Source organism: Phyllobates terribilis, unplaced genomic scaffold, assembly GCF_046119375.1.
Source record: "Phyllobates terribilis strain yellow unplaced genomic scaffold, ASM4611937v1 Scaffold_2__4_contigs__length_985480577, whole genome shotgun sequence".
NCBI lineage: Eukaryota > Metazoa > Chordata > Amphibia > Anura > Dendrobatidae > Phyllobates > Phyllobates terribilis.
The window spans coordinates 725,911,420-725,983,508 of NW_027362762.1; positions in this window are offsets into that span (position 1 = coordinate 725,911,420).

The window sequence follows — 72,089 nt, forward strand, 5'->3', positions numbered from 1 at the left end:
TGGTATACACCAGTAAATTATTCCTGTGGTTTTGATGTTTCACGGTAAAACATCTCTATTATCCTGTTTTTGGCATTTTTTGCTGTATAAAAATAATAATAGAGTCTCCCTGATTTTTCAGACACAAATATATCTGTTGAAAATAGTCTGGTGTAGGCCAGAGAGACAGAAGTGTGCTTTTGCTGTTCCACGGTAAAAAATCTCTATTATCCTGCTTTTTGCATTTTTTGCTGTAAAAAAAAAAAAAATAGTGTATCCCTGATTTTTCAGACACAAATATGTCTGTTGGAAATAGTCTGGTGTAGGCCCGAGAAATACAAGTGTGGATTTGCAGTTCCACGGTACAAACCTCTGTATTATCCACTTTTGGGCCATTTGTATCTAAAAAAAACAGTTTGAGTGTGTCGCTCACTGTTCAGCCGCAAATATATATATATTTTAAAAAGCCTGGTATACACCAGTAAATATTACTGTGGTTTTGATGCTCCACGGTAAAACATCTCTATTATCCTGTTTTTGGCATTTTTTGCTGTATAAAAATAATAATAATGTCTCCCTGATTTTTCAGACACAAATATATCTGTTGAAAATAGTCTGGTGTAGGCCAGAGAGACAGAAGTGTGTTTTTGCTGTTCCACGCTAAAAAATCTCTATTATCCTGCTTTTTGCATTTTTTGCTGTGAAAAAAAAAAATAGTGTCTCCCTGATTTTTCAGACACAAATATATCTGTTGGAAATAGTCTGGTGTAGGCCCGAGAAATACAAGTGTGGATTTGCAGTTCCACGGTACAAACCTCTGTATTATCCACTTTTGGGCCATTTGTATCTAAAAAAAACAGTTTGAGTGTGTCGCTCACTGTTCAGCCTCAAATATATATATATGTTAAAAAGCCTGGTATACACCAGTAAATTATTACTGTGGTTTTGATGTTCCACAGTAAAACATCTCTATTATCCTGTTTTTGGCATTTTATGCTGTATAAAAATAATAATAGTGTCTCCCTGATTTTTCAGACACAAATATATCTGTTGAAAATAGTCTGGTGTAGGCCAGAGAGACAGAAGTGTGCTTTTGCTGTTCCACGATAAAAAATCTCTATTATCCTGCTTTTTGCAATTTTTGCTGTAAAAAAAGAAAAAATAGTGTCTCCCTGATTTTTCAGACACAAATATATCTGTTGAAAATAGTCTGGTGTAGGCCCGAGAAATACAAGTGTGGTTTTGCAGTTCCACGGTACAAACCTCTGTATTATCCACTTTTGGGCCATTTGTATCTAAAAAAAACAGTTTGAGTGTGTCGCTCACTGTTCAGCCGCAAATATATATATATTTTAAAAAGCCTGGTATACACCAGTAAATTATTACTGTGGTTTTGATGTTCCACGGTAAAACATCTCTATTATCCTGTTTTTGGCATTTTTTGCTGTATAAAAATAATAATAGTGTCTCCCTGATTTTTCAGACACAAATATATCTGTTGAAAATAGTCTGGTGTAGGCCAGAGAGACAGAAGTATGCTTTTGCTGTTCCACGGTAAAAAATCTCTATTATCCTGCTTTTTGCATTTTTTGCTGTAAAAAAAAAAAAAAATAGTGTATCCCTGATTTTTCAGACACAAATATATCTGTTGGAAATAGTCTGGTGTAGGCCCGAGAAATACAAGTGTGGATTTGCAGTTCCACGGTACAAACCTCTGTATTATCCACTTTTGGGCCATTTGTATCTAAAAATAAGAGTTTGAGTGTGTCGCTCACTGTTCAGCCGCAAATATATATATATTTTAAAAAGCCTGGTATACACCAGTAAATTATTACTGTGGTTTTGATGTTTCACGGTAAAACATCTCTATTATCCTGTTTTTGGCATTTTTTGCTGTATAAAAATAATAATAGAGTCTCCCTGATTTTTCAGACACAAATATATCTGTTGAAAATAGTCTGGTGTAGGCCAGAGAGACAGAAGTGTGCTTTTGCTGTTCCACGGTAAAAAATCTCTATTATCCTGCTTTTTGCATTTTTTGCTGTAAAAAAAAAAAAAAATAGTGTATCCCTGATTTTTCAGACACAAATATATCTGTTGAAAATAGTCTGGTGTAGGCCCGAGAAATACAAGTGTGGATTTACAGTTCCACGGTACAAACCTCTGTATTATCCACTTTTGGGCCATTTGTATCTAAAAAAAACAGTTTGAGTGTGTCGCTCACTGTTCAGCCGCAAAAATATATATATTTTAAAAAGCCTGGTATACACCAGTAAATTATTACTGTGGTTTTGATGTTCCACGGTAAAACATCTCTATTATCCTGTTTTTGGCATTTTTTGCTGTATAAAAATAATAATAGTGTCTCCCTGATTTTTCAGACACAAATATATCTGTTGAAAATAGTCTGGTGTAGGCCAGAAAGACAGAAGTGTGCTTTTGCTGTTCCACGGTAAAAAATCTCTATTATCCTGCTTTTTGCATTTTTTGCTGTAAAAAAAAAAAAAAATAGTGTATCCCTGATTTTTCAGACACAAATATATCTGTTGAAAATAGTCTGGTGTAGGCCCGAGAAATACAAGTGTGGATTTACAGTTCCACGGTACAAACCTCTGTATTATCCACTTTTGGGCCATTTGTATCTAAAAATAACAGTTTGAGTGTGTCGCTCACTGTTCAGCCGCAAATATATATATATTTTAAAAAGCCTGGTATACACCAGTAAATTATTCCTGTGGTTTTGATGTTTCACGGTAAAACATCTCTATTATCCTGTTTTTGGCATTTTTTGCTGTATAAAAATAATAATAGAGTCTCCCTGATTTTTCAGACACAAATATATCTGTTGAAAATAGTCTGGTGTAGGCCAGAGAGACAGAAGTGTGCTTTTGCTGTTCCACGGTAAAAAATCTCTATTATCCTGCTTTTTGCATTTTTTGCTGTAAAAAAAAAAAAAATAGTGTATCCCTGATTTTTCAGACACAAATATGTCTGTTGGAAATAGTCTGGTGTAGGCCCGAGAAATACAAGTGTGGATTTGCAGTTCCACGGTACAAACCTCTGTATTATCCACTTTTGGGCCATTTGTATCTAAAAAAAACAGTTTGAGTGTGTCGCTCACTGTTCAGCCGCAAATATATATATATGTTAAAAAGACTGGTATACACCAGTAAATTATTACTGTGGTTTTGATGTTCCACAGTAAAACATCTCTATTATCCTGTTTTTGGCATTTTTTGCTGTATAAAAATAATAATAGTGTCTCCCTGATTTTTCAGACACAAATATATCTGTTGAAAATAGTCTGGTGTAGGCCAGAGAGACAGAAGTGTGTTTTTGCTGTTCCACGCTAAAAAATCTCTATTATCCTGCTTTTTGCATTTTTTGCTGTGAAAAAAAAAAAATAGTGTCTCCCTGATTTTTCAGACACAAATATATCTGTTGGAAATAGTCTGGTGTAGGCCCGAGAAATACAAGTGTGGATTTGCAGTTCCACGGTACAAACCTCTGTATTATCCACTTTTGGGCCATTTGTATCTAAAAAAAACAGTTTGAGTGTGTCGCTCACTGTTCAGCCGCAAATATATATATATTTTAAAAAGCCTGATATACACCAGTAAATTATTACTGTGGTTTTGATGTTCCACGGTAAAACATCTCTATTATCCTGTTTTTGGCATTTTTTGCTGTATAAAAATAATAATAGTGTCTCCCTGATTTTTCAGACACAAATATATCTGTTGAAAATAGTCTGGTGTAGGCCAGAAAGACAGAAGTGTGCTTTTGCTGTTCCACGGTAAAAAATCTCTATTATCCTGCTTTTTGCATTTTTTGCTGTAAAAAAAAAAAAAAATAGTGTATCGCTGATTTTACAGACACAAATATATCTGTTGAAAATAGTCTGGTGTAGGCCCGAGAAATACAAGTGTGGATTTACAGTTCCACGGTACAAACCTCTGTATTATCCACTTTTGGGCCATTTGTATCTAAAAATAACAGTTTGAGTGTGTCGCTCACTGTTCAGCCGCAAATATATATATATTTTAAAAAGCCTGGTATACACCAGTAAATTATTACTGTGGTTTTCATGTTTCACGGTAAAACATCTCTATTATCCTGTTTTTGGCATTTTTTGCTGTAGAAAAATAATAATAGAGTCTCCCTGATTTTTCAGACACAAATATATCTGTTGAAAATAGTCTGGTGTAGGCCAGAGAGACAGAAGTGTGCTTTTGCTGTTCCACGGTAAAAAATCTCTATTATCCTGCTTTTTGCATTTTTTGCTGTAAAAAAAAAAAAAAATAGTGTATTGCTGATTTTTCAGACACAAATATATCTGTTGAAAATAGTATAGTGTAGGCCCGAGAAATACAAGTGTGGATTTACAGTTCCACGGTACAAACCTCTGTATTATCCACTTTTGGGCCATTTGTATCTAAAAAAAACAGTTTGAGTGTGTCGCTCACTGTTCAGCCGCAAATATATATATATTTTAAAAAGCCTGGTATACACCAGTAAATTATTACTGTGGTTTTGATGTTCCACGGTAAAACATCTCTATTATCCTGTTTTTGGCATTTTTTGCTGTATAAAAATAATAATAGTGTCTCCCTGATTTTTCAGACACAAATATATCTGTTGAAAATAGTCTGGTGTAGGCCAGAAAGACAGAAGTGTGCTTTTGCTGTTCCACGGTAAAAAATCTCTATTATCCTGCTTTTTGCATTTTTTGCTGTAAAAAAAAAAAAAATAGTGTATCCCTGATTTTAAAGACACAAATATATCTGTTGAAAATAGTCTGGTGTAGGCCCGAGAAATACAAGTGTGGATTTACAGTTCCACGGTACAAACCTCTGTATTATCCACTTTTGGGCCATTTGTATCTAAAAATAACAGTTTGAGTGTGTCGCTCACTGTTCAGCCGCAAATATATATATATTTTAAAAAGCCTGGTATACACCAGTAAATTATTACTGTGGTTTTCATGTTTCACGGTAAAACATCTCTATTATCCTGTTTTTGGCATTTTTTGCTGTATAAAAATAATAATAGAGTCTCCCTGATTTTTCAGACACAAATATATCTGTTGAAAATAGTCTGGAGTAGGCCAGAGAGACAGAAGTGTGCTTTTGCTGTTCCACGGTAAAAAATCTCTACTATCCTGCTTTTTGCATTTTTTGCTGTAAAAAAAAAAAAAAATAGTGTATCCCTGATTTTTCAGACACAAATATATCTGTTGAAAATAGTCTGGTGTAGGCCCGAGAAATACAAGTGTGGATTTACAGTTCCACGGTACAAACCTCTGTATTATCCACTTTTGGGCCATTTGTATCTAAAAAAAACAGTTTGAGTGTGTCGCTCACTGTTCAGCCGCAAATATATATATATTTTAAAAAGCCTGGTATACACCAGTAAATTATTACTGTGGTTTTGATGTTCCACGGTAAAACATCTCTATTATCCTGTTTTTGGCATTTTTTGCTGTATAAAAATAATAATAGTGTCTCCCTGATTTTTCAGACACAAATATATCTGTTGAAAATAGTCTGGTGTAGGCCAGAAAGACAGAAGTGTGCTTTTGCTGTTCCACGGTAAAAAATCTCTATTATCCTGCTTTTTGCATTTTTTGCTGTAAAAAAAAAAAAAAATAGTGTATCCCTGATTTTTCAGACACAAATATATCTGTTGAAAATAGTCTGGTGTAGGCCCGAGAAATACAAGTGTGGATTTACAGTTCCACGGTACAAACCTCTGTATTATCCACTTTTGGGCCATTTGTATCTAAAAATAACAGTTTGAGTGTGTCGCTCACTGTTCAGCCGCAAATATATATATATTTTAAAAAGCCTGGTATACACCAGTAAATTATTACTGTGGTTTTCATGTTTCACGGTACAACATCTCTATTATCCTGTTTTTGGCATTTTTTGCTGTATAAAAATAATAATAGAGTCTCCCTGATTTTTCAGACACAAACATATCTGTTGAAAATAGTCTGGTGTAGGCCAGAGAGACAGAAGTGTGCTTTTGCTTTTCCACGGTAAAAAATCTCTATTATCCTGCTTTTTGCATTTTTTGCTGTAAAAAAAAAAAAAAATAGTGTATCCCTGATTTTTCAGACACAAATATATCTGTTGAAAATAGTCTGGTGTAGGCCCGAGAAATACAAGTGTGGATTTACAGTTCCACGGTACAAACCTCTGAATTATCCACTTTTGGGCCATTTGTATCTAAAAAAAACAGTTTGAGTGTGTCGCTCACTGTTCAGCCGCAAATATATATATATTTTAAAAAGCCTGGTATACACCAGTAAATTATTACTGTGGTTTTGATGTTCCACGGTAAAACATCTCTATTATCCTGTTTTTCGCATTTTTTGCTGTATAAAAATAATAATAGTGTCTCCCTGATTTTTCAGACACAAATATATCTGTTGAAAACAGTCTGGTGTAGGCCAGAAATACAGAAGTGTGCTTTTGCTGTTCCACGGTAAAAAATCTCTATTATTCTGCTTTTTGCATTTTTTGCTGTAAAAAAAAAAAAAATAGTGTATCCCTGATTTTTCAGACACAAATATATCTGTTGAAAATAGTCTGGTGTAGTCCCGAGAAATACAAGTGTGGATTTGCACTTCCACGGTACAAACCTCTGTATTATCCACTTTTGGGCCATTTGTATCTAAAAAAAACAGTTTGAGTGTGTCGCTCACTGTTCAGCCGCAAATATATATATATGTTAAAAAGCCTGGTATACACCAGTAAATTATTACTGTGGTTTTGATGTTCCACAGTAAAACATCTCTATTATCCTGTTATTGGCATTTTTTGCTGTATAAAAATAATAATAGTGTCTCCCTGATTTTTCAGACACAAATATATCTGTTGAAAATAGTCTGTTGTAGGCCAGAGAGACAGAAGTGTGCTTTTGCTGTTCCACGATAAAAAATCTCTATTATCCTGCTTTTTGCAATTTTTGCTGTAAAAAAAGAAAAAATAGTGTCTCCCTGATTTTTCAGACACAAATATATCTGTTGAAAATAGTCTGGTGTAGGCCCGAGAAATACAAGTGTGGTTTTGCAGTTCCACGGTACAAACCTCTGTATTATCCACTTTTGGGCCATTTGTATCTAAAAAAAACAGTTTGAGTGTGTCGCTCACTGTTCAGCCGCAAATATATATATATTTTAAAAAGCCTGGTATACACCAGTAAATTATTACTGTGGTTTTGATGTTCCACGGTAAAACATCTCTATTATCCTGTTTTTGGCATTTTTTGCTGTATAAAAATAATAATAGTGTCTCCCTGATTTTTCAGACACAAATATATCTGTTGAAAATAGTTTGGTGTAGGCCAGAAAGACAGAAGTGTGCTTTTGCTGTTCCACGGTAAAAAATCTCTATTATCCTGCTTTTTGCATTTTTTGCTGTAAAAAAAAAAAAAATAGTGTATCCCTGATTTTTCAGACACAAATATATCTGTTGAAAATAGTCTGGTGTAGGCCCGAGAAATACAAGTGTGGATTTACAGTTCCACGGTACAAACCTCTGTATTATCCACTTTTGGGCCATTTGTATCTAAAAATAACAGTTTGAGTGTGTCGCTCACTGTTCAGCCGCAAATATATATATATTTTAAAAAGCCTGGTATACACCAGTAAATTATTACTGTGGTTTTGATGCTCCACGGTAAAACATCTCTATTATCCTGTTTTTGGCATTTTTTGCTGTATAAAAATAATAATAGTGTCTCCCTGATTTTTCAGACACAAATATATCTGTTGAAAATAGTCTGGTGTAGGCCAGAGAGACAGAAGTGTGTTTTTGCTGTTCCACGATAAAAAATCTCTATTATCCTGCTTTTTGCATTTTTTGCTGTGAAAAAAAAAAATAGTGTCTCCCTGATTTTTCAGACACAAATATATCTGTTGGAAATAGCCTGGTGTAGGCCCGAGAAATACAAGTGTGGATTTGCAGTTACATGGTACAAACCTCTGTATTATCCACTTTTGGGCCATTTGTATCTAAAAAAAACAGTTTGAGTGTGTCGCTCACTGTTCAGCCGCAAATATATATATGTTAAAAAGCCTGGTATACACCAGTAAATTATTACTGTGGTTTTGATGTTCCACAGTAAAACATCTCTATTATCCTGTTTTTGGCATTTTTTGCTGTATAAAAATAATAATAGTGTTTCCCTGATTTTTCAGACACAAATATATCTGTTGAAAATAGTCTGGTGTAGGCCAGAGAGACAGAAGTGTGCTTTTGCTGTTCCACGGTAAAAAATCTCTATTATCCTGCTTTTTGCATTTTTTGCTGTAAAAAAAAAAAAAATAGTGTATCCCTGATTTTTCAGACACAAATATATCTGTTGGAAATAGTCTGGTGTAGGCCCGAGAAATACAAGTGTGGATTTACAGTTCCACGGTACAAACCTCTGTATTATCCACTTTTGGGCCATTTGTATCTAAAAATAACAGTTTGAGTGTGTCGCTCACTGTTCAGCCGCAAATATATATATATTTTAAAAAGCCTGGTATACACCAGTAAATTATTACTGTGGTTTTGATGCTCCACGGTAAAACATCTCTATTATCCTGTTTTTGGCATTTTTTGCTGTATAAAAATAATAATAGTGTCTCCCTGATTTTTCAGACACAAATATATCTGTAGAAAATAGTCTGGTGTAGGCCAGAGAGACAGAAGTGTGTTTTTGCTGTTCCACGCTAAAAAATCTCTATTATCCTGCTTTTTGCATTTTTTGCTGTGAAAAAAAAAAATAGTGTCTCCCTGATTTTTCAGACACAAATATATCTGTTGGAAATAGTCTGGTGTAGGCCGGAGAAATACAAGTGTGGATTTGCAGTTCCACGTTACAAACCTCTGTATTATCCACTTTTGGGCCATTTGTATCTAAAAAAAACAGTTTGAGTGTGTCGCTCACTGTTCAGCCGCAAATATATATATATGTTAAAAAGCCTGGTATACACCAGTAAATTATTACTGTGGTTTTGATGTTCCACAGTAAAACATCTCTATTATCCTGTTTTTGGCATTTTTTGCTGTATAAAAATAATAATAGTGTCTCCCTGATTTTTCAGACACAAATATATCTGTTGAAAATAGTCTGGTGTAGGCCAGAGAGACAGAAGTGTGCTTTTGCTGTTCCACGATAAAAAATCTCTATTATCCTGCTTTTTGCAATTTTTGCTGTAAAAAAAGAAAAAATAGTGTCTCCCTGATTTTTCAGACACAAATATATCTGTTGAAAATAGTCTGGTGTAGGCCCGAGAAATACAAGTGTGGTTTTGCAGTTCCACGGTACAAACCTCTGTATTATCCACTTTTGGGCCATTTGTATCTAAAAAAAACAGTTTGAGTGTGTCGCTCACTGTTCAGCCGCAAATATATATATATTTTAAAAAGCCTGGTATACACCAGTAAATTATTACTGTGGTTTTGATGTTCCACGGTAAAACATCTCTATTATCCTGTTTTTGGCATTTTTTGCTGTATAAAAATAATAATAGTGTCTCCCTGATTTTTCAGACAGAAATATATCTGTTGAAAATAGTCTGGTGTAGGCCAGAAAGACAGAAGTGTGCTTTTGCTGTTCCATGGTAAAAAATCTCTATTATCCTGCTTTTTGCATTTTTTGCTGTAAAAAAAAAAAAAAATAGTGTATCCCTGATTTTTCAGACACAAATATATCTGTTGAAAATAGTCTGGTGTAGGCCCGAGAAATACAAGTGTGGATTTACAGTTCCACGGTACAAACCTCTGTATTATCCACTTTTGGGCCATTTGTATCTAAAAATAACAGTTTGAGTGTGTCGCTCACTGTTCAGCCGCAAATATATATATATTTTAAAAAGCCTGGTATACACCAGTAAATTATTACTGTGGTTTTGATGTTTCACGGTAAAACATCTCTATTATCCTGTTTTTGGCATTTTTTGCTGTATAAAAATAATAATAGTGTCTCCCTGATTTTTCAGACACAAATATATCTGTTGAAAATAGTCTGGTGTAGGCCAGAGAGACAGAAGTGTGCTTTTGCTGTTCCACGGTAAAAAATCTCTATTATCCTGCTTTTTGCATTTTTTGCTGTAAAAAAAAAAAAAAATAGTGTATCCCTGATTTTTCAGACACAAATATATCTGTTGGAAATAGTCTGGTGTAGGCCCGAGAAATACAAGTGTGGATTTGCAGTTCCACGGTACAAACCTCTGTATTATCCACTTTTGGGCCATTTGTATCTAAAAATAACAGTTTGAGTGTGTCGCTCACTGTTCAGCCGCAAATATATATATATTTTAAAAAGCCTGGTATACACCAGTAAATTATTACTGTGGTTTTGATGTTTCACGGTAAAACATCTCTATTATCCTGTTTTTGGCATTTTTTGCTGTATAAAAATAATAATAGAGTCTCCCTGATTTTTCAGACACAAATATATCTGTTGAAAATAGTCTGGTGTAGGCCAGAGAGACAGAAGTGTGCTTTTGCTGTTCCACGGTAAAAAATCTCTATTATCCTGCTTTTTGCATTTTTTGCTGTAAAAAAAAAAAAAAATAGTGTATCCCTGATTTTTCAGACACAAATATATCTGTTGAAAATAGTCTGGTGTAGGCCCGAGAAATACAAGTGTGGATTTACAGTTCCACGGTACAAACCTCTGTATTATCCACTTTTGGGCCATTTGTATCTAAAAAAAACAGTTTGAGTGTGTCGCTCACTGTTCAGCCGCAAAAATATATATATTTTAAAAAGCCTGGTATACACCAGTAAATTATTACTGTGGTTTTGATGTTCCACGGTAAAACATCTCTATTATCCTGTTTTTGGCATTTTTTGCTGTATAAAAATAATAATAGAGTCTCCCTGATTTTTCAGACACAAATATATCTGTTGAAAATAGTCTGGTGTAGGCCAGAGAGACAGAAGTGTGCTTTTGCTGTTCCACGGTAAAAAATCTCTATTATCCTGCTTTTTGCATTTTTTGCTGTAAAAAAAAAAAAAAATAGTGTATCCCTGATTTTTCAGACACAAATATATCTGTTGAAAATAGTCTGGTGTAGGCCCGAGAAATACAAGTGTGGATTTACAGTTCCACGGTACAAACCTCTGTATTATCCACTTTTGGGCCATTTGTATCTAAAAAAAACAGTTTGAGTGTGTCGCTCACTGTTCAGCCGCAAATATATATATATTTTAAAAAGCCTGGTATACACCAGTAAATTATTACTGTGGTTTTGATGTTCCACGGTAAAACATCTCTATTATCCTGTTTTTGGCATTTTTTGCTGTATAAAAATAATTATAGTGTCTCCCTGATTTTTCAGACACAAATATATCTGTTGAAAATAGTCTGGTGTAGGCCAGAAAGACAGAAGTGTGCTTTTGCTGTTCCACGGTAAAAAATCTCTATTATCCTGCTTTTTGCATTTTTTGCTGTAAAAAAAAAAAAAATAGTGTATCCCTGATTTTACAGACACAAATATATCTGTTGAAAATAGTCTGGTGTAGGCCCGAGAAATACAAGTGTGGATTTACAGTTCCACGGTACAAACCTCTGTATTATCCACTTTTGGGCCATTTGTATCTAAAAATAACAGTTTGAGTGTGTCGCTCACTGTTCAGCCGCAAATATATATATATTTTAAAAAGCCTGGTATACACCAGTAAATTATTACTGTGGTTTTCATGTTTCACGGTAAAACATCTCTATTATCCTGTTTTTCTCATTTTTTGCTGTATAAAAATAATAATAGAGTCTCCCTGATTTTTCAGACACAAATATATCTGTTGAAAATAGTCTGGTGTAGGCCAGAGAGACAGAAGTGTGCTTTTGCTGTTCCACGGTAAAAAATCTCTATTATCCTGCTTTTTGCATTTTTTGCTGTAAAAAAAAAAAAAATAGTGTATCCCTGATTTTTCAGACACAAATATATCTGTTGAAAATAGTCTGGTGTAGGCCCGAGAAATACAAGTGTGGATTTACAGTTCCACGGTACAAACCTCTGTATTATCCACTTTTGGGCCATTTGTATCTAAAAAAAACAGTTTGAGTGTGTCGCTCACTGTTCAGCCGCAAATATATATATATTTTAAAAAGCCTGGTATACACCAGTAAATTATTACTGTGGTTTTGATGTTCCACGGTAAAACATCTCTATTATCCTGTTTTTGGCATTTTTTGCTGTATAAAAATAATAATAGTGTCTCCCTGATTTTTCAGACACAAATATATCTGTTGAAAATAGTCTGGTGTAGGCCAGAAAGACAGAAGTGTGCTTTTGCTGTTCCACGGTAAAAAATCTCTATTATCCTGCTTTTTGCATTTTTTGCTGTAAAAAAAAAAAAAAATAGTGTATCCCTGATTTTTCAGACACAAATATATCTGTTGAAAATAGTCTGGTGTAGGCCCGAGAAATACAAGTGTGGATTTACAGTTCCACGGTACAAACCTCTGTATTATCCACTTTTGGGCCATTTGTATCTAAAAATAACAGTTTGAGTGTGTCGCTCACTGTTCAGCCGCAAATATATATATATTTTAAAAAGCCTGGTATACACCAGTAAATTATTACTGTGGTTTTCATGTTTCACGGTAAAACATCTCTATTATCCTGTTTTTGGCATTTTTTGCTGTATAAAAATAATAATAGAGTCTCCCTGATTTTTCAGACACAAACATATCTGTTGAAAATAGTCTGGTGTAGGCCAGAGAGACAGAAGTGTGCTTTTGCTGTTCCACGGTAAAAAATCTCTATTATCCTGCTTTTTGCATTTTTTGCTGTAAAAAAAAAAAAAAATAGTGTATCCCTGATTTTTCAGACACAAATATATCTGTTGAAAATAGTCTGGTGTAGGCCCGAGAAATACAAGTGTGGATTTACAGTTCCACGGTACAAACCTCTGTATTATCCACTTTTGGGCCATTTGTATCTAAAAAAAACAGTTTGAGTGTGTCGCTCACTGTTCAGCCGCAAATATATATATATTTTAAAAAGCCTGGTATACACCAGTAAATTATTACTGTGGTTTTGATGTTCCACGGTAAAACATCTCTATTATCCTGTTTTTGGCATATTTTGCTGTATAAAAATAATAATAGTGTCTCCCTGATTTTTCAGACACAAATATATCTGTTGAAAATAGTCTGGTGTAGGCCAGAAAGACAGAAGTGTGCTTTTGCTGTTCCACGGTAAAAAATCTCTATTATCCTGCTTTTTGCATTTTTTGCTGTAAAAAAAAAAAAAATAGTGTATCCCTGATTTTTCAGACACAAATATATCTGTTGAAAATAGTCTGGTGTAGGCCCGAGAAATACAAGTGTGGAATTACAGTTCCACGGTACAAACCTCTGTATTATCCACTTTTGGGCCATTTGTATCTAAAAATAACAGTTTGAGTGTGTCGCTCACTGTTCAACCGCAAATATATATATATTTTAAAAAGCCTGGTATACACCAGTAAATTATTACTGTGGTTTTGATGTTCCACGGTACAACATCTCTATTATCCTGTTTTTCGCATTTTTTGCTGTATAAAAATAATAATAGTGTCTCCCTGATTTTTCAGACACAAATATATCTGTTGAAAACAGTCTGGTGTAGGCCAGAAAGACAGAAGTGTGCTTTTGCTGTTCCACGGTAAAAAATCTCTATTATCCTGCTTTTTGCATTTTTTGCTGTAAAAAAAAAAAAAAATAGTGTATCCCTGATTTTTCAGACACAAATATATCTGTTGAAAATAGTCTGGTGTAGGCCCGAGAAATACAAGTGTGGATTTGCACTTCCACGGTACAAACCTCTGTATTATCCACTTTTGGGCCATTTGTATCTAAAAAAAACAGTTTGGGTGTGTCGCTCACTGTTCAGCCGCAAATATATATATATTTTAAAAAGCCTGGTATACACCAGTAAATTATTACTGTGGTTTTGATGTTCCATAGTAAAACATCTCTATTATCCTGTTTTTGGCATTTTTTGCTGTATAAAAATAATAATAGTGTCTCCCTGATTTTTCAGACACAAATATATCTGTTGAAAATAGTCTGGTGTAGGCCCGAGAAATACAAGTGTGGTTTTGCAGTTCCACGGTACAAACCTCTGTATTATCCACTTTTGGGCCATTTGTATCTAAAAATAATAGTTTGAGTGTGTCGCTCACTGTTCAGCCGCAAATATATATATATTTTAAAAAGCCTGGTATACACCAGTAAATTATTACTGTGGTTTTGATGTTCCATGGTAAAACATCTCTATTATCCTGTTTTTCGCATTTTTTGCTGTATAAAAATAATAATAGTGTCTCCCTGATTTTTCAGACACAAATATATCTGTTGAAAATAGTCTGGTGTAGGCCAAAAAGACAGAAGTGTGCTTTTGCTGTTCCACGGTAAAAAATCTCTATTATCCTGCTTTTTGCATTTTTTGCTGTAAAAAAAAAAAAAAATAGTGTATCCCTGATTTTTCAGACACAAATATATCTGTTGAAAATAGTCTGGTGTAGGCCCGAGAAATACAAGTGTGGATTTGCACTTCCACGGTACAAACCTCTGTATTATCCACTTTTGGGCCATTTGTATCTAAAAAAAACAGTTTGGGTGTGTCGCTCACTGTTCAGCCGCAAATATATATATATTTTAAAAAGCCTGGTATACACCAGTAAATTATTACTGTGGTTTTGATGTTCCATAGTAAAACATCTCTATTATCCTGTTTTTGGCATTTTTTGCTGTATAAAAATAATAATAGTGTCTCCCTGATTTTTCAGACACAAATATATCTGTCGAAAATAGTCTGGTGTAGGCCAGAGAGACAGAAGTGTGCTTTTGCTGTTCCACGGTAAAAAAATCTCTATTATCCTGCTTTTTGCATTTTTTGCTGTAAAAAAAAAAAAAATAGTGTATCCCTGATTTTTCAGACACAAATATATCTGTTGAAAATAGTCTGGTGTAGGACCGAGAAATACAAGTGTGGATTTACAGTTCCACGGTACAAACCTCTGTATTATCCACTTTTGGGCCATTTGTATCTAAAAATAACAGTTTGAGTGTGTCGCTCACTGTTCAGCAGCAAATATATATATATTTTAAAAAGCCTGGTATACACCAGTAAATTATTACTGTGGTTTTGATGTTCCACGGTAAAACATCTCTATTATCCTGTTTTTGGCATTTTTTGCTGTATAAAAATAATAATAGTGTCTCCCTGATTTTTCAGACACAAATATATCTGTTGAAAATAGTCTGGTGTAGGCCAGAGAGACAGAAGTGTGCTTTTGCTGTTCCACAGTAAAAAATCTTTATTATCCTGCTTTTTGCATTTTTTGCTGTAAAAAAAAAAAAAAATAGTGTCTCCCTGATTTTTCAGACACAAATATATCTGTTGAAAATAGTCTGGTGTAGGCCCGAGAAATACAAGTGTGGTTTTGCAGTTCCACGGTACAAACCTCTGTATTATCCACTTTTGGGCCATTTGTATCTAAAAAAAACAGGTTGAGTGTGTCGCTCACTGTTCAGCCGCAAATATATATATATTTTAAAAAGCCTGGTATACACCAGTAAATTATTACTGTGGTTTTGATGTTCCACGGTAAAACATCTCTATTATCCTGTTTTTGGCATTTTTTGCTGTATAAAAATAATAATAGTGTCTCCCTGATTTTTCAGACACAAATATATCTGTTGAAAATAGTCTGGTGTAGGCCAGAAAGACAGAAGTGTGCTTTTGCTGTTCCACGGTAAAAAATCTCTATTATCCTGCTTTTTGCATTTTTTGCTGTAAAAAAAAAAAAAAATAGTGTATCCCTGATTTTTCAGACACAAATATATCTGTTGAAAATAGTCTGGTGTAGGCCCGAGAAATACAAGTGTGGATTTACAGTTCCACGGTACAAACCTCTGTATTATCCACTTTTGGGCCATTTGTATCTAAAAATAACAGTTTGAGTGTGTCGCTCACTGTTCAGCCGCAAATATATATATATTTTAAAAAGCCTGGTATACACCAGTAAATTATTACTGTGGTTTTGATGTTTCACGGTAAAACATCTCTATTATCCTGTTTTTGGCATTTTTTGCTGTATAAAAATAATAATAGTGTCTCCCTGATTTTTCAGACACAAATATATCTGTTGAAAATAGTCTGGTGTAGGCCAGAGAGACAGAAGTGTGCTTTTGCTGTTCCACGGTAAAAAATCTCTATTATCCTGCTTTTTGCATTTTTTGCTGTAAAAAAAAAAAAAAATAGTGTATCCCTGATTTTTCAGACACAAATATATATGTTGAAAATAGTCTGGTGTAGGCCCGAGAAATACAAGTGTGGATTTACAGTTCCACGGTACAAACCTCTGTATTATCCACTTTTGGGCCATTTGTATCTAAAAATAACAGTTTGAGTGTGTCGCTCACTGTTCAGCCGCAAATATATATATATTTTAAAAAGCCTGGTATACACCAGTAAATTATTCCTGTGGTTTTGATGTTCCACGGTAAAACATCTCTATTATCCTGTTTTTGGCATTTTTTGCTGTATAAAAATAATAATAGTGTCTCCCTGATTTTTCAGACCCAAATATATCTGTTGAAAATAGTCTGGTGTAGGCCAGAGATACAGAAGTGTGCTTTTGCTGTTCCACGGTAAAAAATCTCTATTATCCTGCTTTTTGCATTTTTTGCTGTAAAAAAAAAAAACATAGTGTCTCCCTGATTTTTCAGACACAAATATATCTGTTGAAAATAGTCTGGTGTAGGCCCGAGAAATACAAGTGTGGTTTTGCAGTTCCACGGTACAAACCTCTGTATTATCCACTTTTGGGCCATTTGTATCTAAAAAAAACAGTTTGCGTGTGTCGCTCACTGTTCAGCCGCAAATATATATATATTTTAAAAAGCTTGGTATACACCAGTAAATTATTACTGTGGTTTTGATGCTCCACGGTAAAACATCTCTATTATCCTGTTTTTGGCATTTTTTGCTGTATAAAAATAATAATAGTGTCTCCCTGATTTTTCAGACACAAATATATCTGTTGAAAATAGTCTGGTGTAGGCCAGAGAGACAGAAGTGTGCTTTTGCTGTTCCACAGTAAAAAATCTCTATTATCCTGCTTTTTGCATTTTTTGCTGTAAAAAAAAAAAAATAGTGTCTCCCTGATTTTTCAGACACAAATATATCTGTTGGAAATAGTCTGGTGTAGGCCCGAGAAATACAAGTGTGGATTTGCAGTTCCACGGTACAAACCTCTGTATTATCCACTTTTGGGCCATTTGTATCTAAAAAAATCAGTTTGAGTGTGTCGCTCACTGTTCAGCCGCAAATTTATATATATTTTAAACAGCCTGGTATACACCAGTAAATTATTACTGTGGTTTTGATGTTCCACAGTAAAACATCTCTATTATCCTGTTTTTGGCATTTTTTGCTGTATAAAAATAATAATAGTGTCTCCCTGATTTTTCAGACACAAATATATCTGTTGAAAATAGTCTGGTGTAGAACAGAGAGACAGAAGTGTGCTTTTGCTGTTCCACGGTAAAAAATCTCTATTATCCTGCTTTTTGCAATTTTTGCTGTAAAAAAAAAAAAAAATAGTGTCTCCCTGATTTTTCAGACACAAATATATTTGTTGAAAATAGTCTGGTGTAGGCCCGAGAAATACAAGTGTGGTTTTGCAGTTCCACAGTACAAACCTCTGTATTATCCACTTTTGGGCCATTTGTATCTAAAAATAACAGTTTGAGTGTGTCGCTCACTGTTCAGCCGCAAATATATATATATTTTAAAAAGCCTGGTATACACTAGTAAATTATTACTGTGGTTTTGATGTTCCACGGTAAAACATCTCTATTATCCTGTTTTTGGCATTTTTTGCTGTAAAAAAATAATAATAGTGTCTCCCTGATTTTTCAGACCCAAATATACCTGTTGAAAATAGTCTGGTGTAGGCCAGAGATACAGAAGTGTGCTTTTGCTGTTCCACGGTAAAAAATCTCTATTATCCTGCTTTTTGCATTTTTTGCTGTAAAAAAAAAAAAATGGTGTCTCCCTGATTTTTCAGACACAAATATATCTGTTGGAAATAGTCTGGTGTAGGCCCGAGAAATACAAGTGTGGATTTGCAGTTCCACGGTACAAACCTCTGTATTATCCACTTTTGGGCCATTTGTATCTAAAAAAATCAGTTTGAGTGTGTCGCTCACTGTTCAGCCGCAAATTTATATATATTTTAAAAAGCCTGGTATACACCAGTAAATTATTACTGTGGTTTTGATGTTCCACAGTAAAACATCTCTATTATCCTGTTTTTGGCATTTTTTGCTGTATAAAAATAATAATAGTGTATCCCTGATTTTTCAGACACAAATATATCTGTTGAAAATAGTCTGGTGTAGGCCAGAGAGACAGAAGTGTGCTTTTGCTGTACCACGGTAAAAAATCTCTATTATCCTGCTTTTTGCAATTTTTGCTGTTAAAAAAAAAAAAATAGTGTCTCCCTGATTTTTCAGACACAAGTATATCTGTTGAAAATAGTCTGGTGTAGGCCCGAGAAATACAAGTGTGGTTTTGCAGTTCCACTGTACAAACCTCTGTATTATCCACTTTTGGGCCATCTAAAAAAAACAGTTTGAGTGTGTCGCTCACTGTTCAGCCGCAAATATATATATATTTTAAAAAGCCTGGTATACACCAGTAAATTATTACTGTGGTTTTGATGTTCCACGGTAAAACATCTTTATTATCCTGTTTTTGGCATTTTTTGCTGTATAAAAATAATAATAGTGTCTCCCTGATTTTTCAGACACAAATATATCTGTTGAAAATAGTCTGGTGTAGGCCAGAGAGACAGAAGTGTGCTTTTGCTGTTCCACGATAAAAAATCTCTATTATCCTGCTTTTTGCATTTTTTGCTGTAAAAAAAAAAAAAAAATAGTGTATCCCTGATTTTTCAGACACAAATATATCTGTTGAAAATAGTCTGGTGTAGGCCCGAGAAATGCAAGTGTGGATTTACAGTTCCACGGTACAAACCTCTGTATTATCCACTTTTGGGCCATTTGTATCTAAAAATAACAGTTTGAGTGTGTCGCTCACTGTTCAGCCGCAAATATATATATATTTTAAAAAGCCTGGTATACACCAGTAAATTATTACTGTGGTTTTGATGTTCCACGGTAAAACATCTCTATTATCCTGTTTTTGGCATTTTTTGCTGTATAAAAATAATAATAGTGTCTCCCTGATTTTTCAGACACAAATATATCTGTTGAAAATAGTCTGGTGTAGGCCAGAGAGACAGAAGTGTGCTTTTGCTGTTCCACGGTAAAAAATCTCTATTATCCTGCTTTTTGCATTTTTTGCTGTAAAAAAAAAAAATAGTGTATCCCTGATTTTTCAGACACAAATATATCTGTTGAAAATAGTCTGGTGTAGGCCCTAGAAATACAAGTGTGGATTTACAGTTCCACGGTACAAACCTCTGTATTATCCACTTTTGGGCCATTTGTATCTAAAAATAACAGTTTGAGTGTGTCGCTCACTGTTCAGCCGCAAATATATATATATTTTAAAAAGCCTGGTATACACCAGTAAATTATTACTGTGGTTTTGATGTTCCACGGTAAAACATCTCTATTATCTTGTTTTTGGCATTTTCTGCTGTATAAAAATAATAATAGTGTCTCCCTGATTTTTCAGACACAAATATATCTGTTGAAAATAGTCTGGTGTAGGCCAGAGAGACAGAAGTGTGCTTTTGCTGTTCCACGGTAAAAAATCTCTATTATCCTGCTTTTTGCATTTTTTGCTGTAAAAAAAAAAAAATAGTGTATCCCTGATTTTTCAGACACAAATATATCTGTTGAAAATAGTCTGGTGTAGGCCCGAGAAATACAAGTGTGGATTTACAGATCCACGGTACAAACCTCTGTATTATCCACTTTTGGGCCATTTGTATCTAAAAAAAACAGTTTGAGTGTGTCGCTCACTGTTCAGCCGCAAATATATATATATTTTAAAAAGCCTGGTATACACCAGTAAATTATTACTGTGGTTTTGATGTTCCACGGTAAAACATCTCTATTATCCTGTTTTTGGCATTTTTTGCTGTATAAAAATAATAATAGTGTCTCCCTGATTTTTCAGACCCAAATATATCTGTTGAAAATAGTCTGGTGTAGGCCAGAGATACAGAAGTGTGCTTTTGCTGTTCCACGGTAAAAAATCTCTATTATCCTGCTTTTTGCATTTTTTGCTGTAAAAAAAAAAAACATAGTGTCTCCCGGATTTTTCAGACACAAATATATCTGTTGAAAATAGTCTGGTGTAGGCCCGAGAAATACAAGTGTGGTTTTGCAGTTCCACGGTACAAACCTCTGTATTATCCACTTTTGGGCCATTTGTATCTAAAAAAAACAGTTTGCGTGTGTCGCTCACTGTTCAGCCGCAAATATATATATATTTTAAAAAGCCTGGTATACACCAGTAAATTATTACTGTGGTTTTGATGTTCCACGGTAAAACATCTCTATTATCCTGTTTTTGGCATTTTTTGCTGTATAAAAATAATAATAGTGTCTCCCTGATTTTTCAGACACAAATATATCTGTTGAAAATAGTCTGGTGTAGGCCAGAGAGACAGAAGTGTGCTTTTGCTGTTCCACGGTAAAAAAATCTCTATTATCCTGCTTTTTGCATTTTTTGCTGTAAAAAAAAAAAAAAAATAGTGTCTCCCTGATTTTTCAGACACAAATATATCTGTTGAAAATAGTCTGGTGTAGGCCCGAGAAATACAAGTGTGGTTTTGCAGTTCCACGGTACAAACCTCTGTATTATCCACTTTTTGGCCATTTGAATCTAAAAAAAACAGTTTGCGTGTGTCGCTCACTGTTCAGCCGCAAATATATATATATTTTAAAAAGCCTGGTATACACCAGTAAATTATTACTGTGGTTTTGATGTTCCACAGTAAAACATCTCTATTATCCTGTTTTTGGCATTTTTTGCTGTATAAAAATAATAATAGTGTCTCCCTGATTTTTCAGACACAAATATATCTGTTGAAAATAGTCTGGTGTAGGCCAGAGAGACAGAAGTGTGCTTTTGCTGTTCCATGGTAAAAAATCTCTATTATCCTGCTTTTTGCAATTTTTACTGTAAAAAAAAAAAAATAGTGTCTCCCTGATTTTTCAGACACAAATATATCTGTTGAAAATAGTCTGGTGTAGGCCCGAGAAATACAAGTGTGGTTTTGCAGTTCCACTGTACAAAGCTCTGTATTATCCACTTTTGGGCCATCTAAAAAAAACAGTTTGAGTGTGTCGCTCACTGTTCAGCCGCAAATATATATATATTTTAAAAAGCCTGGTATACACCAGTAAATTATTACTGTGGTTTTGATGTTCCACGGTAAAACATCTCTATTATCCTGTTTTTGGCATTTTTTGCTGTATAAAAATAATAATAGTGTCTCCCTGATTTTTCAGACACAAATATATCTGTTGAAAATAGTCTGGTGTAGGCCAGAGAGACAGAAGTGTGCTTTTGCTGTTCCACGGTAAAAAATCTCTATTATCCTGCTTTTTGCATTTTTTGCTGTAAAAAAAAAAAACATAGTGTCTCCCTGATTTTTCAGACACAAATATATCTGTTGAAAATAGTCTGGTGTAGGCCCAAGAAATACAAGTGTGGTTTTGCAGTTCCACGGTACAAACCTCTGTATTATCCACTTTTGGGCCATTTGTATCTAAAGAAAACAGTTTGCGTGTGTCGCTCACTGTTCAGCCGCAAATATATATATATTTTAAAAAGCCTGGTATACACCAGTAAATTATTACTGTGGTTTTGATGTTCCACGGTAAAACATCTCTATTATCCTGTTTTTGGCATTTTTTGCTGTATAAAAATAATAATAGTGTCTCCCTGATTTTTCAGACACAAATATATCTGTTGAAAATAGTCTGGTGTAGGCCAGAGATACAGAAGTGTGCTTTTGCTGTTCCACGGTAAAAAATCTCTATTATCCTGCTTTTTGCATTTTTTGCTGTAAAAAAAAAAAACATAGTGTCTCCCGGATTTTTCAGACACAAATATATCTGTTGAAAATAGTCTGGTGTAGGCCCGAGAAATACAAGTGTGGTTTTGCAGTTCCACGGTACAAACCTCTGTATTATCCACTTTTGGGCCATTTGTATCTAAAAAAAACAGTTTGCGTGTGTCGCTCACTGTTCAGCCGCAAATATATATATATTTTAAAAAGCCTGGTATACACCAGTAAATTATTACTGTGGTTTTGATGTTCCACGGTAAAACATCTCTATTATCCTGTTTTTGGCATTTTTTGCTGTATAAAAATAATAATAGTGTCTCCCTGATTTTTCAGACACAAATATATCTGTTGAAAATAGTCTGGTGTAGGCCAGAGAGACAGAAGTGTGCTTTTGCTGTTCCACGGTAAAAAAATCTCTATTATCCTGCTTTTTGCATTTTTTGCTGTAAAAAAAAAAAAAAAATAGTGTCTCCCTGATTTTTCAGACACAAATATATCTGTTGAAAATAGTCTGGTGTAGGCCCGAGAAATACAAGTGTGGTTTTGCAGTTCCACGGTACAAACCTCTGTATTATCCACTTTTTGGCCATTTGTATCTAAAAAAAACAGTTTGCGTGTGTCGCTCACTGTTCAGCCGCAAATATATATATATTTTAAAAAGCCTGGTATACACCAGTAAATTATTACTGTGGTTTTGATGTTCCACAGTAAAACATCTCTATTATCCTGTTTTTGGCATTTTTTGCTGTATAAAAATAATAATAGTGTCTCCCTGATTTTTCAGACACAAATATATCTGTTGAAAATAGTCTGGTGTAGGCCAGAGAGACAGAAGTGTGCTTTTGCTGTTCCATGGTAAAAAATCTCTATTATCCTGCTTTTTGCAATTTTTACTGTAAAAAAAAAAAAATAGTGTCTCCCTGATTTTTCAGACACAAATATATCTGTTGAAAATAGTCTGGTGTAGGCCCGAGAAATACAAGTGTGGTTTTGCAGTTCCACTGTACAAAGCTCTGTATTATCCACTTTTGGGCCATCTAAAAAAAACAGTTTGAGTGTGTCGCTCACTGTTCAGCCGCAAATATATATATATTTTAAAAAGCCTGGTATACACCAGTAAATTATTACTGTGGTTTTGATGTTCCACGGTAAAACATCTCTATTATCCTGTTTTTGGCATTTTTTGCTGTATAAAAATAATAATAGTGTCTCCCTGATTTTTCAGACACAAATATATCTGTTGAAAATAGTCTGGTGTAGGCCAGAGAGACAGAAGTGTGCTTTTGCTGTTCCACGGTAAAAAATCTCTATTATCCTGCTTTTTGCATTTTTTGCTGTAAAAAAAAAAAACATAGTGTCTCCCTGATTTTTCAGACACAAATATATCTGTTGAAAATAGTCTGGTGTAGGCCCGAGAAATACAAGTGTGGTTTTGCAGTTCCACGGTACAAACCTCTGTATTATCCACTTTTGGGCCATTTGTATCTAAAGAAAACAGTTTGCGTGTGTCGCTCACTGTTCAGCCGCAAATATATATATATTTTAAAAAGCCTGGTATACACCAGTAAATTATTACTGTGGTTTTGATGTTCCACGGTAAAACATCTCTATTATCCTGTTTTTGGCATTTTTTGCTGTATAAAAATAATAATAGTGTCTCCCTGATTTTTCAGACACAAATATATCTGTTGAAAATAGTCTGGTGTAGGCCAGAGAGACAGAAGTGTGCTTTTGCTGTTCCACGGTAAAAAATCTGTATTATCCTGCTTTTTGCATTTTTTGCTGTAAAAAAAAAAAAAAATAGTGTCTCCCTGATTTTTCAGACACAAATATATCTGTTGAAAATAGTCTGGTGTAGGCCCGAGAAATACAAGTGTGGTTTTGCAGTTCCACGGTACAAACCTCTGTATTATCCACTTTTGGGCCATTTGTATCTAAAAAAAACAGTTTGAGTGTGTCGCTCACTGTTCAGCCGCAAATATATATATATTTTAAAAAGCCTGGTATACACCAGTAAATTATTACTGTGGTTTTGATGTTCCACGGTAAAACATCTCTATTATCCTGTTTTTGGCATTTTTTGCTGTATAAAAATAATAATAGTGTCTCCTTGATTTTTCAGACCCAAATATATCTGTTGAAAATAGTCTGGTGTAGGCCAGAGATACAGAAGTGTGCTTTTGCTGTTCCACGGTAAAAAATCTCTATTATCCTGCTTTTTGCATTTTTTGCTGTAAAAAAAAAAAACATAGTGTCTCCCTGATTTTTCAGACACAAATATATCTGTTGAAAATAGTCTGGTGTAGGCCCGAGAAATACAAGTGTGGTTTTGCAGTTCCACGGTACAAACCTCTGTATTATCCACTTTTGGGCCATTTGTATCTAAAAAAAACAGTTTGCGTGTGTCGCTAACTGTTCAGCCGCAAATATATATATATTTTAAAAAGCCTGGTATACACCAGTAAATTATTACTGTGGTTTTGATCCTTCACGGTAAAACATCTCTATTATCCTGTTTTTGGCATTTTTCGCTGTATAAAAATAATAATAGTGTCTCCCTGATTTTTCAGACACAAATATATCTGTTGAAAATAGTCTGGTGTAGGCCAGAGAGACAGAAGTGTGCTTTTGCTGTTCCACAGTAAAAAATCTCTATTATCCTGCTTTTTGCATTTTTTGCTGTAAAAAAAAAAAAATAGTGTCTCTCTGATTTTTCAGACACAAATATATCTGTTGGAAATAGTCTGGTGTAGGCCCGAGAAATACAAGTGTGGATTTGCAGTTCCACGGTACAAACCTCTGTATTATCCACTTTTGGGCCATCTAAAAAAAACAGTTTGAGTGTGTCGCTCACTGTTCAGCCGCAAATTTATATATATTTTAAAAAGCCTGGTATACACCAGTAAATTATTACTGTGGTTTTGATGTTCCACAGTAAAACATCTCTATTATCCTGTTTTTGGCATTTTTTGCTGTATAAAAATAATAATAGTGTCTCCCTGATTTTTCAGACACAAATATATCTGTTGAAAATAGTCTGGTGTAGGCCAGAGAGACAGAAGTGTGCTTTTGCTGTTCCACGGTAAAAAATCTCTATTATCCTGCTTTTTGCAATTTTTGCTGTAAAAAAAAAAAAATAGTGTCTCCCTGATTTTTCAGACACAAATATATCTGTTGAAAATAGTCTGGTGTAGGCCCGAGAAATACAAGTGTGGTTTTGCAGTTCCACTGTACAAACCTCTGTATTATCCACTTTTGGGCCATCTAAAAAAAACAGTTTGAGTGTGTCGCTCACTGTTCAGCCGCAAATTTATATATATTTTAAAAAGCCTGGTATACACCAGTAAATTATTACTGTGGTTTTGATGTTCCACAGTAAAACATCTCTATTATCCTGTTTTTGGCATTTTTTGCTGTATAAAAATAATAATAGTGTCTCCCTGATTTTTCAGACACAAATATATCTGTTGAAAATAGTCTGGTGTAGGCCAGAGAGACAGAAGTGTGCTTTTGCTGTTCCACGGTAAAAAATCTCTATTATCCTGCTTTTTGCAATTTTTGCTGTAAAAAAAAAAAAATAGTGTCTCCCTGATTTTTCAGACACAAATATATCTGTTGAAAATAGTCTGGTGTAGGCCCGAGAAATACAAGTGTGGTTTTGCAGTTCCACTGTACAAACCTCTGTATTATCCACTTTTGGGCCATCTAAAAAAAACAGTTTGAGTGTGTCGCTCACTGTTCAGCCGCAAATATATATATATTTTAAAAAGCCTGGTATACACCAGTAAATTATTACTGTGGTTTTGATGTTCCACGGTAAAACATCTCTATTATCCTGTTTTTGGCATTTTTTGCTGTATAAAAATAATAATAGTGTCTCCCTGATTTTTCAGACACAAATATATCTGTTGAAAATAGTCTGGTGTAGGCCAGAGAGACAGAAGTGTGCTTTTGCTGTTCCACGGTAAAAAATCTCTATTATCCTGCTTTTTGCATTTTTTGCTGTAAAAAAAAAAAAAAATAGTGTATCCCTGATTTTTCAGACACAAATATATCTGTTGAAAATAGTCTGGTGTAGGCCCGAGAAATACAAGTGTGGATTTACAGTTCCACGGTACAAACCTCTGTATTATCCACTTTTGGGCCATTTGTATCTAAAAATAACAGTTTGAGTGTGTCGCTCACTGTTCAGCCGCAAATATATATATATTTTAAAAAGCCTGGTATACACCAGTAAATTATTACTGTGGTTTTGATGTTTCACGGTAAAACATCTCTATTATCCTGTTTTTGGCATTTTTTGCTGTATAAAAATAATAATAGTGTCTCCCTGATTTTTCAGACACAAATATATCTGTTGAAAATAGTCTGGTGTAGGCCAGTGAGACAGAAGTGTGCTTTTGCTGTTCCACGGTAAAAAATCTCTATTATCCTGCTTTTTGCATTTTTTGCTGTAAAAAAAAAAAATAGTGTATCCCTGATTTTTCAGACACAAATATATCTGTTGAAAATAGTCTGGTTTAGGCCCTAGAAATACAAGTGTGGATTTACAGTTCCACGGTACAAACCTCTGTATTATCCACTTTTGGGCCATTTGTATCTAAAAATAACAGTTTGAGTGTGTCGCTCACTGTTCAGCCGCAAATATATATATATTTTAAAAAGCCTGGTATACACCAGTAAATTATTACTGTGGTTTTGATGTTCCACGGTAAAACATCTCTATTATCCTGTTTTTGGCATTTTCTGCTGTATAAAAATAATAATAGTGTCTCCCTGATTTTTCAGACACAAATATATCTGTTGAAAATAGTCTGGTGTAGGCCAGAGAGACAGAAGTGTGCTTTTGCTGTTCCACGGTAAAAAATCTGTATTATCCTGCTTTTTGCATTTTTTGCTGTAAAAAAAAAAAAAAAATAGTGTATCCCTGATTTTTCAGACACAAATATATCTGTTGAAAATAGTCTGGTGTAGGCCCGAGAAATACAAGTGTGGTTTTGCAGTTCCACGGTACAAACCTCTGTATTATCCACTTTTGGGCCATCTAAAAAAAACAGTTTGAGTGTGTCGCTCACTGTTCAGCCGCAAATATATATATTTTAAAAAGCCTGGTATACACCAGTAAATTATTACTGTGGTTTTGATTTTCCACAGTAAAACATGTCTATTATCCTGTTTTTGGCATTTTTTGCTGTATAAAAATAATAATAGTGTCTCCCTGATTTTTCAGACACAAATATATCTGTTGAAAATAGTCTGGTGTATGCCAGAGAGACAGAAGTGTGCTTTTGCTGTTCCACGGTAAAAAATCTCTATTATCCTGCTTTTTGCATTTTTTGCTGTAAAAAAAAAAACATAGTGTCTCCCTGATTTTTCAGACACAAATATATCTGTTGAAAATAGTCTGGTGTAGGCCCGAGAAATACAAGTGTGGTTTTGCAGTTCCATGGTACAAACCTCTGTATTATCCACTTTTGGGCCATTTGTATCTAAAAAAAACAGTTTGCGTGTGTCGCTCACTGTTCAGCCGCAAATATATATATATTTTAAAAAGCCTGGTATACACCAGTAAATTATTACTGTGGTTTTGATGTTCCACGGTAAAACATCTCTATTATCCTGTTTTTGGCATTTTTTGCTGTATAAAAATAATAATAGTGTCTCCCTGATTTTTCAGACACAAATATATCTGTTGAAAATAGTCTGGTGTAGGCCAGAGAGACAGAAGTGTGCTTTTGCTGTTCCACGGTAAAAAATCTGTATTATCCTGCTTTTTGCATTTTTTGCAGTAAAAAAAAAAAAAAAATAGTGTCTCCCTGATTTTTCAGACACAAATATATCTGTTGAAAATAGTCTGGTGTAGGCCCGAGAAATACAAGTGTGGTTTTGCAGTTCCACGGTACAAACCTCTGTATTATCCACTTTTGGGCCATTTGTATCTAAAAAAAACAGTTTGAGTGTGTCGCTCACTGTTCAGCCGCAAATATATATATATTTTAAAAAGCCTGGTATACACCAGTAAATTATTACTGTGGTTTTGATGTTCCACGGTAAAACATCTCTATTATCCTGTTTTTGGCATTTTTTGCTGTATAAAAATAATAATAGTGTCTCCCTGATTTTTCAGACCCAAATATATCTGTTGAAAATAGTCTGGTGTAGGCCAGAGATACAGAAGTGTGCTTTTGCTGTTCCACGGTAAAAAATCTCTATTATCCTGCTTTTTGCATTTTTTGCTGTAAAAAAAAAAAACATAGTGTCTCCCTGATTTTTCAGACACAAATATATCTGTTGAAAATAGTCTGGTGTAGGCCCGAGAAATACAAGTGTGGTTTTGCAGTTCCACGGTACAAACCTCTGTATTATCCACTTTTGGGCCATTTGTATCTAAAAAAAACAGTTTGTGTGTGTCGCTCACTGTTCAGCCGCAAATATATATATATTTTAAAAAGCCTGGTATACACCAGTAAATTATTACTGTGGTTTTGATGCTTCACGGTAAAACATCTCTATTATCCTGTTTTTGGCATTTTTTGCTGTATAAAAATAATAATAGTGTCTCCCTGATTTTTCAGACACAAATATATCTGTTGAAAATAGTCTGGTGTAGGCCAGAGAGACAGAAGTGTGCTTTTGCTGTTCCACAGTAAAAAATCTCTATTATCCTGCTTTTTGCATTTTTTGCTGTAAAAAAAAAAAATAGTGTCTCTCTGATTTTTCAGACACAAATATATCTGTTGGAAATAGTCTGGTGTAGGCCTCGTGAAATACAAGTGTGGATTTGCACTTCCACGGTACAAACCTCTGTATTATCCACTTTTGTGCCATTTGTATCTAAAAAAAACAGTTTGGGTGTGTCGCTCACTGTTCAGCCGCAAATATATATATATTTTAAAAAGCCTGGTATACACCAGTAAATTATTACTGTGGTTTTGATGTTCCACAGTAAAACATCTCTATTATCCTGTTTTTGGCATTTTTTGCTGTATAAAAATAATAATAGTGTCTCCCTGATTTTTCAGACACAAATATATCTGTTGAAAATAGTCTGGTGTAGGCCAGAGAGACAGAAGTGTGCTTTTGCTGTTCCACGGTAAAAAATCTGTATTATCCTGCTTTTTGGCATTTTTTGCTGTAAAAAAAAAAAAAAAATAGTGTCTCCCTGATTTTTCAGACACAAATATATCTGTTGAAAATAGTCTGTTGTAGGCCCGAGAAATACAAGTGTGGTTTTGCAGTTCCACGGTACAAACCTCTGTATTATCCACTTTTGGGCCATTTGTATCTAAAAAAAACAGTTTGAGTGTGTCGCTCACTGTTCAGCCGCAAATATATATATATTTTAAAAAGCCTGGTATACACCAGTAAATTATTACTGTGGTTTTGATGTTCCACGGTAAAACATCTCTATTATCCTGTTTTTGGCATTTTTTGCTGTATAAAAATAATAATAGTGTCTCCCTGATTTTTCAGACCCAAATATATCTGTTGAAAATAGTCTGGTGTAGGCCAGAGATACAGAAGTGTGCTTTTGCTGTTCCACGGTAAAAAATCTCTGTTATCCTGCTTTTTGCAATTTTTGCTGTAAAAAAAAAAAAATAGTGTCTCCCTGATTTTTCAGACACAAATATATCTGTTGAAAATAGTCTGGTGTAGGCCCGAGAAATACAAGTGTGGTTTTGCAGTTCCACTGTACAAACCTCTGTATTATCCACTTTTGGGCCATCTAAAAAAACAGTTTGAGTGTGTCGCTCACTGTTCAGCCGCAAATATATATATATTTTAAAAAGCCTGGTATACACCAGTAAATTATTACTGTGGTTTTGATGTTCCACGGTAAAACATCTCTATTATCCTGTTTTTGGCATTTTTTGCTGTAAAAAAAAAAAAAAAATAGTGTATCCCTGATTTTTCAGACACAAATATATCTGTTGAAAATAGTCTGGTGTAGGCCCGAGAAATGCAAGTGTGGATTTACAGTTCCACGGTACAAACCTCTGTATTATCCACTTTTGGGCCATTTGTATCTAAAAATAACAGTTTGAGTGTGTCGCTCACTGTTCAGCCGCAAATATATATATATTTTAAAAAGCCTGGTATACACCAGTAAATTATTACTGTGGTTTTGATGTTCCACGGTAAAACATCTCTATTATCCTGTTTTTGGCATTTTTTGCTGTATAAAAATAATAATAGTGTCTCCCTGATTTTTCAGACACAAATATATCTGTTGAAAATAGTCTGGTGTAGGCCAGAGAGACAGAAGTGTGCTTTTGCTGTTCCATGGTAAAAAATCTCTATTATCCTGCTTTTTGCATTTTTTGCTGTAAAAAAAAAAAATAGTGTATCCCTGATTTTTCAGACACAAATATATCTGTTAAAAATAGTCTGGTGTAGGCCCTAGAAATACAAGTGTGGATTTACAGTTCCACGGTACAAACCTCTGTATTATCCACTTTTGGGCCATTTGTATCTAAAAATAACAGTTTGAGTGTGTCGCTCACTGTTCAGCCGCAAATATATATATATTTTAAAAAGCCTGGTATACACCAGTAAATTATTACTGTGGTTTTGATGTTCCACGGTAAAACATCTCTATTATCTTGTTTTTGGCATTTTCTGCTGTATAAAAATAATAATAGTGTCTCCCTGATTTTTCAGACACAAATATATCTGTTGAAAATAGTCTGGTGTAGGCCAGAGAGACAGAAGTGTGCTTTTGCTGTTCCACGGTAAAAAATCTCTATTATCCTGCTTTTTGCATTTTTTGCTGTAAAAAAAAAAAAATAGTGTATCCCTGATTTTTCAGACACAAATATATCTGTTGAAAATAGTCTGATGTAGGCCCGAGAAATACAAGTGTGGATTTACAGATCCACGGTACAAACCTCTGTATTATCCACTTTTGGGCCATTTGTATCTAAAAAAAACAGTTTGAGTGTGTCGCTCACTGTTCAGCCGCAAATATATATATATTTTAAAAAGCCTGGTATACACCAGTAAATTATTACTGTGGTTTTGATGTTCCACGGTAAAACATCTCTATTATCCTGTTTTTGGCATTTTTTGCTGTATAAAAATAATAATAGTGTCTCCCTGATTTTTCAGACCCAAATATATCTGTTGAAAATAGTCTGGTGTAGGCCAGAGATACAGAAGTGTGCTTTTGCTGTTCCACGGTAAAAAATCTCTATTATCCTGCTTTTTGCATTTTTTGCTGTATAAAAAAAAAACATAGTGTCTCCCGGATTTTTCAGACACAAATATATCTGTTGAAAATAGTCTGGTGTAGGCCCGAGAAATACAAGTGTGGTTTTGCAGTTCCACGGTACAAACCTCTGTATTATCCACTTTTGGGCCATTTGTATCTAAAAAAAACAGTTTGCGTGTGTCGCTCACTGTTCAGCCGCAAATATATATATATTTTAAAAAGCCTGGTATACACCAGTAAATTATTACTGTGGTTTTGATGTTCCACGGTAAAACATCTCTATTATCCTGTTTTTGGAATTTTTTGCTGTATAAAAATAATAATAGTGTCTCCCTGATTTTTCAGACACAAATATATCTGTTGAAAATAGTCTGGTGTAGGCCAGAGAGACAGAAGTGTGCTTTTGCTTTTCCACGGTAAAAAAATCTCTATTATCCTGCTTTTTGCATTTTTTGCTGTAAAAAAAAAAAAAAAATAGTGTCTCCCTGATTTTTCAGACACAAATATATCTGTTGAAAATAGTCTGGTGTAGGCCCGAGAAATACAAGTGTGGTTTTGCAGTTCCACGGTACAAACCTCTGTATTATCCACTTTTGGGCCATTTGTATCTAAAAAAAACAGTTTGAGTGTGTCGTTCACTGTTCAGCCGCAAATATATATATATTTTAAAAAGCCTGGTATACACCAGTAAATTATTACTGTGGTTTTGATGTTCCACGGTAAAACATCTCTATTATCCTGTTTTTGGCATTTTTTGCTGTATAAAAATAATAATAGTGTCTCCCTGATTTTTCAGACCCAAATATATCTGTTGAAAATAGTCTGGTGTAGGCCAGAGATACAGAAGTGTGCTTTTGCTGTTCCACGGTAAAAAATCTCTATTATCCTGCTTTTTGCATTTTTTGCTGTAAAAAAAAAAAACATAGTGTCTCCCTGATTTTTCAGACACAAATATATCTGTTGAAAATAGTCTGGTGTAGGCCCGAGAAATACAAGTGTGGTTTTGCAGTTCCACGGTACAAACCTCTGTATTATCCACTTTTGGGCCATTTGTATCTAAAAAAAACAGTTTGCGTGTGTCGCTCACTGTTCAGCCGCAAATATATATATATTTTAAAAAGCCTGGTATACACCAGTAAATTATTACTGTGGTTTTGATGCTTCACGGTAAAACATCTCTATTATCCTGTTTTTGGCATTTTTTGCTGTATAAAAATAATAATAGTGTCTCCCTGATTTTTCAGACCCAAATATATCTGTTGAAAATAGTCTGGTGTAGGCCAGAGATACAGAAGTGTGCTTTTGCTGTTCCACGGTAAAAAATCTCTATTATCCTGCTTTTTGCATTTTTTGCTGTAAAAAAAAAAAACATAGTGTCTCCCTGATTTTTCAGACACAAATATATCTGTTGAAAATAGTCTGGTGTAGGCCCGAGAAATACAAGTGTGGTTTTGCAGTTCCACGGTACAAACCTCTGTATTATCCACTTTTGGGCCATTTGTATCTAAAAAAAACAGTTTGCTTGTGTCGCTCACTGTTCAGCCGCAAATATATATATATTTTAAAAAGCCTGGTATACACCAGTAAATTATTACTGTGGTTTTGATGCTTCACGGTAAAACATCTCTATTATCCTGTTTTTGGCATTTTTTGCTGTATAAAAATAATAATAGTGTCTACCTGATTTTTCAGACACAAATATATCTGTTGAAAATAGTCTGGTGTAGGCCAGAGAGACAGAAGTGTGCTTTTGCTGTTCCACAGTAAAAAATCTCTATTATCCTGCTTTTTGCATTTTTTGCTGTAAAAAAAAAAAAATAGTGTCTTTCTGATTTTTCAGACACAAATATATCTGTTGGAAATAGTCTGGTGTAGGCCCGAGAAATACAAGTGTGGATTTGCAGTTCCACGGTACAAACCTCTGTATTATCCACTTTTGGGCCATCTAAAAAAAACAGTTTGAGTGCGTCGCTCACTGTTCAGCCGCAAATTTATATATATTTTAAAAAGCCTGGTATACACCAGTAAATTATTACTGTGGTTTTGATGTTCCACAGTAAAACATCTCTATTATCCTGTTTTTGGCATTTTTTGCTGTATAAAAATAATAATAGTGTCTCCCTGATTTTTCAGACACAAATATATCTGTTGAAAATAGTCTGGTGTAGGCCAGAGAGACAGAAGTGTGCTTTTGCTGTTCCACGGTAAAAAATCTCTATTATCCTGCTTTTTGCAATTTTTGCTGTAAAAAAAAAAAAATAGTGTCTCCCTGATTTTTCAGACACAAATATATCTGTTGAAAATAGTCTGGTGTAGGCCCGAGAAATACAAGTGTGGTTTTGCAGTTCCACTGTACAAACCTCTGTATTATCCACTTTTGGGCCATCTAAAAAAAACAGTTTGAGTGTGTCGCTCACTGTTCAGCCGCAAATATATATATATTTTAAAAAGCCTGGTATACACCAGTAAATTATTACTGTGGTTTTGATGTTCCACAGTAAAACATCTCTATTATCCTGTTTTTGGCATTTTTTGCTGTATAAAAATAATAATAGTGTCTCCCTGATTTTTCAGACACAAATATATCTGTTGAAAATAGTCTGGTGTAGGCCAGAGAGACAGAAGTGTGCTTTTGCTGTTCCACGGTAAAAAATCTGTATTATCCTGCTTTTTGCATTTTTTGCTGTAAAAAAAAAAAAAAATAGTGTCTCCCTGATTTTTCAGACACAAATATATCTGTTGAAAATAGTCTGTTGTAGGCCCGAGAAATACAAGTGTGGTTTTGCAGTTCCACGGTACAAACCTCTGTATTATCCACTTTTGGGCCATTTGTATCTATAAAAAAAAACAGTTTGAGTGTGTCGCTCACTGTTCAGCCGCAAATATATATATATTTTAAAAAGCCTGGTATACACCAGTAAATTATTACTGTGGTTTTGATGTTCCACGGTAAAACATCTCTATTATCTTGTTTTTGGCATTTTCTACTGTATAAAAATAATAATAGTGTCTCCCTGATTTTTCAGACACAAATATATCTGTTGAAAATAGTCTGGTGTAGGCCAGAGAGACAGAAGTGTGCTTTTGCTGTTCCACGGTAAAAAATCTCTATTATCCTGCTTTTTGCATTTTTTGCTGTAAAAAAAAAAAAATAGTGTATCCCTGATTTTTCAGACACAAATATATCTGTTGAAAATAGTCTGGTGTAGGCCCGAGAAATACAAGTGTGGATTTACAGATCCACGGTACAAACCTCTGTATTATCCACTTTTGGGCCATTTGTATCTAAAAAAAACAGTTTGAGTGTGTCGCTCACTGTTCAGCCGCAAATATATATATATTTTAAAAAGCCTGGTATACACCAGTAAATTATTACTGTGGTTTTGATGTTCCACGGTAAAACATCTCTATTATCCTGTTTTTGGCATTTTTTGCTGTATAAAAATAATAATAGTGTCTCCCTGATTTTTCAGACCCAAATATATCTGTTGAAAATAGTCTGGTGTAGGCCAGAGATACAGAAGTGTGCTTTTGCTGTTCCACGGTAAAAAATCTCTATTATCCTGCTTTTAGCATTTTTTGCTGTATAAAAAAAAAACATAGTGTCTCCCTGATTTTTCAGACACAAATATATCTGTTGAAAATAGTCTGGTGTAGGCCCGAGAAATACAAGTGTGGTTTTGCAGTTCCACGGTACAAACCTCTGTATTATCCACTTTTGGGCCATTTGTATCTAAAAAAAACAGTTTGCGTGTGTCGCTCACTGTTCAGCCGCAAATATATATATATTTTAAAAAGCCTGGTATACACCAGTAAATTATTACTGTGGTTTTGATGTTCCACGGTAAAACATCTCTATTATCCTGTTTTTGGCATTTTTTGCTGTATAAAAATAATAATAGTGTCTCCCTGATTTTTCAGACACCAATATATCTGTTGAAAATAGTCTGGTGTAGGCCAGAGAGACAGAAGTGTGCTTTTGCTGTTCCACGGTAAAAAAATCTCTATTATCCTGCTTTTTGCATTTTTTGCTGTAAAAAAAAAAAAAAAATAGTGTCTCCCTGATTTTTCAGACACAAATATATCTGTTGAAAATAGTCTGGTGTAGGCCCGAGAAATACAAGTGTGGTTTTGCAGTTCCACGGTACAAACCTCTGTATTATCCACTTTTGGGCCATTTGTATCTAAAAAAAACAGTTTGAGTGTGTCGCTCACTGTTCAGCCGCAAATATATATATATTTTAAAAAGCCTGGTATACACCAGTAAATTATTACTGTGGTTTTGATGTTCCACGGTAAAACATCTCTATTATCCTGTTTTTGGCATTTTTTGCTGTATAAAAATAATAATAGTGTCTCCCTGATTTTCCAGACCCAAATATATCTGTTGAAAATAGTCTGGTGTAGGCCAGAGATACAGAAGTGTGCTTTTGCTGTTCCACGGTAAAAAATCTCTATTATCCTGCTTTTTGCATTTTTTGCTGTAAAAAAAAAAAACATAGTGTCTCCCTGATTTTTCAGACACAAATATATCTGTTGAAAATAGTCTGGTGTAGGCCAGAGAGACAGAAGTGTGCTTTTGCTGTTCCACGGTAAAAAATCTCTATTATCCTGCTTTTTGCATTTTTTGCTGTAAAAAAAAAAAAATAGTGTATCCCTGATTTTTCAGACACAAATATATCTGTTGAAAATAGTCTGGTGTAGGCCCGAGAAATACAAGTGTGGATTTACAGATCCACGGTACAAACCTCTGTATTATCCACTTTTGGGCCATTTGTATCTAAAAATAACAGTTTGAGTGTGTCGCTCACTGTTCAGCCGCAAATATATATATATTTTAAAAAGCCTGGTATACACCAGTAAATTATTACTGTGGTTTTGATGTTCCACGGTAAAACATCTCTATTATCCTGTTTTTGGCATTTTTTGCTGTATAAAAATAATAATAGTGTCTCCCTGATTTTTCAGACCCAAATATATCTGTTGAAAATAGTCTGGTGTAGGCCAGAGATACAGAAGTGTGCTTTTGCTGTTCCACGGTAAAAAATCTCTATTATCCTGCTTTTAGCATTTTTTGCTGTATAAAAAAAAAACATAGTGTCTCCCTGATTTTTCAGACACAAATATATCTGTTGAAAATAGTCTGGTGTAGGCCCGAGAAATACAAGTGTGGTTTTGCAGTTCCACGGTACAAACCTCTGTATTATCCACTTTTGGGCCATTTGTATCTAAAAAAAACAGTTTGCGTGTGTCGCTCACTGTTCAGCCGCAAATATATATATATTTTAAAAAGCCTGGTATACACCAGTAAATTATTACTGTGGTTTTGATGTTCCACGGTAAAACATCTCTATTATCCTGTTTTTGGCATTTTTTGCTGTATAAAAATAATAATAGTGTCTCCCTGATTTTTCAGACACCAATATATCTGTTGAAAATAGTCTGGTGTAGGCCAGAGAGACAGAAGTGTGCTTTTGCTGTTCCACGGTAAAAAAATCTCTATTATCCTGCTTTTTGCATTTTTTGCTGTAAAAAAAAAAAAAAAATAGTGTCTCCCTGATTTTTCAGACACAAATATATCTGTTGAAAATAGTCTGGTGTAGGCCCGAGAAATACAAGTGTGGTTTTGCAGTTCCACGGTACAAACCTCTGTATTATCCACTTTTGGGCCATTTGTATCTAAAAAAAACAGTTTGAGTGTGTCGCTCACTGTTCAGCCGCAAATATATATATATTTTAAAAAGCCTGGTATACACCAGTAAATTATTACTGTGGTTTTGATGTTCCACGGTAAAACATCTCTATTATCCTGTTTTTGGCATTTTTTGCTGTATAAAAATAATAATAGTGTCTCCCTGATTTTTCAGACCCAAATATATCTGTTGAAAATAGTCTGGTGTAGGCCAGAGATACAGAAGTGTGCTTTTGCTGTTCCACGGTAAAAAATCTCTATTATCCTGCTTTTTGCATTTTTTGCTGTAAAAAAAAAAAACATAGTGTCTCCCTGATTTTTCAGACACAAATATATCTGTTGAAAATAGTCTGGTGTAGGCCCGAGAAATACAAGTGTGGTTTTGCAGTTCCACGGTACAAACCTCTGTATTATCCACTTTTGGGCCATTTGTCTCTAAAAAAAACAGTTTGCGTGTGTCGCTCACTGTTCAGCCGCAAATATATATATATTTTAAAAAGCCTGGTATACACCAGTAAATTATTACTGTGGTTTTGATGTTCCACGGTAAAACATCTCTATTATCCTGTTTTTGGCATTTTTTGCTGTATAAAAATAATAATAGTGTCTCCCTGATTTTTCAGACACCAATATATCTGTTGAAAATAGTCTGGTGTAGGCCAGAGAGACAGAAGTGTGCTTTTGCTGTTCCACGGTAAAAAAATCTCTATTATCCTGCTTTTTGCATTTTTTGCTGTAAAAAAAAAAAAAAATAGTGTCTCCCTGATTTTTCAGACACAAATATATCTGTTGAAAATAGTCTGGTGTAGGCCCGAGAAATACAAGTGTGGTTTTGCAGTTCCACGGTACAAACCTCTGTATTATCCACTTTTGGGCCATTTGTATCTAAAAAAACAGTTTGAGTGTGTCGCTCACTGTTCAGCCGCAAATATATATATATTTTAAAAAGCCTGGTATACACCAGTAAATTATTACTGTGGTTTTGATGTTCCACGGTAAAACATCTCTATTATCCTGTTTTTGGCATTTTTTGCTGTATAAAAATAATAATAGTGTCTCCCTGATTTTTCAGACCCAAATATATCTGTTGAAAATAGTCTGGTGTAGGCCAGAGATACAGAAGTGTGCTTTTGCTGTTCCACGGTAAAAAATCTCTATTATCCTGCTTTTTGCATTTTTTGCTGTAAAAAAAAAAAACATAGTGTCTCCCTGATTTTTCAGACACAAATATATCTGTTGAAAATAGTCTGGTGTAGGCCCGAGAAATACAAGTGTGGTTTTGCAGTTCCACGGTACAAACCTCTGTATTATCCACTTTTGGGCCATTTGTATCTAAAAAAAACAGTTTGCGTGTGTCGCTCACTGTTCAGCCGCAAATATATATATATTTTAAAAAGCCTGGTATACACCAGTAAATTATTACTGTGGTTTTGATGCTTCACGGTAAAACATCTCTATTATCCTGTTTTTGGCATTTTTTGCTGTATAAAAATAATAATAGTGTCTCCCTGATTTTTCAGACACAAATATATCTGTTGAAAATAGTCTGGTGTAGGCCAGAGAGACAGAAGTGTGCTTTTGCTGTTCCACAGTAAAAAATCTCTATTATCCTGCTTTTTGCATTTTTTGCTGTAAAAAAAAAAAAATAGTGTCTCTCTGATTTTTCAGACACAAATATATCTGTTGGAAATAGTCTGGTGTAGGCCCGAGAAATACAAGTGTGGATTTGCAGTTCCACGGTACAAACCTCTGTATTATCCACTTTTGGGCCATCTAAAAAAAACAGTTTGAGTGTGTCGCTCACTGTTCAGCCGCAAATATATATATATTTTAAAAAGCCTGGTATACACCAGTAAATTATTACTGTGGTTTTGATGTTCCACAGTAAAACATCTCTATTATCCTGTTTTTGGCATTTTTTGCTGTATAAAAATAATAATAGTGTCTCCCTGATTTTTCAGACACAAATATATCTGTTGAAAATAGTCTGGTGTAGGCCAGAGAGACAGAAGTGTGCTTTTGCTGTTCCACGGTAAAAAATCTCTATTATCCTGCTTTTTGCAATTTTTGCTGTAAAAAAAAAAAAATAGTGTCTCCCTGATTTTTCAGACACAAATATATCTGTTGAAAATAGTCTGGTGTAGGCCCGAGAAATACAAGTGTGGTTTTGCAGTTCCACTGTACAAACCTCTGTATTATCCACTTTTGGGCCATCTAAAAAAAACAGTTTGAGTGTGTCGCTCACTGTTCAGCCGCAAATATATATATATTTTAAAAAGCCTGGTATACACCAGTAAATTATTACTGTGGTTTTGATGTTCCACGGTAAAACATCTCTATTATCCTGTTTTTGGCATTTTCTGCTGTATAAAAATAATAATAGTGTCTCCCTGATTTTTCAGACACAAATATATCTGTTGAAAATAGTCTGGTGTAGGCCAGAGAGACAGAAGTGTGCTTTTGCTGTTCCACGGTAAAAAATCTCTCTTATCCTGCTTTTTGCATTTTTTGCTGTAAAAAAAAAAAATAGTGTATCCCTGATTTTTCAGACACAAATATATCTGTTGAAAATAGTCTGGTGTAGGCCCGAGAAACACAAGTGTGGATTTACAGTTCCACGGTACAAACCTCTGTATTATCCACTTTTGGGCCATTTGTATCTAAAAATAACAGTTTGTGTGTGTCGCTCACTGTTCAGCCGCAAATATGTATATATTTTAAAATGCCTGGTATACACCAGTAAATTATTACTGTGGTTTTGATGTTCCACGGTAAAACATCTCTTTTATCCTGTTTTTGGCATTTTTTGCTGTAAAAAAATAATAATAGTGTCTCCCTGATTTTTCAGACACAAATATATCTGTTGAAAATAGTCTGGTGTAGGCCAGAGAGACAGAAGTGTGCTTTTGCTGTTCCACGGTAAAAAATCTGTATTATCCTGCTTTTTGCATTTTTTGCTGTAAAAAAAAAAAAAAATAGTGTATCCCTGATTTTTCAGACACAAATATATCTGTTGAAAATAGTCTGGTGTAGGCCCGAGAAATACAAGTGTGGTTTTGCAGTTCCACGGTACAAACCTCTGTATTATCCACTTTTGGGCCATCTAAAAAAAACAGTTTGAGTGTGTCGCTCACTGTTCAGCCGCAAATATATATATATTTTAAAAAGCCTGGTATACACCAGTAAATTATTACTGTGGTTTTGATTTTCCACAGTAAAACATCTCTATTATCCTGTTTTTGGCATTTTTTGCTGTATAAAAATAATAATAGTGTCTCCCTAATTTTTCAGACACAAATATATCTGTTGAAAATAGTCTGGTGTATGCCAGAGAGACAGAAGTGTGCTTTTGCTGTTCCACGGTAAAAAATCTCTATTATCCTGCTTTTTGCATTTTTTGCTGTAAAAAAAAAAACATAGTGTCTCCCTGATTTTTCAGACACAAATATATCTGTTGAAAATAGTCTGGTGTAGGCCCTAGAAATACAAGTGTGGTTTTGCAGTTCCACGGTACAAACCTCTGTATTATCCACTTTTGGGCCATTTGTATCTAAAAAAAACAGTTTGCATGTGTCGCTCACTGTTCAGCCGCAAATATATATATATTTTAAAAAGCCTGGTATACACCAGTAAATTATTACTGTGGTTTTGATGTTCCACGGTAAAACATCTCTATTATCCTGTTTTTGGCATTTTTTGCTGTATAAAAATAATAATAGTGTCTCCCTGATTTTTCAGACACAAATATATCTGTTGAAAATAGTCTGGTGTAGGCCAGAGAGACAGAAGTGTGCTTTTGCTGTTCCACGGTAAAAAATCTGTATTATCCTGCTTTTTGCATTTTTTGCTGTAAAAAAAAAAAAAAATAGTGTCTCCCTGATTTTTCAGACACAAATATATCTGTTGAAAATAGTCTGGTGTAGGCCCGAGAAATACAAGTGTGGTTTTGCAGTTCCACGGTACAAACCTCTGTATTATCCACTTTTGGGCCATTTGTATCTAAAAAAAACAGTTTGAGTGTGTCGCTCACTGTTCAGCCGCAAATATATATATATTTTAAAAAGCCTGGTATACACCAGTAAATTATTACTGTGGTTTTGATGTTCCACGGTAAAACATCTCTATTATCCTGTTTTTGGCATTTTTTGCTGTATAAAAATAATAATAGTGTCTCCCTGATTTTTCAGACCCAAATATATCTGTTGAAAATAGTCTGGTGTAGGCCAGAGATACAGAAGTGTGCTTTTGCTGTTCCACGGTAAAAAATCTCTATTATCCTGCTTTTTGCATTTTTTGCTGTAAAAAAAAAAACATAGTGTCTCCCTGATTTTTCAGACACAAATATATCTGTTGAAAATAGTCTGGTGTAGGCCCGAGAAATACAAGTGTGGTTTTGCAGTTCCACGGTACAAACCTCTGTATTATCCACTTTTGGGCCATTTGTATCTAAAAAAAACAGTTTGTGTGTGTCGCTCACTGTTCAGCCGCAAATATATATATATTTTAAAAAGCCTGGTATACACCAGTAAATTATTACTGTGGTTTTGATGCTTCACGGTAAAACATCTCTATTATCCTGTTTTTGGCATTTTTTGCTGTATAAAAATAATAATAGTGTCTCCCTGATTTTTCAGACACAAATATATCTGTTGGAAATAGTCTGGTGTAGGCCCGAGAAATACAAGTGTGGATTTGCAGTTCCACGGTACAAACCTCTGTATTATCCACTTTTGGGCCATCTAAAAAAAACAGTTTGAGTGTGTCGCTCACTGTTCAGCCGCAAATTTATATATATTTTAAAAAGCCTCGTATACACCAGTAATTTATTACTGTGGTTTTGATGCTCCACGGTAAAACATCTCTATTATCCTGTTTTTGGCATTTTTTGCTGAATAAAAATAATAATAGTGTCTCCCTGATTTTTCAGACACAAATATATCTGTTGAAAATAGTCTGGTGTAGGCCAGAGAGACAGAAGTGTGCTTTTGCTGTTCCACTGTAAAAAATCTGTATTATCCTGCTTTTTGCATTTTTTGCTGTAAAAAAAAAAAAAATAGTGTCTCCCTGATTTTTCAGACACAAATATATCTGTTGGAAATAGTCTGGTGTAGGCCTCGTGAAATACAAGTGTGGATTTGCACTTCCACGGTACAAACCTCTGTATTATCCACTTTTGTGCCATTTGTATCTAAAAAAAACAGTTTGGGTGTGTCGCTCACTGTTCAGCCGCAAATATATATATATTTTAAAAAGCCTGGTATACACCAGTAAATTATTACTGTGGTTTTGATGTTCCACAGTAAAACATCTCTATTATCCTGTTTTTGGCATTTTTTGCTGTATAAAAATAATAATAGTGTCTCCCTGATTTTTCAGACACAAATATATCTGTTGAAAATAGTCTGGTGTAGGCCAGAGAGACAGAAGTGTGCTTTTGCTGTTCCACGGTAAAAAATCTGTATTATCCTGCTTTTTGCATTTTTTGCTGTAAAAAAAAAAAAAAATAGTGTCTCCCTGATTTTTCAGACACAAATATATCTGTTGAAAATAGTCTGTTATAGGCCCGAGAAATACAAGTGTGGTTTTGCAGTTCCACGGTACAAACCTCTGTATTATCCACTTTTGGGCCATTTGTATCTAAAAAAAACAGTTTGAGTGTGTCGCTCACTGTTCAGCCGCAAATATATATTTTAAAAAGCCTGGTATACACCAGTAAATTATTACTGTGGTTTTGATGTTCCACGGTAAAACATCTCTATTATCCTGTTTTTGGCATTTTTTGCTGTATAAAAATAGTAATAGTGTCTCCCTGATTTTTCAGACCCAAATATATCTGTTGAAAATAGTCTGGTGTAGGCCAGAGATACAGAAGTGTGCTTTTGCTGTTCCACGGTAAAAAATCTCTATTATCCTGCTTTTTGCAATTTTTGCTGTAAAAAAAAAAAAATAGTGTCTCCCTGATTTTTCAGACACAAATATATCTGTTGAAAATAGTCTGGTGTAGGCCCGAGAAATACAAGTGTGGTTTTGCAGTTCCACTGTACAAACCTCTGTATTATCCACTTTTTGGCCATCTAAAAAAAACAGTTTGAGTGTGTCGCTCACTGTTCAGCCGCAAATATATATATATTTTAAAAAGCCTGGTATACACCAGTAAATTATTACTGTGGTTTTGATGTTCCACGGTAAAACATCTCTATTATCCTGTTTTTGGCATTTTTTGCTGTATAAAAATAATAATAGTGTCTCCCTGATTTTTCAGACACAAATATATCTGTTGAAAATAGTCTGGTGTAGGCCAGAGAGACAGAAGTGTGCTTTTGCTGTTCCACGGTAAAAAATCTGTATTATCCTGCTTTTTGCATTTTTTGCTGTAAAAAAAAAAAAAAAATAGTGTCTCCCTGATTTTTCAGACACAAATATATCTGTTGAAAATAGTCTGGTGTAGGCCCGAGAAATACAAGTGTGGTTTTGCAGTTCCACGGTACAAACCTCTGTATTATCCACTTTTGGGCCATTTGTATCTAAAAAAAACAGTTTGAGTGTGTCGCTCACTGTTCAGCCGCAAATATATATATATTTTAAAAAGCCTGGTATACACCAGTAAATTATTACTGTGGTTTTGATGCTTCACGGTAAAACATCTCTATTATCCTGTTTTTGGCATTTTTTGCTGTATAAAAATAATAATAGTGTCTCCCTGATTTTTCAGACACAAATATATCTGTTGGAAATAGTCTGGTGTAGGCCCGAGAAATACAAGTGTGGATTTGCAGTTCCACGGTACAAACCTCTGTATTATCCACTTTTGGGCCATCTAAAAAAAACAGTTTGAGTGTGTCGCTCACTGTTCAGCCGCAAATTTATATATATTTTAAAAAGCCTCGTATACACCAGTAATTTATTACTGTGGTTTTGATGCTCCACGGTAAAACATCTCTATTATCCTGTTTTTGGCATTTTTTGCTGAATAAAAATAATAATAGTGTCTCCCTGATTTTTCAGACACAAATATATCTGTTGAAAATAGTCTGGTGTAGGCCAGAGAGACAGAAGTGTGCTTTTGCTGTTCCACTGTAAAAAATCTGTATTATCCTGCTTTTTGCATTTTTTGCTGTAAAAAAAAAAAAAATAGTGTCTCCCTGATTTTTCAGACACAAATATATCTGTTGGAAATAGTCTGGTGTAGGCCTCGTGAAATACAAGTGTGGATTTGCACTTCCACGGTACAAACCTCTGTATTATCCACTTTTGTGCCATTTGTATCTAAAAAAAACAGTTTGGGTGTGTCGCTCACTGTTCAGCCGCAAATATATATATATTTTAAAAAGCCTGGTATACACCAGTAAATTATTACTGTGGTTTTGATGTTCCACAGTAAAACATCTCTATTATCCTGTTTTTGGCATTTTTTGCTGTATAAAAATAATAATAGTGTCTCCCTGATTTTTCAGACACAAATATATCTGTTGAAAATAGTCTGGTGTAGGCCAGAGAGACAGAAGTGTGCTTTTGCTGTTCCACGGTAAAAAATCTGTATTATCCTGCTTTTTGCATTTTTTGCTGTAAAAAAAAAAAAAAATAGTGTCTCCCTGATTTTTCAGACACAAATATATCTGTTGAAAATAGTCTGTTGTAGGCCCGAGAAATACAAGTGTGGTTTTGCAGTTCCACGGTACAAACCTCTGTATTATCCACTTTTGGGCCATTTGTATCTAAAAAAAACAGTTTGAGTGTGTCGCTCACTGTTCAGCCGCAAATATATATTTTAAAAAGCCTGGTATACACCAGTAAATTATTACTGTGGTTTTGATGTTCCACGGTAAAACATCTCTATTATCCTGTTTTTGGCATTTTTTGCTGTATAAAAATAGTAATAGTGTCTCCCTGATTTTTCAGACCCAAATATATCTGTTGAAAATAGTCTGGTGTAGGCCAGAGATACAGAAGTGTGCTTTTGCTGTTCCACGGTAAAAAATCTCTATTATCCTGCTTTTTGCAATTTTTGCTGTAAAAAAAAAAAAATAGTGTCTCCCTGATTTTTCAGACACAAATATATCTGTTGAAAATAGTCTGGTGTAGGCCCGAGAAATACAAGTGTGGTTTTGCAGTTCCACTGTACAAACCTCTGTATTATCCACTTTTTGGCCATCTAAAAAAAACAGTTTGAGTGTGTCGCTCACTGTTCAGCCGCAAATATATATATATTTTAAAAAGCCTGGTATACACCAGTAAATTATTACTGTGGTTTTGATGTTCCACGGTAAAACATCTCTATTATCCTGTTTTTGGCATTTTTTGCTGTATAAAAATAATAATAGTGTCTCCCTGATTTTTCAGACACAAATATATCTGTTGAAAATAGTCTGGTGTAGGCCAGAGAGACAGAAGTGTGCTTTTGCTGTTCCACGGTAAAAAATCTGTATTATCCTGCTTTTTGCATTTTTTGCTGTAAAAAAAAAAAAAAAATAGTGTCTCCCTGATTTTTCAGACACAAATATATCTGTTGAAAATAGTCTGGTGTAGGCCCGAGAAATACAAGTGTGGTTTTGCAGTTCCACGGTACAAACCTCTGTATTATCCACTTTTGGGCCATTTGTATCTAAAAAAAACAGTTTGAGTGTGTCGCTCACTGTTCAGCCGCAAATATATATATATTTTAAAAAGCCTGGTATACACCAGTAAATTATTACTGTGGTTTTGATGTTTCACGGTAAAACATCTCTATTATCCTGTTTTTGGCATTTTTTGCTGTATAAAAATAATAATAGTGTCTCCCTGATTTTTCAGACACAAATATATCTGTTGAAAATAGTCTGGTGTAGGCCAGTGAGACAGAAGTGTGCTTTTGCTGTTCCACGGTAAAAAATCTCTATTATCCTGCTTTTTGCATTTTTTGCTGTAAAAAAAAAAAAATAGTGTATCCCTGATTTTTCAGACACAAATATATCTGTTGAAAATAGTCTGGTGTAGGCCCTAGAAATACAAGTGTGGATTTACAGTTCCACGGTACAAACCTCTGTATTATCCACTTTTGGGCCATTTGTATCTAAAAATAACAGTTTGAGTGTGTCGCTCACTGTTCAGCCGCAAATATATATATATTTTAAAAAGCCTGGTATACACCAGTAAATTATTACTGTGGTTTTGATGTTCCACGGTAAAACATCTCTATTATCCTGTTTTTGGCATTTTCTGCTGTATAAAAATAATAATAGTGTCTCCCTGATTTTTCAGACACAAATATATCTGTTGAAAATAGTCTGGTGTAGGCCAGAGAGACAGAAGTGTGCTTTTGCTGTTCCACGGTAAAAAATCTCTCTTATCCTGCTTTTTGCATTTTTTGCTGTAAAAAAAAAAAATAGTGTATCCCTGATTTTTCAGACACAAATATATCTGTTGAAAATAGTCTGGTGTAGGCCCGAGAAATACAAGTGTGGATTTACAGTTCCACGGTACAAACCTCTGTATTATCCACTTTTGGGCCATTTGTATCTAAAAATAACAGTCTGTGTGTGTCGCTCACTGTTCAGCCGCAAATATGTATATATTTTAAAATGCCTGGTATACACCAGTAAATTATTACTGTGGTTTTGATGTTCCACGGTAAAACATCTCTTTTATCCTGTTTTTGGCATTTTTTGCTGTATAAAAATAATAATAGTGTCTCCCTGATTTTTCAGACACAAATATATCTGTTGAAAATAGTCTGGTGTAGGCCAGAGAGACAGAAGTGTGCTTTTGCTGTTCCACGGTAAAAAATCTGTATTATCCTGCTTTTTGCATTTTTTGCTGTAAAAAAAAAAAAAAAATAGTGTATCCCTGATTTTTCAGACACAAATATATCTGTTGAAAATAGTCTGGTGTAGGCCCGAGAAATACAAGTGTGGTTTTGCAGTTCCACGGTACAAACCTCTGTATTATCCACTTTTGGGCCATCTAAAAAAAACAGTTTGAGTGTGTCGCTCACTGTTCAGCCGCAAATATATATATATTTTAAAAAGCCTGGTATACACCAGTAAATTATTACTGTGGTTTTGATTTTCCACAGTAAAACATCTCTATTATCCTGTTTTTGGCATTTTTTGCTGTATAAAAATAATAATAGTGTCTCCCTGATTTTTCAGACACAAATATATCTGTTGAAAATAGTCTGGTGTATGCCAGAGAGACAGAAGTGTGCTTTTGCTGTTCCACGGTAAAAAATCTCTATTATCCTGCTTTTTGCATTTTTTGCTGTAAAAAAAAAAACATAGTGTCTCCCTGATTTTTCAGACACAAATATATCTGTTGAAAATAGTCTGGTGTAGGCCCGAGAAATACAAGTGTGGTTTTGCAGTTCCGCGGTACAAACCTCTGTATTATCCACTTTTGGGCCATTTGTATCTAAAAAAAACAGTTTGCGTGTGTCGCTCACTGATCAGCCGCAAATATATATATATTTAAAAAGCCTGGTATACACCAGTAAATTATTACTGTGGTTTTGATGTTCCACGGTAAAACATCTCTATTATCCTGTTTTTGGCATTTTTTGCTGTATAAAAATAATAATAGTGTCTCCCTGATTTTTCAGACACAAATATATCTGTTGAAAATAGTCTGGTGTAGGCCAGAGAGACAGAAGTGTGCTTTTGCTGTTCCATGGTAAAAAATCTGTATTATCCTGCTTTTTGCATTTTTTGCTGTAAAAAAAAAAAAAAAATAGTGTCTCCCTGATTTTTCAGACACAAATATATCTGTTGAAAATAGTCTGGTGTAGGCCCGAGAAATACAAGTGTGGTTTTGCAGTTCCATGGTACAAACCTCTGTATTATCCACTTTTGGGCCATTTGTAGCTAAAAAAAACAGTTTGAGTGTGTCGCTCACTGTTCAGCCGCAAATATATATATATTTTAAAAAGCCTGGTATACACCAGTAAATTATTACTGTGGTTTTGATGTTCCACGGTAAAACATCTCTATTATCCTGTTTTTGGCATTTTTTGCTGTATAAAAATAATAATAGTGTCTCCCTGATTTTTCAGACCCAAATATATCTGTTGAAAATAGTCTGGTGTAGGCCAGAGATACAGAAGTGTGCTTTTGCTGTTCCACGGTAAAAAATCTCTATTATCCTGCTTTTTGCATTTTTTGCTGTAAAAAAAAAAAACATAGTGTCTCCCTGATTTTTCAGACACAAATATATCTGTTGAAAATAGTCTGGTGTAGGCCCGAGAAATACAAGTGTGGTTTTGCAGTTCCACGGTACAAACCTCTGTATTATCCACTTTTGGGCCATTTGTATCTAAAAAAAACAGTTTGTGTGTGTCGCTCACTGTTCAGCCGCAAATATATATATATTTTAAAAAGCCTGGTATACACCAGTAAATTATTACTGTGGTTTTGATGCTTCACGGTAAAACATCTCTATTATCCTGTTTTTGGCATTTTTTGCTGTATAAAAATAATAATAGTGTCTCCCTGATTTTTCAGACACAAATATATCTGTTGGAAATAGTCTGGTGTAGGCCCGAGAAATACAAGTGTGGATTTGCAGTTCCACGGTACAAACCTCTGTATTATCCACTTTTGGGCCATCTAAAAAAAACAGTTTGAGTGTGTCGCTCACTGTTCAGCCGCAAATTTATATATATTTTAAAAAGCCTCGTATACACCAGTAATTTATTACTGTGGTTTTGATGCTCCACGGTAAAACATCTCTATTATCCTGTTTTTGGCATTTTTTGCTGAATAAAAATAATAATAGTGTCTCCCTGATTTTTCAGACACAAATATATCTGTTGAAAATAGTCTGGTGTAGGCCAGAGAGACAGAAGTGTGCTTTTGCTGTTCCACTGTAAAAAATCTGTATTATCCTGCTTTTTGCATTTTTTGCTGTAAAAAAAAAAAAAATAGTGTCTCCCTGATTTTTCAGACACAAATATATCTGTTGGAAATAGTCTGGTGTAGGCCTCGTGAAATACAAGTGTGGATTTGCACTTCCACGGTACAAACCTCTGTATTATCCACTTTTGTGCCATTTGTATCTAAAAAAAACAGTTTGGGTGTGTCGCTCACTGTTCAGCCGCAAATATATATATATTTTAAAAAGCCTGGTATACACCAGTAAATTATTACTGTGGTTTTGATGTTCCACAGTAAAACATCTCTATTATCCTGTTTTTGGCATTTTTTGCTGTATAAAAATAATAATAGTGTCTCCCTGATTTTTCAGACACAAATATATCTGTTGAAAATAGTCTGGTGTAGGCCAGAGAGACAGAAGTGTGCTTTTGCTGTTCCACGGTAAAAAATCTGTATTATCCTGCTTTTTGCATTTTTTGCTGTAAAAAAAAAAAAAAATAGTGTCTCCCTGATTTTTCAGACACAAATATATCTGTTGAAAATAGTCTGTTGTAGGCCCGAGAAATGCAAGTGTGGTTTTGCAGTTCCACGGTACAAACCTCTGTATTATCCACTTTTGGGCCATTTGTATCTAAAAAAAACAGTTTGAGTGTGTCGCTCACTGTTCAGCCGCAAATATATATTTTAAAAAGCCTGGTATACACCAGTAAATTATTACTGTGGTTTTGATGTTCCACGGTAAAACATCTCTATTATCCTGTTTTTGGCATTTTTTGCTGTATAAAAATAGTAATAGTGTCTCCCTGATTTTTCAGACCCAAATATATCTGTTGAAAATAGTCTGGTGTAGGCCAGAGATACAGAAGTGTGCTTTTGCTGTTCCACGGTAAAAAATCTCTATTATCCTGCTTTTTGCAATTTTTGCTGTAAAAAAAAAAAAATAGTGTCTCCCTGATTTTTCAGACACAAATATATCTGTTGAAAATAGTCTGGTGTAGGCCCGAGAAATACAAGTGTGGTTTTGCAGTTCCACTGTACAAACCTCTGTATTATCCACTTTTTGGCCATCTAAAAAAAACAGTTTGAGTGTGTCGCTCACTGTTCAGCCGCAAATATATATATATTTTAAAAAGCCTGGTATACACCAGTAAATTATTACTGTGGTTTTGATGTTCCACGGTAAAACATCTCTATTATCCTGTTTTTGGCATTTTTTGCTGTATAAAAATAATAATAGTGTCTCCCTGATTTTTCAGACACAAATATATCTGTTGAAAATAGTCTGGTGTAGGCCAGAGAGACAGAAGTGTGCTTTTGCTGTTCCACGGTAAAAAATCTGTATTATCCTGCTTTTTGCATTTTTTGCTGTAAAAAAAAAAAAAAATAGTGTCTCCCTGATTTTTCAGACACAAATATATCTGTTGAAAATAGTCTGGTGTAGGCCCGAGAAATACAAGTGTGGTTTTGCAGTTCCACGGTACAAACCTCTGTATTATCCACTTTTGGGCCATTTGTATCTAAAAAAAACAGTTTGAGTGTGTCGCTCACTGTTCAGCCGCAAATATATATATATTTTAAAAAGCCTGGTATACACCAGTAAATTATTACTGTGGTTTTGATGTTTCACGGTAAAACATCTCTATTATCCTGTTTTTGGCATTTTTTGCTGTATAAAAATAATAATAGTGTCTCCCTGATTTTTCAGACACAAATATATCTGTTGAAAATAGTCTGGTGTAGGCCAGTGAGACAGAAGTGTGCTTTTGCTGTTCCACGGTAAAAAATCTCTATTATCCTGCTTTTTGCATTTTTTGCTGTAAAAAAAAAAAAATAGTGTATCCCTGATTTTTCAGACACAAATATATCTGTTGAAAATAGTCTGGTGTAGGCCCTAGAAATACAAGTGTGGATTTACAGTTCCACGGTACAAACCTCTGTATTATCCACTTTTGGGCCATTTGTATCTAAAAATAACAGTTTGAGTGTGTCGCTCACTGTTCAGCCGCAAATATATATATATTTTAAAAAGCCTGGTATACACCAGTAAATTATTACTGTGGTTTTGATGTTCCACGGTAAAACATCTCTATTATCCTGTTTTTGGCATTTTCTGCTGTATAAAAATAATAATAGTGTCTCCCTGATTTTTCAGACACAAATATATCTGTTGAAAATAGTCTGGTGTAGGCCAGAGAGACAGAAGTGTGCTTTTGCTGTTCCACGGTAAAAAATCTCTCTTATCCTGCTTTTTGCATTTTTTGCTGTAAAAAAAAAAAATAGTGTATCCCTGATTTTTCAGACACAAATGTATCTGTTGAAAATAGTCTGGTGTAGGCCCGAGAAATACAAGTGTGGATTTACAGTTCCACGGTACAAACCTCTGTATTATCCACTTTTGGGCCATTTGTATCTAAAAATAACAGTTTGTGTGTGTCGCTCACTGTTCAGCCGCAAATATGTATATATTTTAAAATGCCTGGTATACACCAGTAAATTATTACTGTGGTTTTGATGTTCCACGGTAAAACATCTCTTTTATCCTGTTTTTGGCATTTTTTGCTGTATAAAAATAATAATAGTGTCTCCCTGATTTTTCAGACACAAATATATCTGTTGAAAATAGTCTGGTGTAGGCCAGAGAGACAGAAGTGTGCTTTTGCTGTTCCACGGTAAAAAATCTGTATTATCCTGCTTTTTGCATTTTTTGCTGTAAAAAAAAAAAAAAAATAGTGTATCCCTGATTTTTCAGACACAAATATATCTGTTGAAAATAGTCTGGTGTAGGCCCGAGAAATACAAGTGTGGTTTTGCAGTTCCACGGTACAAACCTCTGTATTATCCACTTTTGGGCCATCTAAAAAAAACAGTTTGAGTGTGTCGCTCACTGTTCAGCCGCAAATATATATATATTTTAAAAAGCCTGGTATACACCAGTAAATTATTACTGTGGTTTTGATTTTCCACAGTAAAACATCTCTATTATCCTGTTTTTGGCATTTTTTGCTGTATAAAAATAATAATAGTGTCTCCCTGATTTTTCAGACACAAATATATCTGTTGAAAATAGTCTGGTGTATGCCAGAGAGACAGAAGTGTGCTTTTGCTGTTCCACGGTAAAAAATCTCTATTATCCTGCTTTTTGCATTTTTTGCTGTAAAAAAAAAAACATAGTGTCTCCCTGATTTTTCAGACACAAATATATCTGTTGAAAATAGTCTGGTGTAGGCCCGAGAAATACAAGTGTGGTTTTGCAGTTCCGCGGTACAAACCTCTGTATTATCCACTTTTGGGCCATTTGTATCTAAAAAAAACAGTTTGCGTGTGTCGCTCACTGATCAGCCGCAAATATATATATATTTAAAAAGCCTGGTATACACCAGTAAATTATTACTGTGGTTTTGATGTTCCACGGTAAAACATCTCTATTATCCTGTTTTTGGCATTTTTTGCTGTATAAAAATAATAATAGTGTCTCCCTGATTTTTCAGACACAAATATATCTGTTGAAAATAGTCTGGTGTAGGCCAGAGAGACAGAAGTGTGCTTTTGCTGTTCCATGGTAAAAAATCTGTATTATCCTGCTTTTTGCATTTTTTGCTGTAAAAAAAAAAAAAAAATAGTGTCTCCCTGATTTTTCAGACACAAATATATCTGTTGAAAATAGTCTGGTGTAGGCCCGAGAAATACAAGTGTGGTTTTGCAGTTCCACGGTACAAACCTCTGTATTATCCACTTTTGGGCCATTTGTAGCTAAAAAAAACAGTTTGAGTGTGTCGCTCACTGTTCAGCCGCAAATATATATATATTTTAAAAAGCCTGGTATACACCAGTAAATTATTACTGTGGTTTTGATGTTCCACGGTAAAACATCTCTATTATCCTGTTTTTGGCATTTTTTGCTGTATAAAAATAATAATAGTGTCTCCCTGATTTTTCAGACCCAAATATATCTGTTGAAAATAGTCTGGTGTAGGCCAGAGATACAGAAGTGTGCTTTTGCTGTTCCACGGTAAAAAATCTCTATTATCCTGCTTTTTGCATTTTTTGCTGTAAAAAAAAAAAACATAGTGTCTCCCTGATTTTTCAGACACAAATATATCTGTTGAAAATAGTCTGGTGTAGGCCCGAGAAATACAAGTGTGGTTTTGCAGTTCCACGGTACAAACCTCTGTATTATCCACTTTTGGGCCATTTGTATCTAAAAAAAACAGTTTGTGTGTGTCGCTCACTGTTCAGCCGCAAATATATATATATTTTAAAAAGCCTGGTATACACCAGTAAATTATTACTGTGGTATTGATGCTTCACGGTAAAACATCTCTATTATCCTGTTTTTGGCATTTTTTGCTGTATAAAAATAATAATAGTGTCTCCCTGATTTTTCAGACACAAATATATCTGTTGAAAATAGTCTGGTGTAGGCCAGAGAGACAGAAGTGTGCTTTTGCTGTTCCACAGTAAAAAATCTCTATTATCCTGCTTTTTGCATTTTTTGCTGTAAAAAAAAAAAAATAGTGTCTCTCTGATTTTTCAGACACAAATATATCTGTTGGAAATAGTGTGGTGTAGGCCCGAGAAATACAAGTGTGGATTTGCAGTTCCACGGTACAAACCTCTGTATTATCCACTTTTGGGCCATCTAAAAAAAACAGTTTGAGTGTGTCGCTCACTGTTCAGCCGCAAATTTAAATATATTTTAAAAAGCCTCGTATACACCAGTAAATTATTACTGTGGTTTTGATGCTCCACGGTAAAACATCTCTATTATCCTGTTTTTGGCATTTTTTGCTGAATAAAAATAATAATAGTGTCTCCCTGATTTTTCAGACACAAATATGTCTGTTGAAAATAGTCTGGTGTAGGCCAGAGAGACAGAAGTGTGCTTTTGCTGTTCCACTGTAAAAAATCTGTATTATCCTGCTTTTTGCATTTTTTGCTGTAAAAAAAAAAAAAATAGTGTCTCCCTGATTTTTCAGACACAAATATATCTGTTGGAAATAGTCTGGTGTAGGCCTCGTGAACTACAAGTGTGGATTTGCACTTCCACGGTACAAACCTCTGTATTATCCACTTTTGTGCCATTTGTATCTAAAAAAAACAGTTTGGGTGTGTCGCTCACTGTTCAGCCGCAAATATATATATATTTTAAAAAGCCTGGTATACACCAGTAAATTATTACTGTGGTTTTGATGTTCCACAGTAAAACATCTCTATTATCCTGTTTTTGGCATTTTTTGCTGTATAAAAATAATAATAGTGTCTCCCTGATTTTTCAGACACAAATATATCTGTTGAAAATAGTCTGGTGTAGGCCCGAGAAATACAAGTGTGGATTTGCAGTTCCACGGTACAAACCTCTGTATTATCCACTTTTGGGCCATCTAAAAAAAACAGTTTGAGTGTGTCGCTCACTGTTCAGCCGCAAATTTATATATATTTTAAAAAGCCTCGTATACACCAGTAAATTATTACTGTGGTTTTGATGCTCCACGGTAAAACATCTCTATTATCCTGTTTTTGGCATTTTTTGCTGAATAAAAATAATAATAGTGTCTCCCTGATTTTTCAGACACAAATATATCTGTTGAAAATAGTCAGGTGTAGGCCAGAGAGACAGAAGTGTGCTTTTGCTGTTCCACTGTAAAAAATCTGTATTATCCTGCTTTTTGCATTTTTTGCTGTAAAAAAAAAAAAAATAGTGTCTCCCTGATTTTTCAGACACAAATATATCTGTTGGAAATAGTCTGGTGTAGGCCTCGTGAAATACAAGTGTGGATTTGCACTTCCACGGTACAAACCTCTGTATTATCCACTTTTGTGCCATTTGTATCTAAAAAAAACAGTTTGGGTGTGTCGCTCACTGTTCAGCCGCAAATATATATATATTTTAAAAAGCCTGGTATACACCAGTAAATTATTACTGTGGTTTTGATGTTCCACAGTAAAACATCTCTATTATCCTGTTTTTGGCATTTTTTGCTGTATAAAAATAATAATAGTGTCTCCCTGATTTTTCAGACACAAATATATCTGTTGAAAATAGTCTGGTGTAGGCCAGAGAGACAGAAGTGTGCTTTTGCTGTTCCACGGTAAAAAAATCTGTATTATCCTGCTTTTTGCATTTTTTGCTGTAAAAAAAAAAAAAAAATAGTGTCTCCCTGATTTTTCAGACACAAATATATCTGTTGAAAATAGTCTGGTGTAGGCCCGAGAAATACAAGTGTGGTTTTGCAGTTCCACGGTACAAACCTCTGTATTATCCACTTTTGGGCCATTTGTATCTAAAAAAAACAGTTTGAGTGTGTCGCTCACTGTTCAGCCGCAAATATATATATATTTTAAAAAGCCTGGTATACACCAGTAAATTATTACTGTGGTTTTGATGTTCCACGGTAAAACATCTCTATTATCCTGTTTTTGGCATTTTTTGCTGTATAAAAATAATAATAGTGTCTCCCTGATTTTTCAGACCCAAATATATCTGTTGAAAATAGTCTGGTGTAGGCCAGAGATACAGAAGTGTGCTTTTGCTGTTCCACGGTAAAAAATCTCTATTATCCTGCTTTTTGCATTTTTTGCTGTAAAAAAAAAAACATAGTGTCTCCCTGATTTTTCAGACACAAATATATCTGTTGAAAATAGTCTGGTATAGGCCCGAGAAATACAAGTGTGGTTTTGCAGTTCCACGGTACAAACCTCTGTATTATCCACTTTTGGGCCATTTGTATCTAAAAAAAACAGTTTGTGTGTGTCGCTCACTGTTCAGCCGCAAATATATATATATTTTAAAAAGCCTGGTATACACCAGTAAATTATTACTGTGGTTTTGATGCTTCACGGTAAAACATCTCTATTATCCTGTTTTTGGCATTTTTTGCTGTATAAAAATAATAATAGTGTCTCCCTGATTTTTCAGACACAAATATATCTGTTGGAAATAGTCTGGTGTAGGCCCGAGAAATACAAGTGTGGATTTGCAGTTCCACGGTACAAACCTCTGTATTATCCACTTTTGGGCCATCTAACAAAAACAGTTTGAGTGTGTCGCTCACTGTTCAGCCGCAAATTTATATATATTTTAAAAAGCCTCGTATACACCAGTAAATTATTACTGTGGTTTTGATGCTCCACGGTAAAACATCTCTATTATCCTGTTTTTGGCATTTTTTGCTGAATAAAAATAATAATAGTGTCTCCCTGATTTTTCAGACACAAATATATCTGTTGAAAATAGTCTGGTGTAGGCCAGAGAGACAGAAGTGTGCTTTTGCTGTTCCACTGTAAAAAATCTGTATTATCCTGCTTTTTGCATTTTTTGCTGTAAAAAAAAAAAAAATAGTGTCTCCCTGATTTTTCAGACACAAATATATCTGTTGGAAATAGTCTGGTGTAGGCCTCGTGAAATACAAGTGTGGATTTGCACTTCCACGGTACAAACCTCTGTATTATCCACTTTTGTGCCATTTGTATCTAAAAAAAACAGTTTGGGTGTGTCGCTCACTGTTCAGCCGCAAATATATATATATTTTAAAAAGCCTGGTATACACCAGTAAATTATTACTGTGGTTTTGATGTTCCACAGTAAAACATCTCTATTATCCTGTTTTTGGCATTTTTTGCTGTATAAAAATAATAATAGTGTCTCCCTGATTTTTCAGACACAAATATATCTGTTGAAAATAGTCTGGTGTAGGCCAGAGAGACAGAAGTGTGCTTTTGCTGTTCCACGGTAAAAAATCTGTATTATCCTGCTTTTTGCATTTTTTGCTGTAAAAAAAAAAAAAAATAGTGTCTCCCTGATTTTTCAGACACAAATATATCTGTTGAAAATAGTCTGTTGTAGGCCCGAGAAATACAAGTGTGGTTTTGCAGTTCCACGGTACAAACCTCTGTATTATCCACTTTTGGGCCATTTGTATCTAAAAAAAACAGTTTGAGTGTGTCGCTCACTGTTCAGCCGCAAATATATATATATTTTAAAAAGCCTGGTATACACCAGTAAATTATTACTGTGGTTTTGATGTTCCACGGTAAAACATCTCTATTATCCTGTTTTTGGCATTTTTTGCTGTATAAAAATAATAATAGTGTCTCCCTGATTTTTCAGACCCAAATATATCTGTTGAAAATAGTCTGGTGTAGGCCCGAGAAATACAAGTGTGGTTTTGCAGTTCCACTGTACAAACCTCTGTATTATCCACTTTTTGGCCATCTAAAAAAAACAGTTTGAGTGTGTCGCTCACTGTTCAGCCGCAAATATATATATATTTTAAAAAGCCTGGTATACACCAGTAAATTATTACTGTGGTTTTGATGTTCCACGGTAAAACATCTCTATTATCCTGTTTTTGGCATTTTTTGCTGTATAAAAATAATAATAGTGTCTCCCTGATTTTTCAGACACAAATATATCTGTTGAAAATAGTCTGGTGTAGGCCAGAGAGACAGAAGTGTGCTTTTGCTGTTCCACGGTAAAAAATCTCTATTATCCTGCTTTTTGCATTTTTTGCTGTAAAAAAAAAAAAAAATAGTGTATCCCTGATTTTTCAGACACAAATATATCTGTTGAAAATAGTCTGGTGTAGGCCCGAGAAATACAAGTGTGGATTTACAGTTCCACGGTACAAACCTCTGTATTATCCACTTTTGGGCCATTTGTATCTAAAAATAACAGTTTGAGTGTGTCGCTCACTGTTCAGCCGCAAATATATATATATTTTAAAAAGCCTGGTATACACCAGTAAATTATTACTGTGGTTTTGATGTTTCACGGTAAAACATCTCTATTATCCTGTTTTTGGCATTTTTTGCTGTATAAAAATAATAATAGTGTCTCCCTGATTTTTCAGACACAAATATATCTGTTGAAAATAGTCTGGTGTAGGCCAGTGAGACAGAAGTGTGCTTTTGCTGTTCCACGGTAAAAAATCTCTATTATCCTGCTTTTTGCATTTTTTGCTGTAAAAAAAAAAAAATAGTGTATCCCTGATTTTTCAGACACAAATATATCTGTTGAAAATAGTCTGGTGTAGGCCCTAGAAATACAAGTGTGGATTTACAGTTCCACGGTACAAACCTCTGTATTATCCACTTTTGGGCCATTTGTATCTAAAAATAACAGTTTGAGTGTGTCGCTCACTGTTCAGCCGCAAATATATATATATTTTAAAAAGCCTGGTATACACCAGTAAATTATTACTGTGGTTTTGATGTTCCACGGTAAAACATCTCTATTATCCTGTTTTTGGCATTTTCTGCTGTATAAAAATAATAATAGTGTCTCCCTGATTTTTCAGACACAAATATATCTGTTGAAAATAGTCTGGTGTAGGCCAGAGAGACAGAAGTGTGCTTTTGCTGTTCCACGGTAAAAAATCTCTCTTATCCTGCTTTTTGCATTTTTTGCTGTAAAAAAAAAAAATAGTGTATCCCTGATTTTTCAGACACAAATATATCTGTTGAAAATAGTCTGGTGTAGGCCCGAGAAATACAAGTGTGGATTTACAGTTCCACGGTACAAACCTCTGTATTATCCACTTTTGGGCCATTTGTATCTAAAAATAACAGTTTGTGTGTGTCGCTCACTGTTCAGCCGCAAATATGTATATATTTTAAAATGCCTGGTATACACCAGTAAATTATTACTGTGGTTTTGATGTTCCACGGTAAAACATCTCTTTTATCCTGTTTTTGGCATTTTTTGCTGTATAAAAATAATAATAGTGTCTCCCTGATTTTTCAGACACAAATATATCTGTTGAAAATAGTCTGGTGTAGGCCAGAGAGACAGAAGTGTGCTTTTGCTGTTCCACGGTAAAAAATCTGTATTATCCTGCTTTTTGCATTTTTTGCTGTAAAAAAAAAAAAAAAATAGTGTATCCCTGATTTTTCAGACACAAATATATCTGTTGAAAATAGTCTGGTGTAGGCCCGAGAAATACAAGTGTGGTTTTGCAGTTCCACGGTACAAACCTCTGTATTATCCACTTTTGGGCCATCTAAAAAAAACAGTTTGAGTGTGTCGCTCACTGTTCAGCCGCAAATATATATATATTTTAAAAAGCCTGGTATACACCAGTAAATTATTACTGTGGTTTTGATTTTCCACAGTAAAACATCTCTATTATCCTGTTTTTGGCATTTTTTGCTGTATAAAAATAATAATAGTGTCTCCCTGATTTTTCAGACACAAATATATCTGTTGAAAATAGTCTGGTGTATGCCAGAGAGACAGAAGTGTGCTTTTGCTGTTCCACGGTAAAAAATCTGTATTATCCTGCTTTTTGCATTTTTTGCTGTAAAAAAAAAAACATAGTGTCTCCCTGATTTTTCAGACACAAATATATCTGTTGAAAATAGTCTGGTGTAGGCCCGAGAAATACAAGTGTGGTTTTGCAGTTCCACGGTACAAACCTCTGTATTATCCACTTTTGGGCCATTTGTATCTAAAAAAAACAGTTTGCGTGTGTCGCTCACTGATCAGCCGCAAATATATATATATTTTAAAAAGCCTGGTATACACCAGTAAATTATTACTGTGGTTTTGATGTTCCACGGTAAAACATCTCTATTATCCTGTTTTTGGCATTTTTTGCTGTATAAAAATAATAATAGTGTCTCCCTGATTTTTCAGACACAAATATATCTGTTGAAAATAGTCTGGTGTAGGCCAGAGAGACAGAAGTGTGCTTTTGCTGTTCCATGGTAAAAAATCTGTATTATCCTGCTTTTTGCATTTTTTGCTGTAAAAAAAAAAAAAAAATAGTGTCTCCCTGATTTTTCAGACACAAATATATCTGTTGAAAATAGTCTGGTGTAGGCCCGAGAAATACAAGTGTGGTTTTGCAGTTCCACGGTACAAACCTCTGTATTATCCACTTTTGGGCCATTTGTAGCTAAAAAAAACAGTTTGAGTGTGTCGCTCACTGTTCAGCCGCAAATATATATATATTTTAAAAAGCCTGGTATACACCAGTAAATTATTACTGTGGTTTTGATGTTCCACGGTAAAACATCTCTATTATCCTGTTTTTGGCATTTTTTGCTGTATAAAAATAATAATAGTGTCTCCCTGATTTTTCAGACCCAAATATATCTGTTGAAAATAGTCTGGTGTAGGCCAGAGATACAGAAGTGTGCTTTTGCTGTTCCACGGTAAAAAATCTCTATTATCCTGCTTTTTGCATTTTTTGCTGTAAAAAAAAAAAACATAGTGTCTCCCTGATTTTTCAGACACAAATATATCTGTTGAAAATAGTCTGGTGTAGGCCCGAGAAATACAAGTGTGGTTTTGCAGTTCCACGGTACAAACCTCTGTATTATCCACTTTTGGGCCATTTGTATCTAAAAAAAACAGTTTGCGTGTGTCGCTCACTGTTCAGCCGCAAATATATATATATTTTAAAAAGCCTGGTATACACCAGTAAATTATTACTGTGGTATTGATGCTTCACGGTAAACATCTCTATTATCCTGTTTTTGGCATTTTTTGCTGTATAAAAATAATAATAGTGTCTCCCTGATTTTTCAGACACAAATATATCTGTTGAAAATAGTCTGGTGTAGGCCAGAGAGACAGAAGTGTGCTTTTGCTGTTCCACAGTAAAAAATCTCTATTATCCTGCTTTTTGCATTTTTTGCTGTAAAAAAAAAAAAATAGTGTCTCTCTGATTTTTCAGACACAAATATATCTGTTGGAAATAGTCTGGTGTAGGCCCGAGAAATACAAGTGTGGATTTACAGATCCACGGTACAAACCTCTGTATTATCCACTTTTGGGCCATCTAAAAAAAACAGTTTGAGTGTGTCGCTCACTGTTCAGCCGCAAATTTATATATATTTTAAAAAGCCTCGTATACACCAGTAAATTATTACTGTGGTTTTGATGCTCCACGGTAAAACATCTCTATTATCCTGTTTTTGGCATTTTTTGCTGAATAAAAATAATAATAGTGTCTCCCTGATTTTTCAGACACAAATATGTCTGTTGAAAATAGTCTGGTGTAGGCCAGAGAGACAGAAGTGTGCTTTTGCTGTTCCACTGTAAAAAATCTGTATTATCCTGCTTTTTGCATTTTTTGCTGTAAAAAAAAAAAAAATAGTGTCTCCCTGATTTTTCAGACACAAATATATCTGTTGGAAATAGTCTGGTGTAGGCCCGAGAAATACAAGTGTGGATTTGCAGTTCCACGGTACAAACCTCTGTATTATCCACTTTTGGGCCATCTAACAAAAACAGTTTGAGTGTGTCGCTCACTGTTCAGCCGCAAATTTATATATATTTTAAAAAGCCTCGTATACACCAGTAAATTATTACTGTGGTTTTGATGCTCCACGGTAAAACATCTCTATTATCCTGTTTTTGGCATTTTTTGCTGAATAAAAATAATAATAGTGTCTCCCTGATTTTTCAGACACAAATATATCTGTTGAAAATAGTCTGGTGTAGGCCAGAGAGACAGAAGTGTGCTTTTGCTGTTCCACTGTAAAAAATCTGTATTATCCTGCTTTTTGCATTTTTTGCTGTAAAAAAAAAAAAAATAGTGTCTCCCTGATTTTTCAGACACAAATATATCTGTTGGAAATAGTCTGGTGTAGGCCTCGTGAAATACAAGTGTGGATTTGCACTTCCACGGTACAAACCTCTGTATTATCCACTTTTGTGCCATTTGTATCTAAAAAAAACAGTTTGGGTGTGTCGCTCACTGTTCAGCCGCAAATATATATATATTTTAAAAAGCCTGGTATACACCAGTAAATTATTACTGTGGTTTTGATGTTCCACAGTAAAACATCTCTATTATCCTGTTTTTGGCATTTTTTGCTGTATAAAAATAATAATAGTGTCTCCCTGATTTTTCAGACACAAATATATCTGTTGAAAATAGTCTGGTGTAGGCCAGAGAGACAGAAGTGTGCTTTTGCTGTTCCACGGTAAAAAATCTGTATTATCCTGCTTTTTGCATTTTTTGCTGTAAAAAAAAAAAAAAATAGTGTCTCCCTGATTTTTCAGACACAAATATATCTGTTGAAAATAGTCTGTTGTAGGCCCGAGAAATACAAGTGTGGTTTTGCAGTTCCACGGTACAAACCTCTGTATTATCCACTTTTGGGCCATTTGTATCTAAAAAAAACAGTTTGAGTGTGTCGCTCACTGTTCAGCCGCAAATATATATATATTTTAAAAAGCCTGGTATACACCAGTAAATTATTACTGTGGTTTTGATGTTCCACGGTAAAACATCTCTATTATCCTGTTTTTGGCATTTTTTGCTGTATAAAAATAATAATAGTGTCTCCCTGATTTTTCAGACCCAAATATATCTGTTGAAAATAGTCTGGTGTAGGCCCGAGAAATACAAGTGTGGTTTTGCAGTTCCACTGTACAAACCTCTGTATTATCCACTTTTTGGCCATCTAAAAAAAACAGTTTGAGTGTGTCGCTCACTGTTCAGCCGCAAATATATATATATTTTAAAAAGCCTGGTATACACCAGTAAATTATTACTGTGGTTTTGATGTTCCACGGTAAAACATCTCTATTATCCTGTTTTTGGCATTTTTTGCTGTATAAAAATAATAATAGTGTCTCCCTGATTTTTCAGACACAAATATATCTGTTGAAAATAGTCTGGTGTAGGCCAGAGAGACAGAAGTGTGCTTTTGCTGTTCCACGGTAAAAAATCTCTATTATCCTGCTTTTTGCATTTTTTGCTGTAAAAAAAAAAAAAAATAGTGTATCCCTGATTTTTCAGACACAAATATATCTGTTGAAAATAGTCTGGTGTAGGCCCGAGAAATACAAGTGTGGATTTACAGTTCCACGGTACAAACCTCTGTATTATCCACTTTTGGGCCATTTGTATCTAAAAATAACAGTTTGAGTGTGTCGCTCACTGTTCAGCCGCAAATATATATATATTTTAAAAAGCCTGGTATACACCAGTAAATTATTACTGTGGTTTTGATGTTTCACGGTAAAACATCTCTATTATCCTGTTTTTGGCATTTTTTGCTGTATAAAAATAATAATAGTGTCTCCCTGATTTTTCAGACACAAATATATCTGTTGAAAATAGTCTGGTGTAGGCCAGTGAGACAGAAGTGTGCTTTTGCTGTTCCACGGTAAAAAATCTCTATTATCCTGCTTTTTGCATTTTTTGCTGTAAAAAAAAAAAAATAGTGTATCCCTGATTTTTCAGACACAAATATATCTGTTGAAAATAGTCTGGTGTAGGCCCTAGAAATACAAGTGTGGATTTACAGTTCCACGGTACAAACCTCTGTATTATCCACTTTTGGGCCATTTGTATCTAAAAATAACAGTTTGAGTGTGTCGCTCACTGTTCAGCCGCAAATATATATATATTTTAAAAAGCCTGGTATACACCAGTAAATTATTACTGTGGTTTTGATGTTCCACGGTAAAACATCTCTATTATCCTGTTTTTGGCATTTTCTGCTGTATAAAAATAATAATAGTGTCTCCCTGATTTTTCAGACACAAATATATCTGTTGAAAATAGTCTGGTGTAGGCCAGAGAGACAGAAGTGTGCTTTTGCTGTTCCACGGTAAAAAATCTCTCTTATCCTGCTTTTTGCATTTTTTGCTGTAAAAAAAAAAAATAGTGTATCCCTGATTTTTCAGACACAAATATATCTGTTGAAAATAGTCTGGTGTAGGCCCGAGAAATACAAGTGTGGATTTACAGTTCCACGGTACAAACCTCTGTATTATCCACTTTTGGGCCATTTGTATCTAAAAATAACAGTTTGTGTGTGTCGCTCACTGTTCAGCCGCAAATATGTATATATTTTAAAATGCCTGGTATACACCAGTAAATTATTACTGTGGTTTTGATGTTCCACGGTAAAACATCTCTTTTATCCTGTTTTTGGCATTTTTTGCTGTATAAAAATAATAATAGTGTCTCCCTGATTTTTCAGACACAAATATATCTGTTGAAAATAGTCTGGTGTAGGCCAGAGAGACAGAAGTGTGCTTTTGCTGTTCCACGGTAAAAAATCTGTATTATCCTGCTTTTTGCATTTTTTGCTGTAAAAAAAAAAAAAAAATAGTGTATCCCTGATTTTTCAGACACAAATATATCTGTTGAAAATAGTCTGGTGTAGGCCCGAGAAATACAAGTGTGGTTTTGCAGTTCCACGGTACAAACCTCTGTATTATCCACTTTTGGGCCATCTAAAAAAAACAGTTTGAGTGTGTCGCTCACTGTTCAGCCGCAAATATATATATATTTTAAAAAGCCTGGTATACACCAGTAAATTATTACTGTGGTTTTGATTTTCCACAGTAAAACATCTCTATTATCCTGTTTTTGGCATTTTTTGCTGTATAAAAATAATAATAGTGTCTCCCTGATTTTTCAGACACAAATATATCTGTTGAAAATAGTCTGGTGTATGCCAGAGAGACAGAAGTGTGCTTTTGCTGTTCCACGGTAAAAAATCTGTATTATCCTGCTTTTTGCATTTTTTGCTGTAAAAAAAAAAACATAGTGTCTCCCTGATTTTTCAGACACAAATATATCTGTTGAAAATAGTCTGGTGTAGGCCCGAGAAATACAAGTGTGGTTTTGCAGTTCCACGGTACAAACCTCTGTATTATCCACTTTTGGGCCATTTGTATCTAAAAAAAACAGTTTGCGTGTGTCGCTCACTGATCAGCCGCAAATATATATATATTTTAAAAAGCCTGGTATACACCAGTAAATTATTACTGTGGTTTTGATGTTCCACGGTAAAACATCTCTATTATCCTGTTTTTGGCATTTTTTGCTGTATAAAAATAATAATAGTGTCTCCCTGATTTTTCAGACACAAATATATCTGTTGAAAATAGTCTGGTGTAGGCCAGAGAGACAGAAGTGTGCTTTTGCTGTTCCATGGTAAAAAATCTGTATTATCCTGCTTTTTGCATTTTTTGCTGTAAAAAAAAAAAAAAAATAGTGTCTCCCTGATTTTTCAGACACAAATATATCTGTTGAAAATAGTCTGGTGTAGGCCCGAGAAATACAAGTGTGGTTTTGCAGTTCCACGGTACAAACCTCTGTATTATCCACTTTTGGGCCATTTGTAGCTAAAAAAAACAGTTTGAGTGTGTCGCTCACTGTTCAGCCGCAAATATATATATATTTTAAAAAGCCTGGTATACACCAGTAAATTATTACTGTGGTTTTGATGTTCCACGGTAAAACATCTCTATTATCCTGTTTTTGGCATTTTTTGCTGTATAAAAATAATAATAGTGTCTCCCTGATTTTTCAGACCCAAATATATCTGTTGAAAATAGTCTGGTGTAGGCCAGAGATACAGAAGTGTGCTTTTGCTGTTCCACGGTAAAAAATCTCTATTATCCTGCTTTTTGCATTTTTTGCTGTAAAAAAAAAAAACATAGTGTCTCCCTGATTTTTCAGACACAAATATATCTGTTGAAAATAGTCTGGTGTAGGCCCGAGAAATACAAGTGTGGTTTTGCAGTTCCACGGTACAAACCTCTGTATTATCCACTTTTGGGCCATTTGTATCTAAAAAAAACAGTTTGCGTGTGTCGCTCACTGTTCAGCCGCAAATATATATATATTTTAAAAAGCCTGGTATACACCAGTAAATTATTACTGTGGTATTGATGCTTCACGGTAAACATCTCTATTATCCTGTTTTTGGCATTTTTTGCTGTATAAAAATAATAATAGTGTCTCCCTGATTTTTCAGACACAAATATATCTGTTGAAAATAGTCTGGTGTAGGCCAGAGAGACAGAAGTGTGCTTTTGCTGTTCCACAGTAAAAAATCTCTATTATCCTGCTTTTTGCATTTTTTGCTGTAAAAAAAAAAAAATAGTGTCTCTCTGATTTTTCAGACACAAATATATCTGTTGGAAATAGTCTGGTGTAGGCCCGAGAAATACAAGTGTGGATTTACAGATCCACGGTACAAACCTCTGTATTATCCACTTTTGGGCCATCTAAAAAAAACAGTTTGAGTGTGTCGCTCACTGTTCAGCCGCAAATTTATATATATTTTAAAAAGCCTCGTATACACCAGTAAATTATTACTGTGGTTTTGATGCTCCACGGTAAAACATCTCTATTATCCTGTTTTTGGCATTTTTTGCTGAATAAAAATAATAATAGTGTCTCCCTGATTTTTCAGACACAAATATGTCTGTTGAAAATAGTCTGGTGTAGGCCAGAGAGACAGAAGTGTGCTTTTGCTGTTCCACTGTAAAAAATCTGTATTATCCTGCTTTTTGCATTTTTTGCTGTAAAAAAAAAAAAAATAGTGTCTCCCTGATTTTTCAGACACAAATATATCTGTTGGAAATAGTCTGGTGTAGGCCTCGTGAACTACAAGTGTGGATTTGCACTTCCACGGTACAAACCTCTGTATTATCCACTTTTGTGCCATTTGTATCTAAAAAAAACAGTTTGGGTGTGTCGCTCACTGTTCAGCCGCAAATATATATATATTTTAAAAAGCCTGGTATACACCAGTAAATTATTACTGTGGTTTTGATGTTCCACAGTAAAACATCTCTATTATCCTGTTTTTGGCATTTTTTGCTGTATAAAAATAATAATAGTGTCTCCCTGATTTTTCAGACACAAATATATCTGTTGAAAATAGTCTGGTGTAGGCCAGAGAGACAGAAGTGTGCTTTTGCTGTTCCACGGTAAAAAATCTGTATTATCCTGCTTTTTGCATTTTTTGCTGTAAAAAAAAAAAAAAAATAGTGTCTCCCTGATTTTTCAGACACAAATATATCTGTTGAAAATAGTCTGTTGTAGGCCCGAGAAATACAAGTGTGGTTTTGCAGTTCCACGGTACAAACCTCTGTATTATCCACTTTTGGGCCATTTGTATCTAAAAAAAACAGTTTGAGTGTGTCGCTCACTGTTCAGCCGCAAATATATATATATTTTAAAAAGCCTGGTATACACCAGTAAATTATTACTGTGGTTTTGATGCTCCACGGTAAAACATCTCTATTATCCTGTTTTTGGCATTTTTTGCTGTATAAAAATAATAATAGTGTCTCCCTGATTTTTCAGACACAATTATATCTGTTGAAAATAGTCTGGTGTAGGCCAGAGAGACAGAAGTGTGCTTTTGCTGTTCCACAGTAAAAAATCTCTATTATCCTGCTGTTTGCATTTTTTGCTGTAAAAAAAAAAAAAATAGTGTCTCCCTGATTTTTCAGACACAAATATATCTGTTGAAAATAGTCTGGTGTAGGCCCGAGAAATACAAGTGTGGTTTTGCAGTTCCACGGTACAAACCTCTGTATTATCCACTTTTGGGCCATTTGTATAAAAGAAAACAGTTTGAGTGTGTCGCTCACTGTTCAGCCGCAAATATATATATATTTTAAAAAGCCTGGTATACACCAGTAAATTATTACTGTGGTTTTGATTTTCCACAGTAAAACATCTCTATTATCCTGTTTTTGGCATTTTTTGCTGTATAAAAATAATAATAGTGTCTCCCTGATTTTTCAGACACAAATATATCTGTTGAAAATAGTCTGGTGTATGCCAGAGAGACAGAAGTGTGCTTTTGCTGTTCCACGGTAAAAAATCTCTATTATCCTGCTTTTTGCATTTTTTGCTGTGAAAAAAAAAAACATAGTGTCTCCCTGATTTTTCAGACACAAATATATCTGTTGAAAATAGTCTGGTGTAGGCCCGAGAAATACAAGTGTGGTTTTGCAGTTCCACGGTACAAACCTCTGTATTATCCACTTTTGGGCCATTTGTATCTAAAAAAAACAGTTTGCGTGTGTCGCTCACTGTTCAGCCGCAAATATATATATATATTTTAAAAAGTCTGGTATACACCAGTAAATTATTACTGTGGTTTTGATGTTCCACGGTAAAACATCTCTATTATCCTGTTTTTGGCATTTTTTGCTGTATAAAAATAATAATAGTGTCTCCCTGATTTTTCAGACACAAATATATCTGTTGAAAATAGTCTGGTGTAGGCCAGAGAGACAGAAGTGTGCTTTTGCTGTTCCACGGTAAAAAATCTGTATTATCCTGCTTTTTGCATTTTTTGCTGTAAAAAAAAAAAACATAGTGTCTCCCTGATTTTTCAGACACAAATATATCTGTTGAAAATAGTCTGGTGTAGGCCCGAGAAATACAAGTGTGGTCTTGCAGTTCCACGGTACAAACCTCTGTATTATCCACTTTTGGGCCATTTGTATCTAAAAAAAACAGTTTGCGTGTGTCGCTCACTGTTCAGCCGCAAATATATATATATTTTAAAAAGCCTGGTATACACCAGTAAATTATTACTGTGGTTTTGATGTTCCACGGTAAAACATCTCTATTATCCTGTTTTTGGCATTTTTTGCTGTATAAAAATAATAATAGTGTCTCCCTGATTTTTCAGACACAAATATATCTGATGAAAATAGTCTGGTGTAGGCCAGAGAGACAGAAGTGTGCTTTTGCTGTTCCACGGTAAAAAATCTGTATTATCCTGCTTTTTGCATTTTTTGCTGTAAAAAAAAAAAACATAGTGTCTCCCTGATTTTTCAGACACAAATATATCTGTTGAAAATAGTCTAGTGTAGGCCCGAGAAATACAAGTGTGGTCTTGCAGTTCCACTGTACAAACCTCTGTATTATCCACTTTTGGGCCATTTGTATCTAAAAAAAACAGTTTGCGTGTGTCGCTCACTGTTCAGCCGCAAATATATATATATTTTAAAAAGCCTGGTATACACCAGTAAATTATTACTGTGGTTTTGATGCTCCACGGTAAAACATCTCTATTATCCTGTTTTTGGCATTTTTTGCTGTATAAAAATAATAATAGTGTCTCCCTGATTTTTCAGACACAATTATATCTGTTGAAAATAGTCTGGTGTAGGCCAGAGAGACAGAAGTGTGCTTTTGCTGTTCCACAGTAAAAAATCTCTATTATCCTGCTTTTTGCATTTTTTGCTGTAAAAAAAAAAAAAATAGTGTCTCCCTGATTTTTCAGACACAAATATATCTGTTGAAAATAGTCTGGTGTAGGCCCGAGAAATACAAGTGTGGTTTTGCAGTTCCACGGTACAAACCTCTGTATTATCCACTTTTGGGCCATTTGTATCTAAAAAAAACAGTTTGAGTGTGTCGCTCACTGTTCAGCCACAAATATATATATATTTTAAAAAGCCTGGTATACACCAGTAAATTATTACTGTGGTTTTGATGCTCCACAGTAAAACATCTCTATTATCCTGTTTTTGGCATTTTTTGCTGTATAAAAAAAATAATAGTGTCTCCCTGATTTTTCAGACACAAATATATCTGTTGAAAATAGTCTGGTGTAGGCCAGAGAGACAGAAGTGTGCTTTTGCTGTTCCATGGTAAAAAATCTGTATTATCCTGCTTTTTGCATTTTTTGCTGTAAAAAAAAAAAAAAAATAGTGTATCCCTGATTTTTCAGACACAAATATATCTGTTGAAAATAGACTGGTGTAGGCCCGAGAAATACAAGTGTGGTTTTGCAGTTCCACGGTACAAACCTCTGTATTATCCACTTTTGGGCAATCTAAAAAAAACAGTTTGAGTGTGTCGCTCACTGTTCAGCCGCAAATATATATATATTTTAAAAAGCCTGGTATACACCAGTAAATTATTACTGTGGTTTTGATTTTCCACAGTAAAACATCTCTATTATCCTGTTTTTGGCATTTTTTGCTGTATAAAAATAATAATAGTGTCTCCCTGATTTTTCAGACACAAATATATCTGTTGAAAATAGTCTGGTGTATGCCAGAGAGACAGAAGTGTGCTTTTGCTGTTCCACGGTAAAAAATCTCTATTATCCTGCTTTTTGCATTTTTTGCTGTAAAAAAAAAAACATAGTGTCTCCCTGATTTTTCAGACACAAATATATCTGTTGAAAATAGTCTGGTGTAGGCCCGAGAAATACAAGTGTGGTTTTGCAGTTCCACGGTACAAACCTCTGTATTATCCACTTTTGGGCCATTTGTATCTAAAAAAAACAGTTTGCGTGTGTCGCTCACTGTTCAGCCGCAAATATATATATATTTTAAAAAGCCTGGTATACACCAGTAAATTATTACTGTGGTTTTGATGTTCCACGGTAAAACATCTCTATTATCCTGTTTTTGGCATTTTTTGCTGTATAAAAATAATAATAGTGTCTCCCTGATTTTTCAGACACAAATATATCTGTTGAAAATAGTCTGGTGTAGGCCAGAGAGACAGAAGTGTGCTTTTGCTGTTCCACGGTAAAAAATCTGTATTATCCTGCTTTTTGCATTTTTTGCTGTAAAAAAAAAAAAAAAATAGTGTCTCCCTGATTTTTCAGACACAAATATATCTGTTGAAAATAGTCTGGTGTAGGCCCGAGAAATACAAGTGTGGTTTTGCAGTTCCACGGTACAAACCTCTGTATTATCCACTTTTGGGCCATTTGTATCTAAAAAAAACAGTTTGAGTGTGTCGCTCACTGTTCAGCCGCAAATATATATATATTTTAAAAAGCCTGGTATACACCAGTAAATTATTACTGTGGTTTTGATGTTCCACGGTAAAACATCTCTATTATCCTGTTTTTGCAATTTTTTGCTGTATAAAAATAATAATAGTGTCTCCCTGATTTTTCAGACCCAAATATATCTGTTGAAAATAGTCTGGTGTAGGCCTCGTGAACTACAAGTGTGGATTTGCACTTCCACGGTACAAACCTCTGTATTATCCACTTTTGTGCCATTTGTATCTAAAAAAAACAGTTTGGGTGTGTCGCTCACTGTTCAGCCGCAAATATATATATATTTTAAAAAGCCTGGTATACACCAGTAAATTATTACTGTGGTTTTGATGTTCCACAGTAAAACATCTCTATTATCCTGTTTTTGGCATTTTTTGCTGTATAAAAATAATAATAGTGTCTGCCTGATTTTTCAGACACAAATATATCTGTTGAAAATAGTCTGGTGTAGGCCAGAGAGACAGAAGTGTGCTTTTGCTGTTCCACGGTAAAAAATCTGTATTATCCTGCTTTTTGCATTTTTTGCTGTAAAAAAAAAAAAAAAATAGTGTCTCCCTGATTTTTCAGACACAAATATATCTGTTGAAAATAGTCTGTTGTAGGCCCGAGAAATACAAGTGTGGTTTTGCAGTTCCACGGTACAAACCTCTGTATTATCCACTTTTGGGCCATTTGTATCTAAAAAAAACAGTTTGAGTGTGTCGCTCACTGTTCAGCCGCAAATATATATATATTTTAAAAAGCCTGGTATACACCAGTAAATTATTACTGTGGTTTTGATGCTCCACGGTAAAACATCTCTATTATCCTGTTTTTGGCATTTTTTGCTGTATAAAAATAATAATAGTGTCTCCCTGATTTTTCAGACACAATTATATCTGTTGAAAATAGTCTGGTGTAGGCCAGAGAGACAGAAGTGTGCTTTTGCTGTTCCACAGTAAAAAATCTCTATTATCCTGCTTTTTGCATTTTTTGCTGTAAAAAAAAAAAAAATAGTGTCTCCCTGATTTTTCAGACACAAATATATCTGTTGAAAATAGTCTGGTGTAGGCCCGAGAAATACAAGTGTGGTTTTGCAGTTCCACGGTACAAACCTCTGTATTATCCACTTTTGGGCCATTTGTATAAAAAAAAACAGTTTGAGTGTGTCGCTCACTGTTCAGCCGCAAATATATATATATTTTAAAAAGCCTGGTATACACCAGTAAATTATTACTGTGGTTTTGATTTTCCACAGTAAAACATCTCTATTATCCTGTTTTTGGCATTTTTTGCTGTATAAAAATAATAATAGTGTCTCCCTGATTTTTCAGACACAAATATATCTGTTGAAAATAGTCTGGTGTATGCCAGAGAGACAGAAGTGTGCTTTTGCTGTTCCACGGTAAAAAATCTCTATTATCCTGCTTTTTGCATTTTTTGCTGTAAAAAAAAAAAACATAGTGTCTCCCTGATTTTTCAGACACAAATATATCTGTTGAAAATAGTCTGGTGTAGGCCCGAGAAATACAAGTGTGGTTTTGCAGTTCCACGGTACAAACCTCTGTATTATCCACTTTTGGGCCATTTGTATCTAAAAAAAACAGTTTGCGTGTGTCGCTCACTGTTCAGCCGCAAATATATATATATTTTAAAAAGTCTGGTATACACCAGTAAATTATTACTGTGGTTTTGATGTTCCACGGTAAAACATCTCTATTATCCTGTTTTTGGCATTTTTTGCTGTATAAAAATAATAATAGTGTCTCCCTGATTTTTCAGACACA